The sequence below is a fragment of the Ranitomeya imitator genome, chromosome 1 (genome assembly GCF_032444005.1).
Source record: "Ranitomeya imitator isolate aRanImi1 chromosome 1, aRanImi1.pri, whole genome shotgun sequence".
Taxonomy (NCBI): domain Eukaryota; kingdom Metazoa; phylum Chordata; class Amphibia; order Anura; family Dendrobatidae; genus Ranitomeya; species Ranitomeya imitator.
The window spans coordinates 958765479-958820905 of record NC_091282.1 but is presented as its reverse complement, the minus strand read 5'-3'; the positions used below and the strand labels follow the sequence as shown (position 1 = coordinate 958820905).

The window sequence follows — 55427 nt, the reverse complement described above, 5'->3', positions numbered from 1 at the left end:
GAAGCATCAACCTCAACCTGAAAAGGAAGCGAAACATCTGGCTGACGCAACACAGGAGCAGAAGAAAACCGGCGCTTAAGTTCCTGAAAGGCCTCCACAGCCGCAGGAGACCAATCAGCAACATCAGCACCCTTCTTAGTCAGATCCGTCAAAGGCTTAACAACACTAGAAAAATTAGTTATGAAACGACGATAAAAATTAGCAAAGCCCAAGAACTTCTGTAGACTCTTAAGAGATGTAGGCTGCCTCCAGTCACAAATAGCTTGAACCTTGACGGGATCCATCTCAATAGTAGAAGGGGAACAAATATACCCCAAAAAAGAAATCTTCTGGACTCCAAAGAGACACTTTGAACCTTTTACAAACAAAGAATTGGCCCGCAGGACCTGAAACACCTTCCTGACCTGCTGAACATGGGACTCCCAGTCATCAGAAAAAACCAAAACATCATCCAAATACACAATCATAAATTTATCCAGATATTCACGGAAAATATCGTGCATAAAGGACTGGAAGACAGAAGGAGCATTAGAAAGTCCAAAAGGCATCACCAAATACTCAAAATGGCCCTCAGGCGTATTAAATGCGGTTTTCCACTCATCACCCTGCTTAATCCGCACAAGATTATACGCACCCCGAAGATCAATCTTAGTGAACCATTTAGCCCCCTTAATGCGAGCGAACAAATCAGTCAACAATGGCAAAGGATACTGATATTTGACCGTAATCTTATTCAAAAGACGGTAATCTATACAAGGCCTCAAGGAACCATCTTTTTTGGCCACGAAAAAAAAACCTGCTCCCAAAGGAGATGAAGATGGACGGATATGTCCCTTTTCCAAGGATTCCTTAACATAATCCCGCATAGCAGTATGCTCTGGCACTGACAGATTGAACAAACGACCTTTAGGAAATTTACTGCCAGGAATCAAATCTATAGCACAATCGCAATCCCTGTGAGGAGGAAGCGAATTGAGCTTAGGCTCCTCAAAAACATCCCGATAATCAGACAAAAATACAGGAAACTCAGAAGGAGTAGATGAAGCGATAGAAATCGGAGGTGCATCATCATGAACCCCCTGACATCCCCAGCTTAACACAGACATCGTTTTCCAGTCCAAGACTGGGTTATGAGTTTGTAACCATGGCAGACCAAGCACTAAGACATCATGTAAATTATACAGTACCAGGAAGCGAATCACCTCCTGATGAACGGGAGTCATACGCATGGTCACGTGTGTCCAGTACTGAGGTTTATTCATAGCCAAAGGTGTAGAGTCAATTCCTTTCAAAGGAATAGGGACTTCCAGAGGCTCCAGACTAAACCCACAGCGGTTGGCAAATGACCAATCCATAAGACTCAGGGCAGCGCCTGAATCCACATAGGCATCGACGGAAATGGCTGATAATGAACAAATCAGAGTCACAGACAGAATGAACTTAGACTGTAAAGTACTAATGGCAACAGACTTATCAACCTTTTTTGTGCGTTTAGAGCATGCTGATATAACATGAGCTGAATCACCACAATAAAAACACAACCCATTTTTCCGCCTATAGTTTTGCCGTTCACTTCTGGACTGAATTCTATCACATTGCATTGTCTCAGGTGCCAGTTCAGAAGACACCGCCAAATGGTGCACAGGTTTGCGCTCCCGTAAACGCCGATCAATCTGAATAGCCATAGTCATAGACTCATTCAGAAATGTAGGCGCCGGGAACCCCACCATAACATCTTTAATGGCCTCAGAAAGGCCATCTCTGAATTTTGCAGCCAGAGCGCACTCATTCCACTGAGTAAGCACCGACCATTTCCGAAATTTCTGACAATATATTTCTGCTTCATCTTGCCCCTGAGAGAGAGCCAATAAAGCTTTTTCAGCCTGAATCTCTAGGTTAGGTTCCTCATAGAGCAAACCCAATGCCAGAAAAAACGCATCCACATTGAGCAACGCAGGATCCCCTGGTGCCAATGCAAATGCCCAATTCTGAGGGTCACCCCGCAGGAAAGATATTACAATTTTGACTTGCTGAGCAGGGTCTCCAGAGGAGCGAAATTTCAAAGAAAGAAACAACTTGCAATTGTTCCTAAAATTCAGAAAACTAGATCTATCTCCAGAAAAAAACTCTGGGATAGGAATTCTAGGTTCAGACATAGGAGCATGTACAACAAAATCTTGTATATTTTGAACCTTAGCAGCAAGATTATTCAGACTGGAAGCCAAACTCTGGACGTCCATGATAAACAGCTGAGGTCAGAGCCATTCAAGGATTAAGAGGCGGTAAGACGCAGCCAGGCTGCAATTAAGGCTAGGAAGCAAATTCTGAGGGAAGGAAAAGAAAAAAAAAAAAAAAAAAACTTCCTCAGACTACTTTTCCTCCTACTTCAGCCAATACGATTACCACTTTTCGGGCCGGCGATACTGTCATGATCCCAATGGCAGGGGATCACAAAAGGACAAGCACACAAAAAACAGAACAAGCTCTAGGGTGATGGAAACTGAGCTGACCGCGATCCTGAACCTAATTCACAACACTAGCAGTAGCCGGGGAACGTGCCTACGATGATTCTAGATGTCTCGCGCCAGCCGAAGGACTAGCTTCCCCTATTAGAAGAAACAAAGACCTCTCTTGCCTCCAGAGAAACACCCCACAGAAATAGCAGCCCCCCACATGTAATGATGGTGAAATGAGAGGAAAGCACATACGTAGTAATGAAAACAGATTCAGCAAAATGAGGCCCGCTAAAACTAGATAGCAGAGGATACAAAAGTGAACTGCGCGGTCAGCGAAAAACCCTACAAAAAACCATCCTGAAATTACCTGAACTCATGTGCCAACTCATGGAACATGAGGAGTAATATCAGCCCACTAGAGCAACCAGCAACAAGGAATCACATAACTGCAAGCTGGACTAAAACAAAAATAAAGCAAAACGTGGAACAGGAAAATCAAAAACTTAGCTTGTCCTGATGATTACAGAAGCGGAAAGCAGAGGAAACAAGACACACTAATTACATTGATCGCCGGCGAGGAAATGACAAGAAAGCCAGGTTAAATAGGAAACTCCCATATCCTGATAGAACAGGTGGACACCAGAGACCGCAGAGAACACAAGTAACCCAGTACCATCTGTAACCACCAGAGGGAGCCCAAAAACAGAATCCACAACAGATTGCCCTTCAGAAAATTCCAGTCAGACCAGCAGGGATATAATCGTGACTGGGAAACATCGGATCAAAAGAAGAAAGGTGGATACTATAAGAACCCTTCATCTTTCTCAAGACGTAGACGTAACTACAGATAGAACAGATCTACCAGTAGGGGGAAGACTAAGGTTCTTCGCAGAGGAATGGAAAAAGATAACTTCTAGTGCCTGGATAATGGGGGTAGTCGAGTCAGGGTTAAAATTAGAATTTTTGAGAACTCCCCCAAATCATTTTGTAATAACATCGCTGGACACTCCGGCCCAACAACAGGCCTTAGAATTAGAGATTCAACAATTGCTTACAAAGCGAGTTATTGAAGAAGTTCCAAAACATCAGGAGAAGACGGGCTTTTATTCTCCGCTATTCTTAATCTCTAAACCTGATGGGTCCTTTAGGACTATCATAAATTTACGTAAATTGAATAAATATCTTCAGTACCACGCTTTTAAGATGGAATCCATTAAATCAACAACTAAGCTTTTGTTTCCTAGGTGCTACATGTCAGTCTTGGATCTAAAAGATGCATACTACCATCTTACAGTTTACAGAAATCACCAGCAATTCCTCAGGATGGCAGTATGGGTAAACCATCAGATTAAACATTTCCAATTTCTGGCAATGCCCTTTGGCCTGTCTATGGCACCTAGAGTTTTTACAAAGGTTGTTTCGGAAGTAATGGCCCATATCAGGGAAAGGGAAACCCTTGTAGTGCCCTATCTAGACGATTTTTTAATAGTTGGGAATTCAGTTGCTCAGTGAACGGCTAGGGTAAATGCCATAATATCATCCCTACAGGAACTCGGATGGATAATCAACTGAGAAAAGTCAAAACTGGAACCTACAAGACGTCAAATGTTCCTAGGAGTTCTTCTAGACTCAGAAGATCAGTCATCCTTCTTACCAGAAGAGAAGAAGCAGAAGATCATTCAAAGGATCACGGCCGTAAGGAAAGTTCCAAACTTAAGTTTAAGAGACGCAATGTCTCTACTGGGATCATTGACTGCGTGTATACCGGCGGTGAGATGGGCTCAGGCTCACACTTGAATGCTTCAGTACGAAGTTCTTCAAGCAGAGAAAGATCTTCACGGTTCTCTAAGCAGAAAGTTCAATTTATCACCCGCCACTCTTCACGATCTGAGATGGTGGCTCAATCTAGCACATTTAGCAAAGGGAGTTCTCTGGACCATCACTCCGGACAATGTAGTTACAACAGATGCCAGTCCGTTCGGTTGGGGAGCCCATATGGGAGACATTCTAACCCAAGGGCGATGGTCGATTCAAGAATCCCAGAATTCCTCAAATCTAAGAGAGCTTGCTGCGGTCAATCAGGCTCTTCTTTGCTTACTACCATCCCTGAGGAATTCGCATGTACAGATACAAACCGACAATATGACTGTGGTGGCCTACATCAATCATCAGGGGGGGACAAAGTCACGATCCCTAATGACCACTACAGCACAGATATTGTCTCTGGCCGAAAATCACTTACAATCCCTGTCGGCAGTTCATATAAAAGGGGAACTCAATATAGAGGCGGACTATCTCAGTCGCCATTCCCTTCGTCAGGGAGAATGGTCCCTAAACCAACAGATATTCGATCAGATAGTCAATCTTTGGGGGTTGCCGATAATAGATCTATTTGCTACGAGGAAGAACAGGAAGGTCAGGAGGTTTGCATCTTTACACATAGCAGACCAACCATTCATAGTGGATTCCCTTTGTGTCCGTTGGGACTTCCAGCTGGCATATGCCTTTCCCCCAATGTGTCTGATTCCGATAGTTCTCAGAAAAATCAGGGAGGAAAGAGCCAGAGTGATCTTAATCGCCCCCTTCTGGCCCAGGAGGCCTTGGTTCTCTCTCCTCAGGACAATGTCTATGACCGATCCCTGGGTGTTGCCAGTGGTTCCGGAACTCCTTTCTCAAGGTCCATTTCGTCATCCAAATTTGGAGACTCTTCACTTAACGGCTTGGAACTTGAGAGGGAGCTTCTGAGGGAGAGGGGGTTCTCTAATGCTTTAATAGCTACCTTATTGAAAAGCAGAAAGGAGGTCACTACAAAAATCTATACAAAAATTTGGAAAAAGTTCCTTATGTTTTATCAGCAACCATTAGGAGATAAGGCTCCGATTTCAGCTATTTTAGAATTCCTTCAGAAAGGCTGGGAATTGGGTTTAGCAGTCAACACTCTAAGAGTTCATGTTTTAGCCTTGGGGGCTCTGTATAACAGTGATATAGCTGGTAATAGATGGGTTGCTAGGTTTATTAAAGCATGTCAGCGTTCTAACCCAATCCATATTGTAAGAATACCCCCTTGGGATCTAAATTTGGTGCTTGAGGCGTTGACTGAACCTCTTTTCGAGCCATTAGATTCTATTTCGATAAAAAATTTAACCTTAAAAACAGCTCTACTTTTAGCATTAACATCTGCCAGGAGGGTCAGTGATATACATGCGTTGTCAGTAGATCCTCCCTATCTAATAATTCTCCAGGATAAGATTGTCTTAAAACCTGATCCTGCATACTTGCCAAAAGTAGCAACTAAATTTCATAGAAGTCAGGAGATTTATTTACCATCTTTCTATGAAAATCCAGGTTCAGAAGAGGAGAAAAAATATCATACCCTAGATGTAAAGAGGGCGATATTAGAATACTTGAATAGGACACAAAGCTGGAGACAGAGTAGGGCTCTGTTTGTTTCTTTCCAGAATCGGAAAAAGGGTTCTGGTGTCACGAAGAACTCTATCGCTAGATGGATTAGAGAAGCGATATGTCTTGCCTACTCTGCCAGGGGAGTAACACCACCAGACGGCATCAAAGCGCACTCTACTCGGGCTATGGCATCATCCTGGGCGGAGAAGGCAGATGTCCCCATTGAAATGATATGTAAGGCGGCAACTTGGTCATCACCTTCCACCTTTTATAAGCACTATCGCCTTGATCTATCTGCTAATTCCAGCTTACAGTTTGGCCGTTCAGTACTTAGTGCTGTGGTCCCTCCCAGTTAAATAGTCTTTGAAAGTCTCTCGTTGTGGGTGCTGTCGTGGCGATAGGAAAACCGGTTTTTACGTACCAGTAATAGGATTTTACAGAGTCCACGACAGCACCCATACATTCCCCCCCGTATTTAGTTACTTATTCTTGCACTCTGTTGGAAGGTGTGCCTTAGAGATCACTCTATAGAGGTGGTGGTATTTAGTAGTGTTTAAGATAATATTATCATGTACTGATTCATTGGCGGTATCCCTTGTACTCTGGAACACAAACTGGAGGGCGAGGGGGACCGCCCCTTTTTAACCTGTAGGTTCCTGTCCGGAAGGTGGGCGGATCCCCTCTCTCGTTGTGGGTGCTGTCGTGGACTCTGTAAAATCCTATTACCGGTACGTAAAAACCGTTTTTTTTTACGTTTACGCTGGTAACCAGGGTAAACATCGGGTTACTAAGCGCGGCCCTGCGCTTAGTAACCCGATGTTTACCCTGGTTACCGGGGACCTCGGGATCGTTGGTCGCTGGAGAGCTGTCTGTGTGACAGCTCTCCAGCGACCCAACTGTGACGCTGCAGCGATCAACATCGTTGTCGTATCGCTGCAGCGTAGTTTCAGTGTGACGGTACCCCTAAAACAGCAGCAGAAGATGAGGTGTGCACTCATAGAAAATCTATCACTGGGGTTTCGCCACCTAATCTGAGAGCAGAAACCTATATATAGAGACAGAGACCCTGATTTCAGTGATATGGCACTTACTGGGCTGCTTGCTTTTGTTTTGATAAAATCCGTTTTAGCAGCTGAAGATTATCACTAGAGGACTAGTAAACCTGTTGCAATGTAGTCTTCAAGCATTCATGAGTTCTTCATAGCCCCTCCCTCACCACTGAATGACAGCTTTCGGCCTATACACAGTGTACACAGAAAGCTGCCAATAAGTGATATGAGAACTGATAGATCTGCAGCGATAAAACAGTGATTTTATCAAGCCTACAGAAGCAAGAAAAGTAAGTGATGCATCACTGGAATCAGCGTACTTGCCCCTACATCATGCTGCTATTATATAGGGTAGCAAAAATCTGTCAACAGATTCCCTTTAACCTTTTTCCGACCATTGACGTACCCAGTACATCATAGTTGTGAAGAGTTTCCGTACCTTCGTACTGGACAAACTGCGCGCACGATCGCCACAGGGTGATCAGCTGATTGCAGTGACCTCTGTACCGTGGGAAAATGACAGTGCATTTTCCCACGGTCCTGAATTCAACGCAGTTCAGGCTGAGAGGGAGCGCAGCTTCAGTGACGTCACCGCTAGTCACTGAATCTGCTCTCGCAGCATCTCATTCACCAGTGGTTTTCAGCCGGGACGGTCGCATCTTGACACTGTCCAGGTTGAAAACTGTATATTATTATTATTATTATACATTTTTTATAGCGCCATTTATTCCATGGCGCTTTACATGTGAAAAGGGGGCAAATAAAGACAAATACAATAAATAGGAGCAAAAACAAGGCACTAACAGGTACAGAGAGGACTCTGCTAGCGAGGGCTCACAGTCTACAGGGGATGGGTGAGGATACACTAGGAGAGGGTAGAGCTGTTCGAGCGGTGATTCAGTAGGTTGGGGATCACTGCAGGCTGTAGGCTTGTCAGAAGAGGTGAGTCTTCAGGTTCTTTTTTGAAGGTTTCCGTTGTAGGCGAGAGGCTGATGTGTTGGGGTAGAGAGTTCCAGAGTATGGGGGAAGTCTTGGATGCGGTTGTGGGAAGAAGAGATAAGAGGGAAGTAGGAGAACCTATGAGGATCGAAAGTTGCGTGAAGGTAAGTACCGGGAGACCATGTCACAGATGTATGGAGCAGACTGGTTGTGGATGGCTTTGTATGTCGTAGTTAGGGTTTTGAACTGGAGTCTCTGGGCGATAGGAAGCCAGTGAAGGGCTTGGCATAGGGGAGAGGCTGGGGAATAGCAGGGAGACAGGTAGATTAGTCAGGCAGCAGAGTGTAGGATGGATTGGAGTGGTGCCAGAGTGCTAGAGGGGAGGCCAGAGAGTAGGAGGTTGCAGTAGTCAAGGCGGGAGATGATAAGGGCATGCACCAGTGTTTTTGTGGTCAAGGAATGCACGGATCCGAGAAATATTTTTGAGTTTGAGATGGCAGGAGGAGGCAAGGGCTTGGATACGTGGCTTGAAAGACAGGGCAGAGTCGAGGATCACCCTGAGGCACCGGGCGTGTGGGACTGGGGAAAGTGAGCAGCCATTAACATTGATGGATAGGTCTGGTGGAGGGGTAGAGTGAGATGGGGGAAAGAAGATGAATTCTGTTTTGTCCATGTTCAATTTTTTAAAGCGAGCAGAAAAGAAGGCCGAGATAGCAGACAGACAGTGTTGGACTTTGGTGAGTAAGGAGGTGAGGTCAGGTCCGGATAGGTAGATCTGTGTGTCATTGGCGTAGGAAACCGAGGGATTCTATGAGCTATCCCAGGCCAAAGGTGTAGAGAGAGAAGAGTAGGGGTCCTAGAACTGAGCCTTGAGGAACATCGACAGACAAGGGGCGAGTTGAGGAGGTGGTGTGGGAGAGGGAGACACTGAAAGTTCAGTCTGTTAGATATGACGAGATCCAGGATTGGGTCTGTCACTCTATCTGCTCTTTATGTGTAGTTGAGGGTATGTCACTCTCTACCTACCTCCCATGTGCAGTGCAGGGTCTGTCATTCTCTACCTGGCCACCGTGTGTACTGCGGGGTCTCTACTGTACCTGTCCATCTGTCCAGCAAATTGCAAACAAAGGTCTGTGGCTATACAGACGTTTATTATTATTTATTCCACTGTGGGTCCTGCCCCCTACCGTGGGTAATTGCTAAATCTCACAGGGTGAATGGGTGAATGAGGATGAAAACGAGATCACCTGGAGGTATGGAACTGACACGTATATACAGCTCTGGCAAAAATTAAGAGACCACTGCAAAATGTTCAGTTTGTCTGATTTTTCTCTTTATAGGTATATTTTTGAGTAAAATACTATTTTTTTTATTTATTCTATAAACTACTGACATTTCTCCGAATTTCCAAGCAATAAATTTTGTTTTTTTTTCTGAAAGGAGAAGTGGTCAAAATTAAAGAGAAAAACAGTGCTTTCAGACCTCAAATAATGCAAAGAAAACAAGTTCCTAATCATTTAGAAACAACAATACTAATGTTTTAACTCAGGAAGAGTTCAGAAATCAATATTTTGTGGAATAACCATGATTTTTAATCACAGCTTTCATGCGTCTTGGCATGCTTTCCACCAGTCTTTCACACTGTTTCTGGTGCAAAAATGTAAGCAGTTCTTCTTTGTTTGATGGCTTGTGACTGTCCATCATCCTCTTGATTACATTCCAGGGGTTTCCAATGGGGTTCAGGTCTGGAGATTGGGCTGCCCATGACAGGCTTGTGATGTGGTGGTCTCTTCATTTTTGCCAGAGCTGTGTGTAGCTGACACGTATGTAAGAGACACAAATATATGTGACTGACATGTATATACAGTGGGGCAAAAAAGTATTTAGTCAGTCAGCAATAGTGCAAGTTCCACCACTTAAAAAGATGAGAGGCGTCTGTAATTTACATCATAGGTAGACCTCAACTGTGGGAGACAAACTGAGAAAAAAAAATCCAGAAAATCACATTGTCTGTTTTTTTAACATTTTATTTGCATATTATGGTGGAAAATAAGTATTTGGTCAGATACAAAATTTCATCTCAATACTTTGTAATATATCCTTTGTTGGCAATGACAGAGGTCAAACGTTTTCTGTAAGTCTTCACAAGGTTGCCACACACTGTTGTTGGTATGTTGGCCCATTCCTCCATGCAGATTTCCTCTAGAGCAGTGATGTTTTTGGCTTTTCGCTTGGCAACACGGACTTTCAACTCCCTCCAAAGGTTTTCTATAGGGTTGAGATCTGGAGACTGGCTAGGCCACTCCAGGACCTTGAAATGCTTCTTACGAAGCCACTCCTTCGTTGCCCTGGCGGTGTGCTTTGGATCATTGTCATGTTGAAAGACCCAGCCACGTTTCATCTTCAATGCCCTTGCTGATGGAAGGAGGTTTGCACTCAAAATCTCACGATACATGACCCCATTCATTCTTTCATGTACCCGGATCAGTCGTCCTGACCCCTTTGCAGAGAAACAGCCCCAAAGCATGATGTTTCCACCACCATGCTTTACAGTAGGTATGGTGTTTGATGGATGCAACTCAGTATTCTTTTTCCTCCAAACACGACAAGTTGTGTTTCTACCAAACAGTTCCAGTTTGGTTTCATCAGACCATAGGACATTCTCCCAAAACTCCTCTGGATCATCCAAATGCTGTCTAGCAAACTTCAGACGGGCCCGGACATGTACTGGCTTAAGCAGTGGGACACGTCTGGCACTGCAGGATCTGAGTCCATGGTGGCGTAGTGTGTTACTTATGGTAGGCCTTGTTACATTGGTCCCAGCTCTCTGCAGTTCATTCACTAGGTCCCCCTGCGTGGTTCTGGGATTTTTGTTCACCGTTCTTGTGATCATTCTGACCCCACGGGGTGGGATTTTGCGTGGAGCCCCAGATCGAGGGAGATTATCAGTGGTCTTGTATGTCTTCCATTTTCTAATTATTGCTCCCACTGTTGATTTCTTCACTCCAAGCTGGTTGGCTATTGCAGATTCAGTCTTCCCAGCCTGGTGCAGGGCTACAATTTTGTTTCTGGTGTCCTTTGACAGCTCTTTGGTCTTCACCATAGTGGAGTTTGGAGTCAGACTGTTTGAGGGTGTGCACAGGTGTCTTTTTATACTGATAACAAGTTTAAACAGGTGCCATTACTACAGGTAATGAGTGGAGGAAAGAGGAGACTCTTAAAGAAGAAGTTACAGGTCTGTGAGAGCCAGAAATCTTGATTGTTTGTTTCTGACCAAATACTTATTTTCCACCATAATATGCAAATAAATTGTTAAAAAAAACAGACAATGTGATTTTCTGGATTTTTTTCTCAGTTTGTCTCCCATAGTTGAGGTCTACCTATGATGTAAATTGCAGACGCCTCTCATCTTTTTAAGTGGTGGAACTTGCACTATTGCTGACTGACTAAATACTTTTTTGCCCCACTGTATATATATGTAACAGCTGGGAGCAATATATTCAGGCCACACAGTGACTGTACTATGTGTAGAAACCACTAATTAGACTGACAGCTCTAAAAATGGAATAAACACCTATCACACAGCTGTGTGCACCCAAGAACCTCTGAGGGAGATTTGTAGTTACATCTAAATTCAGGACAACCCCTTTAAGTGTTGCCACACTGTGAAGAAGTGATTCCTTCCTCCCCTGTATCGTCCTTTCAGTGTCTCCAGCACTAGAGATATTCGTGAGCGGTTATTCTCCTGAGACTACGGGAAATAGAACCTTGCGGCTCACAGAGCAACAGGTCAAGTGCCAGAATCAAAGATGGCCGCTCGGAAGCTTGCCGTGCAGGGAAATGCGGCGGTGATGTCATCATACCGCGACACATAGAAACCTTATTGGAGCACTGAGAACCGGGAAACCGGGAGCTGAGAGGCAATGAACAGCCGCCTGCAGGAGATCCGAGCCCGGCAGAAGCTGCGCAGGACACTGCTGGCCAAGCAAGTAATGATCGTGCGGTCATAGGGACTGCTGTGTGCAGTGCATGCTGGGGGTTGTAGTGCCGCACGGTCACTGTCTCCGCTATGCCTCCTCCTCAGGAGTAGACGGTGCCCAGATTACTATTCCGGCCTCCTTCTATCCCCCAGGTCCGAGTCCTACACAGGACCGATGGAGATGAGGCAGACATGTTGGTAGACTTGTAATATTGTACCATGCTGCCAGTGTCAGCATGCCCAGCCCCCACTCATCATAGGACCCTTACCAATACCCAGGGGGCTTCAGGCTGTGTTCACACATCTGTCCAGGGTACAAAATAACCGTCACCTAACGATCCGTTATGTCTGAATGTCGAGACACGATAATTAGACCCCACTTTGCTATACAGCTGTATTATGTTAAAAGCAATGGCGAGCTCTGGGGTACAGAGACCACCGTGTGGCCTACATGGCCGCTTCGTGTCTGTGACCTCTTTATGGAGCCTGATCTTTCCGTCTCATAATGGATCTCCTCCTGGCCAAACTCCACGTGATTCCTCCTTTAAGAATAAACCCTGCGGCCATTGTGAGCAGAGACTCGGGCTCCAATACAGTACTGGAACAATCCCACGATTGAGCCACTATTAAAGGGGTCGACCACTTTTGGGGACAATTATTAATGATTTTTTTTTACTTACGTGCATGTATTTGGGGCTAAACAGCATCTTCTATATTGGGTTTTATTACAGATTTTGCACCGTTTTGTGTTTACAGGCTCTTTTGTTTTTCTGCATATTTAACTTTGATGTGGTCTGTGGATTTGCCGTGACGCGTCTCATTGATGTCAGTGAAGGAGTAGTCGTCAATTAAAAGCTGTCAGAATAGCTGTTTCACTGACTTGGTGACAGGAGCAAGTTTTGTGGTTGTGATAATCTCTTTTGATCCCAGATGTATAGAAAACAGCTAACAAATGGGGTCTTCCTGATATTACGAGTGATGGCGCATCACTAAGACTTTTTGATCAGGTGTATCTAAAGGCCGTGAGCCTCCCTGATATTCAGAATGAGGGGCTGCTGAGTTAGTTATATTGCCAAGCTGAGTAATAAGGCATCAATAAATATAAGTACGCGCTTGTATTTTCTTTAGCTGGGGGCAGAAAGCGCTGACAACATTGGAGCTGTGCTAAACAGCAAGGATGAGCAAAGGGAAATCGCAGAAGCCAGAGAAATGTGTCGGTAAGTCATTGTAAACTATGGGCAAATTACAGATAAGTGTGTGTGTATAGATATAACTATATACAGCAGGTGTAATAAGTATTAAACACGTAACCAGTGTTCAAAATATATTTCTAAAGGTACAATTGACATGAAATTCTCACCAGATGTGGGTAACAATCCATCCAGTCCTCACATGCAAAGAATTCAAACCATAGATTATGTTATAAATAATAATGAGAAATAACACACGTGAAAAGTATTGGACACGCTTACTGAACTTTACAAAGGCCTTTGTTGGTGATAATAGCTTCAAGTCACATGGAGAAACTAGTCGCATGCATTGCTCAGGTGATTTTGGCCCATTCTTCCACACAAACACTCATCCAATCCTGAAGATTGCTTAGGCTCCTTCTATGAACCCTGAGCTTTAGTTCCTTTTATAACTTTTCTATTGGATTCTGGTCAGGTAATTGGCTGGGCCACTCTAACAGCTTTATTTTCTTTCTCTGAATCCAATTGAGAGTTTCCTTTGCTGTATTTTTGGGATCATTGTCTTGCCGAAATGTCCACCCTCGTTTCATCTTCATCATCCTGGTAGATGGCAGGTTTTTATCAAGAATGTCAGGGTACATTTGTACATTCATCATTCCATCAATTATATGAAGCTTGCCAGTGCTGTTTGCTGAAAAACTTCCCCACAGCATGATGTTTCCTCCTCCAAACTTCACTGTTGGTATGGTGTTTTTGGTGTGATATCCAGTGCCTTTTGGCCTCCAAACATGGTGTGTATTATGGCATCCAAAGAGTTCAATTTTATATTGTCCCTGTATTTCATATCATTGTCTAAATGTTGAGCAAACTAAACGCGCTTGAATATGCTTTCTGTTCAGCAATGAAGTCTTGCATGGTGAGCGTGCATGCAGGCCATGGAGGTTGACTGCATTACTTGTAGAAACAAGTGAAGGCATTCGGCACTTCCACCCGGGGAAAACTCGATAGTGCTTTATTTGTAATCCATTTAAAAACGAGAGAAGGTGGGAAAGTTATAACACTTGTTAAATGCCCATAGTCATAGCGTGATTTTAGAAATCCTTACTTAGAAAATTGGTTAGGCGTTCGATAGTTATGTCACCCACTTTATGTGCATATGTTCAAATCGGGCACAAATGAAAAGTTGAATTTGGTTCCACAAAATAATATATACATAAAACACCAAAAACTCTCAGAAACAGGCGCAAGTGCAGTATTGAATGGACCCCTCAACTCTTCCTTTGTTTTCTACCCTTTCCAGCGCAGTGTGCTGGTCTCATACTTTATGGCTGGGAAGCAGCTATTTATTATGAAACAAGCAAAACATTTTTTTTTACCTAGAATTGTATTTTGTATTACAAAGTAAAATTTACCAATGTGTTTTTTATTATATAAAAGATCTTCCTATGACACGTCGGCACCTAGTCTGAAGAGGAAACCTCCAGAGGAAGGGGAGGCTAGTGAAGAAGTGGTGGAAGAATGCAAGGTAATGGCGCTGCACATAAAGGAAACCTCATCTGGGTCACATTAGAATTGAGAAAGATTTTCTGACAAAAAAAATCTTTTTTTTTTCTTACAAAATCATTTGTATTACTTAATTTCAAAACTTGTCACAATTTTAATGTTTTGCATTGACACGCAGCTCTATAATGAAGTAATGTGTAACCTCCATTTTGTTTTTCCCTCGTCTTCCTTTTGTTACATTCTTTGGTCACTGTCTCGATCTTGACACAATGCATCAGAATGCTGCTCTGTATTGCAGTGTTGTTATACTGACTGGCATCCAATTGTGTCCCGCAGGGCCTAAAATGCTCCTGTAAGTGGCAAACCTGAGGCCAGTGTTCCACCCATGTTTGCCACGGCAAACAGTCAACATTAACTGCGACATGTGAGCGGTTAAATGCCCAGCATGGCGTTTCTTTCTATCCCAAGTATTGCAGCAGATGAAAGTGACTTATAATACTGGCCACCCTTCACTCACACAGTATTGGCCTGTTGCTCGTGCGACCTCCGGATAAGCTGTAAGGGAATATTAAAGAGCAAAATGGCCGACAAAAAACGAATCACTGTGGATATGGAAGCTAAAATCCTGTGCTATCCGCTAAAAACGGTTACACATTTCTCCGCTGTTTTGAGTGGAATATAGATGTAGAATACGGTCACGTTCATGCATACAGTATTTGGTGACTTTTTTACCTCAGAATTTGTAAGCTAAAACCAGAACTGGAACAGTCCAAGGAAAAGTATAATAGAAACACGTCACTTCTTCTGTATTTCTCACCCACTCCTAATTTTGGCTTACAAATACTGAGGTAAAAGTCACCAAATACTGATGTAAAATACTGAACGTGTGAACGTGGCCTAAGAGTCCATCGGAGCTGTTCTATGAATCTGATCTCCACTTTAAGGGTATAATTCACATGAATGTGTTTTCAATCTGTGTGCATCGTGACTGATCTCCTCAATGTCTCATTAGTGATTTTTAACATGTGGATAAATAAATCACATTAATGCTAATCACGGACAGCATTCGGACTGTACGTGTGTTGTACGCGTGTTTTCACAGACCTATAGACTTGTATTGGCCCTTGTCATCTGTGCTGCTGGTAAAAAAACAAACATGTCTCTGATTTTTTGCAAGGGCACACGGTCCGCGAAAAAACAGACATGGGAAAAGTCCCATAGACTATAATAGGTACGTGTTGTAAAAGCCATGGATAGAATATGTACTTGCAACACGCATGAGGCCTATGGCTGCATTCACTTGTCCAAGTCCCATGGTCTATGTACGGTCTATGATTTCTGGACCGGCTTCAGGTCTTCTGACCCAGACACTAAAGCCTCATAATCCTATACCGGGCTGCTAAGTTTGGGTCAGGAGACCTGTAGCCGGTCCAGAAATCGTGGTTCATACACACTGTAAAAATCCAACAAGTGAATGCAGCCTTATAAAGAGAGACCCCTGGGTTATTGTCCCCCCCCCAAAACAATTCTGCATAGGAATATTTTTTCCCAATTCAGTTTAGCAAATAAAAACTGAACTCTGATTGGTCCAAAGTGGATTGAAAATGGAAGATTAACCTTTCATATTAATGGGGTTGTCTGGACTTGGGGTACAAATCTGCAGTCACTCCATGTGACTGCAGACTTGTGAATCCTCACACTACACGCGCCTTAAGGATTCTCTGGAACTGGAGCCGGGATAGGGCGGTCATGTGACTGCAGAGAATCTGATTTGCATACTCTAGGCCACATTCCAAATAGACGTGTCCGGCCTTGCTCGTCTAGTCAGCATGTGACTGCATGTATGCAAATCCCATACTTGTCACACTCCTGACACAGGAGAATCCTCGCAGTGGGCACGCTGTGAAGATTCACAAGTCTGCGGTCACAGAGTGACTGAAAGCGTTTAGCTAAGGCCAGACAACCCCTTTTAACCTTCTTATCAATGATGGCCGCAGTGCTGAACTGTACCCATGCCCTCTCTTTAGAGCGTATGTCTCATGATGAGACAGCTATCTTGTGATCAGAGACCGTGCTCAATCTGAGGATGGTATATTTGCAGGTGCTGTGATGGGTCTGTAAAGAATACAGGGTTTTCATGATTTCAGCGCTTAATATATACTGTTTCTAAACCAAGTAATGTTATTTTCCAGGATACAGTTGAACCACAAAAGGAAGAAGAGAACCTTCCCTATAAAGAAGAAATTTACAAAGATTCTAGCACTTTCCTAAAGGTATTTACTAAGTTCATCCTTACAGTACGATCTCTGCAAAATGTATTTATCCTTTTTTCAGTTATGAATTCTTGTTATTCTTCATTTAATGCATTGGATCATTAAAAGACCTCAATGATCACTGGATGTTCAGACCTTGATCTCATTTTCCAGGTGATTTCCAGCTAAAGAAATGTAGTTCAATGTCCTTAACTCAGTAAACTATGTTCATGGGCTAATATATTTTTGGTGTGAAAGATGCTGTTTTTTGGGCTGAAAACTCCAGCACCCCAAGTCCCTTCAGGTCTTCTTCCACTTTACATCTGGACAGCGTTTCCCGTGTCAGCACATGACCAGAGCAGTGTGTGAAGGGGACTGTCTGAGTGGGCAAGTTAAATAGCAAAGTCAGCCGATTCCTAGACAGGCAAGGGGGCTGGCTTACCTATGGAAGTGATCATATGAACATAGAGGTTCCAAAAATATAATGGATTTCTTCAAGAAGCAATATTTCAACCATTGCTGGTCTTTGTCGTTGGTTGAAACTTTGCATGTACCTGGGTGAATAAAGAGGTTTAAAATTTTTTCTATCAATTTCGGAATGCGGCTGATCCTAATATAGATTTTGGATAATACTTCTTTGCACCCCCACATTGTATAAACGCCAAGAAAAGTGGTGCTCCTCTAAAAATAATGGAAGGATCAGTCAGACAGCCTCCTTCTCACGCCGATCTGGTCATGTGTCACATGAAGTGCTATTCTGTGTCCGACACAAACCTGGAGAAGACCACCCAGGGCTGGAACTCGAAGCTGAAAATCAGGGCTCCTTTCAGATCCGGAAGTCACATAGTAGAGGGCATTTATCTATAAAGATGACCAAACCTATATATATAAATATGTACTAAATATGAAATCTGCAAATCCCCTTTCTTAATACTGATGTTGTCCTACCCCCGAATAATAATGCCAAAATGCAGGCCACTTGGTGTCTTCCGTCTGTCTAACTTGCTGTCCACTGCCTGTTATCTAGCAGCCGAGGTGCCAAGGCGAATTACATAAGAGTGGTCGGCTGTCAACTCAGGGCAGGCAAGCCATTTAACAGTGGCCAGAGCAATGTATCCTGGGAAGTGGGGGGGAAAGGAAGTTCTAGCACTTGTAGTGCTGGTAGAATGCTGATGCAGCAATAGGTAGTGATAATTAGCTTGTTCTTAGTTTGATGTTCTCTAGTACGTACATCAATAATAATCAGTCCTAATTAGTATTATTAAGATTTTATTTTATGGGAAGCCCTGTAGGGTCAGGTCTGCACTTCAAAGTTTGGCCTTGCATATCACTTGAGGGCTTCCATTTTATGGTGTGGCCTTTGCTTTACACTTTAACTCCCTGGTGGGTTCAGCAGCCATCACCCAAGTATGGATGAAATTCCTGACTGGTTCTCCTCCCAATTTTCTACCTCTGATCCTGTGAAATTTCTGATTACGTTGCCCCTCTGCATTGGGGAAAGGTGTCGGATTATAAGACTCTGTAGAGTATTGCAAGGAGGATTTAATGAGATTATTCCCTAGCTGGCTGCTGTTTGAGGTTTTCTGGAGAAAGGTCTTACATCGTTCCTTACATAAATTCAGTGCCTGCAGTACACAACATACAGCGTGAGGGCTCCCTGGGAAAATCTGCTTACCAGAGCTTTCTCCGAGCGCCCAGGGAAATGGCTGTCACATAACATGACAAAGGGGCAGTCGAACGAATGGCATAAAATCAAAGGTTCGAGCTAATGTGGAAGGTTACTAATATATTCCGCTGAATGGTTTCACGTTTCACAAATGGAAAAGTCAATTAGCCCCCTGACTTGTCTCAAGCCATTACTTTACTGTGGACATGTAATGAGCAACAGAACCAAGCCAGATATTTCTTCAGACTGAATTCTTCCTGTTAATCCATCTTGTGACGTTCGGCTTTCCAGCGCATTGTAAAGATGCTGTTACTACTGTTTTACTGAGCATGCCGGCCATAGACCGTGTATCATTACTTCCAAAGAAGGGCCACAGATTCTAAAGTCAGGAGAAAACGGAGGGTGGGCTGAAAATGGCTAAAGTCAGGTAGCGGACGGGGTGGTGTCGGATAGCGGACGGGGCGGTGTCGGGTAGCGGACGGGGCGGTGTCAGGTAGCGGACGGGGCGGTGTCAGGTAGCGGACTGGACGGTGTCAGGTAGCGGACAGGACGGTGTCAGGTAGCGGACAGGACGGTGTCAGGTAGTGGACTTCGTCAGATGAGGAATACCAAGGAACGTCAGCTGGAATACAGGACATCTGTGTATTCAACCCATTTCTTCACTCCTCATACAACCTGGGTGATGTAACTGACCTTTTCATTTTGTAAAAGCGGTTATTGCCTCATTTTTGGAAAACATCGGGAATGCAACGTGTGAGCACAGCCTATGGGTTGTATTTTTTTTTTCCCTAATTGTATTTTTTTAGACTGTAAACGTCTGTGCAAACTTTGCAGATTTATCACCAAACCCTAAGGATTTCCTAGTACCAGCCAAGTGATTGAGCCTCCTGAAGTGTCATGCACACGCTGCTTATTTTTTCCTGACAACAGATTTACATCTGCAGAATATCAATTCTTTCAGCGGTTTTGCTGCAGATTTAATTCACACTAACGAGTAAGAATATTAATAAAGTATAGCTTTAATAAAGAGGGGAAGGTGGGATGGAGCGCTGGCTAAACCCGATGTTATGGCAGAAGTGTGTACCTGGACCTGTGTGAGGGCAGATAAGGGTTCGGCCATGTCAGTACTGGACCAACATCTGCACTTTTGCAGGTTGTGGATGGCCAGGAACATTGCTGATAGAATTGTTCCACCACATACGCCTCCATCTATGGCCTTAATCTGAAAGAAAGCAGTTTGTGGTGCGGAAAATTGTTATAAGTATTAGTACCTTGCTTTTATTAAGGTTTCCCATGTATGTAGTAAAATTCTGCGTAAACGTTTAAGCCCTGTAATGGGAACATGAACTTAATTGGAGCCATGTATATTTTTCTTTGAAATGCTCCCGCTAATTTTCCAGTGCTGCTCGGGGTGATTGACAGGTTTCTCCCATAGCAAGAGGCCGATCAATCACTTGGGAAAAGCAGGTCAGGCGTCATTTCTATATTTTCCGGCCCATGGTCCTCACTGATTTTTTTTCCAGCTCTGTGCTTTATATAGCACTTCCATCATATGCAGCAGTTCTTTTTGTCAGTGGTGCAGTTGAGGATATCCATTGACTTTCATTAGGAGTCTTCATTCTGTTTGTTTTGATCTAGTAAAATCAGAAGCGCGACCGTGGTGTGAACTGAACCTATGTTGTGCTTCCTATTAAAGGAACCGAAAGTTTAATACCCTTCTCAACATTTTTTTTTTTACAGTCTATACCCATGTAAACATTTGAGCAACAGTAAATTTTCTTCATCGTTTCCTGTGTAATTTTGTTCTCATCATTTGCATTGAGAGCTAAAATCTGTGCAAGCCATAAAGATCAAAATTCTGTTTTGCATGTACAGGGTAACTGTGGGAATAGAGGGGAGTATCCAGCAACAGGTCCGGCAGAGCGGGATTATAAACACTGGCCAGACTGTAAATGAGAGCTACCTGAAATGCATCAGATCTACTGGATTAACAGGGCAGTGTTCCCGGGACTACCCTTATTTTTCTTCCTGTGCCTTATAATGAAACGGTAATACATTTTTCCTTTTAATCACGCTCTCTCAGACCTGTTGCTGGATACTCGCCTCTATTGTTTTGTCCTGCTGCCGACTTTTTTCTAGTTTAACTGTGGGGTTACTATTGAAATTTCCATCCACATGAATGGACACATACAAATTGCCATTTTTCTGTTTAGTGTAGACATTGATTCAAACGGTATTCTCAAGTTTCAAGGTTATTCCCCCTATCCATGGAATAGGCCGGGGATACCTTTGTGATCACGGTGGGTCTGACCGATCCCAAGAGCCAGCGCTCTGAAGACCCTCATGTGAGAGGCGTGGTGGTGGATCATGCACACTCCCGCCCCATTCATTCGTAGTCAGACCGCCGGAATATTCAGGACCTTCGCTCAGCTGCTCTTCAACACTCCTATAAGAATTAATGGTGCGGAGGTGTGTATAATTAAGCACTACTCCGTTCACATGAGGGTCTTCAGAGCTCCGGTTGGTTCTCGGTATCAATAAAGTCCCAGTAGTCGGACCCCCAGTGATCAAGAAGTTGTTATCCCCTCTCTTATAGATGAGGTATAACTTTTAAGCTTGAGCGTAGCCCTTTAAATGGGGATTTTGTAACTTAGATCATTTATTGGTGTCAATGATTAGGATCCTAGAAACCAATGATGCATCCGCATGTGGTAAAACCTGCACCTACCATTACATTCCTTGGATAGTAATCATTGATATTGAGTATTCTGTAACATGGAGCATTTACCACTCACACTATTCACCACCAATGATTTTACTGCGGAATCATTGCAGTTTTTACCCCTATACATTGAAACGGTGAAATTGTGCAAAGTGACAAGCATCTGATCTAAAATGAAATGTACAAAACGTCTGCATCACATGGATGACATTTTATGAATTCTCAGCACCTTACATTGCACTGAAATCCTCAGCAAATCCACTATGTGAACACTAAAGTATAGACCAGGGGGCACTACCTATGTCCCAGGGGCCGTATGTGGCCTATGATGCCAGTCTATGTGGCTGACAGCCATCTTGGACTCTGCATTCAGTAAATTATGGGAAAGCTGTGCTCATTGTATGGTCAGCTTGACTCCTTTTTTTTTTTTCTGGAGTTTTAAATAGGGGATCTGAGGACCCACTTTCTCTACGATAATGGAAATTCCAGAAGTAGACCCCATTTATTAGATTATGGCATATATAATACTGTCATTATATATCTCCAATCAAGATTCCCCTACAAGTTTTATGTGTTTTTTGGGACTGGTACAATCACAGAATCTTGCACTTGGCCCATAATAGAGTCTGCACCTATGGTTTGGACCATCTTCTGAAATATCCCAGTATGGCTGATGAAGGTGTCCTCACAGCGCGCGCTCTCTATCTCTGTCCACGCTACTGTGGATGACTCCTCCATGGGCATTAATATGTCTGTAATTGCTACTTGGAGTACAGAATTACTAGATTTTCTTCTCACCGATCTACCAGTCCGTTCTCCATGACTCTACGTTCATTGCCCTTTAACCCCTTCCCGACCTTTGACGCATACGCTGCGTCATGAAAGTCGGTGCCATTCCGACCCATGACGCAGCATATGCGTCATGGAAAGATCGCGTCCCTGCAGGCCGGGTGAAAGGGTTAACTCCCATTTCACCCGATCTGCAGGGACAGGGGGAGTGGTAGTTTAGCCCAGGGGGGGTGGCTTCACCCCCTCGTGGCTACGATCGCTCTGATTGGCTGTTGAAAGTGAAACTGCCAATCAGAGCGATTTGTAATATTTCACCTAAAAAACTGGTGAAATATTACAATCCAGCCATGGCCGATGCTGCAATATCATCGGCCATGGCTGGAAACACTTATGTGCACCCACCCCACCCCTCCGATCGCCCCCCCAGCCCCCCGATCTGTGGTCCGCTCCCTCCGTCCTGTGCTCCGCTCCCCCGTCCTCCTGTCCGCTTCCCCCGTGCACCAATCACACCCCCCGCGCTCCAATCAAACCCCCCCGCACTCCGATCCCCCCCCCCGCACACAGCGACCCCCCCGTGCTCCGATCCACCCCCCCCCGCACAGCGATCCCTCACCCCGTGCTCCAATCCTCCCCCGTGCTCCAATCCTCCCTCCCGTGTTCCGATCCACCCCCCCCCCATGCTCCGATCCACCCCCCCCGTGCTCCGACGCCCCCCCCGTGCCCTGATCTCCCCCCCTTATACTTACCTGACCGCCCGAGGTCCGTCCGTCTTCTTTCCTGGGCGCCGCCATCTTCCAAAATGGCGGGCGCATGCGCAGTGCGCCCGCCGAATCTGCCGACCGGCAGATTCGTTCCAGAGTGAATTTTGATCACTGAGATATAACCTCTCAGTGATCAAAATAAAAAAAATAGTAAATGACCCCCCCCTTTGTCACCCCCATAGATAGGGACAATAAAAAAAATAAAGAATTTTTTTTTTTCACTAAGGTTGGGGTAAGAACTAGGGTTAGGGTTAGGGGTAGGGTTAGGGGTAGGGTTAGGGTTAGGGCTAGGGTTAGGGCTAGGGTTAGGATTTCGGTATGTGCACACGTATTCTGGTCCTATGCGGATTTTTCCGCAGCGGATTTGAAAAATCCACAGTGCTAAACCGCTGCCGATTTATCGTGGATTTACCACGGTTTTTCTGCGCATTTCACTGCGGTTTTACAACTGCGATTTTCTATTGGAGCAGTTGTAAAACCGCTGCGGAATCCGCAGAAAGAAGTGACATGCTGCGGAATGTAAACCCCTGCGTTTCCTTGCAGTTTTTCTGCAGCATGTGTACAGCGATTTTTGGTTCCCATAGGTTCACATTGAACTGTAAACTCATGGGAAACTGCTGCGGATCCGCAGCGTTTTCCGCAGCGTGTGCACATACCTTTAGAATTAGGCTATGTGCACACGGTGCGGATTGGCCGCTGCGGATCCGCAGCAGTGTTCCATCAGGTTTACAGTACCATGTAAACATATGGAAAACCAAATCCGCTGTGCCCATGGTGCAGAAAATACCGCGCGGGAACGCTGCGTTGTATTTTCCGCAGCATGCCAATTCTTTGTGCGGATTCCGCAGCGTTTTACACCTGTTCCTCAATAGGAATCCACAGGTGAAATCCGCACAAAAAACACTGGAAATCCACGGTAAATCCACAGGTAAAACGCAGTGCCTTTTACCCGCGGATTTTTCAAAAATGATGCTGAAAAATCTCATACGAATCCGCAACGTTGGCACATAGCCTTAGGGTTGGGTTGGAATTAGGGTTGTGGTTAGGGTTAGGGGTGTGTTGGGGTTAGGGTTGTGGTTAGGGGTGTGTTGGGGTTAGGGTTGTGATTAGGGTTACGGCTACAGTTGGGATAAGGGTTTCCACTATTTAGGCACTTCAGGGGGTCTCCAAACGCAACATGGCGCCACCATTGATTCCAGCCAATCTTGTATTCAAAAAGTCAAATGGTGCTCCCTCACTTCCGAACCCCGACGTGTGCCCAAACAGTGGTTTACCCCCACATATGGGGTACCAGCATACTCAGGACAAACTGCGCAACAATTACTGGGGTCCAATTTCTCCTGTTACCCTTGAGAAAATAAAAAATTGCTTGCTAAAACATCATTTTTGAGGAAAGAAAAATGATTTTTTATTTTCACGGCTCTGCGTTGTAAACTTCTGTGAAGCACTTGGGGGTTCAAAGTGCTCACCACATATCTAGATAAGTTCCTTGGGGGGTCTAGTTTCCAAAATGGGGTCACTTGTGGGGGGTTTCTACTGTTTAGGCACACCAGGGGCTCTGCAAACGCAACGTGACGCCCGCAGACCATTCCATCAAAGTCTGCATTTCAAAAGTCACTACTTCCCTTCTGAGCCCCCACGTGTGCCCAAACAGTGGTTTACCCCCACATATGGGGTATCAGCGTACTCAGGAGAAACTGGACAACAACTTTTGGGGTCAAATTTCTCCTGTTACCCTTGGGAAAATAAAAAATTGCGGGCTAAAATTCATTTTTGAGAAAATAATTTTTTTTTTTTATTTTCATGGCTCTGCGTTATAAACTTCTGTGAAGCACTTGAGGGTTCAAAGTGCTCACTACACATCTAGATTAGTTCCTTTGGGGGTCTAGTTTCCAAGATGGGGTAATTTGTGGGGGGATCTCCAATGTTTAGGCACACAGGGGCTCTCCAAACGCGACATGGTGTCCGCTAATGATTGGAGATAATTTTCCATTTAAAAAGCCAAATGGCGTGCCTTCCCTTCTGAGCCCTGCCGTGCGCCCAAACAGTGGTTTACCCCCACATATGGGGTATCTGCATACTCAGGACAAACTGGACAACAACATTTGTGGTCCAATTTCTCCTATTACCATTGGCAAAATAGGAAATTCCAGGCTAAAAAATCATTTTTGAGAAAAGAAAAATTATTTTTAATTTTCATGGCTCTGCATTATAAACTTCTGTGAAGCACCTGGGGGTTTAAAGTGCTCAGTATGCATCTAGATAAGTTCCTTGGGGGGTCTAGTTTCCAAAATGGGGTCACTTGTGGGGGAGCTCCATTGCATAGGCACACAGGGGCTCTCCAAATACGACATGGTGTCCGCTAACAATTGGAGCTAATTTTCCATTCAAAAAGTTAAAAGGCGCGCCTTCCCTTCCGAGCCCTGCCGTGTGCCCAAACAGTGGTTTACCCCCACATATGAGGTATCGGCGTACTCGGGAGAAATTGCTCAACAAATTTTAGGATCCATTTTATCCTATTGCCCATGTGAAAATGAAAAAATTGAGGCGAAAATAAATTTTTTGTGAAAAAAAAGTACTTTTTCATTTTTACGGATCAATTTGTGAAGCACCTGAGGGTTTAAAGTGCTCACTAGGCATCTAGATAAGTTCCTTGGGGGGTCCAGTTTCCAAAATGGGGTCACTTGTGGGGGAGCTCCAATGTTTAAGCACACAGGGTCTCTCCAAACGCGACATGGTGTCCGCTAACGATGGAGATAATTTTTCATTCAAAAAGTCAAATGGCGCTCCTTCCCTTCCGAGCCTTACCATGTGCCCAAACAGTGGTTTACCCCCACATGTGAAGTATCGGTGTACTCAGGAGAAATTGCCAAACAAATTTTAGGATCCATTTTATCCTGTTGTCCATGTGAAAATGAAAAAATTGAGGCTAAAAGAATTTTTTTGTGAAAAAAAAGTACTTTTTCATTTTTACGGATCAATTTGTGAAGCACCTGGGGGTTTAAAGGGCTCACTATGCATCTAGATAAGTTCCTTGGGGCGTCTAGTTTCCAAAATGGGGTCACTTGTGGGGGAGCTCCAATTTTTAGGCACACGGGGGCTCTCCAAATGTGACATGGTGTCCGCTAAAGAGTGCAGCCAATTTTTCATTCAAAAAGTCAAATGGCGCTCCTTCCCTTCCAAGCCCTGCCGTGCGCCCAAACAGTGGTTTACCCCCACATATGAGGTATCAGCATACTCAGGACAAATTGGACAACAACTTACGTGGTTCAGTTTCTCCTTTTACCATTGGGAAAATAAAAAAATTGTTGCTGAAAAATCATTTTTGTGACTAAAAAGTTAAATGTTCATTTTTTCCTTCCATGTTGCTTCTGCTGCTGTGAAGCACCTGAAGGGTTAATAAACTTCTTGAATGTGGTTTTGTGCACCTTGAGGGGTGCAGTTTTTAGAATGGTGTCACTTTTGGGTATTTTCAGCCATATAGACCCCTCAAACTGACTTCAAATGTGAGGTGGTCCCTAAAAAAAATGGTTTTGTAAATTTCGTTGTAAAAATGAGAAATCGCTGGTCAAATTTTAACCCTTATAACTTCCTAGCAAAAAAAAATTTTGTTTCCAAAATTGTGCTGATGTAAAGTAGACGTGTGGGAAATGTTATTTATTAACTATTTTGTGTCACATACCTCTCTGGTTTAACAGAATAAAAATTCAAAATGTGAAAATTGCGAAATTTTCAAAATTTTCGCCAAATTTTCATTTTTATCACAAATAAACACAGAATTTATTGACCTAAATTTACCACTAACATGAAGCCCAATATGTCACGAAAAAACAATCTCAGAACCGCTAGGATCCATTGAAGCGTTCCTGAGTTATTACCTCATGAAGGGACACTGGTCAGAATTGCAAAAAACGGCAAGGTCTTTAAGGTCAAAATAGGCTGGGTCATGAAGGGGTTAACCATTTCTCTTTGCAGGGAACCCAGAGCTTGAATCCTCACAACGACTACTGCCAGCATTTTGTTGACACGGGCCACAGACCTCAGAACTTCATCAGAGACGTTGGTATGATGTTTGCTGTCGGATTAGTGTGCTGTTTGTTTCTGCTGCTTATGTATTACTTTCATGGGCTATTCCTAAAAGCTTTTAATATCCCTTAGCATTAAAACAGACCTAGTCATTGGTGTATTTCTCTAAGGGATTTTGTAGGGTTTGCAAACTTCATATTTCATCTGAGGTCGTCTCCTGCCCCTGGGATGTACATAATGTATATGTATCGGCAAGGAGTTCAGGGCTTGTCCCTCTAATAAGTTCCTGTCTAGAGGCGGCCAGACACATATGGGATTACTGTCTGATCTGGTACTGCCTGGATGTAACACATGATTGTCTGCACATGGATTCCGGGGCTTCTTTCCAGAACCTGCTAACACCTTTTCCATGTCCTGTTTAGGATTAGCTGACCGGTTTGAGGAATATCCCAAACTCCGAGAGCTGATCAGACTGAAGGATGACTTAATATCAGTGTCCAATACTCCTCCAATGTAAGTGTGGCTTTAAATCTATATAATTCAGTATTGCTTAAATTGCTCCCCACAATTTGTTTTCCCCTAATTTCTTCTAAATATGTATGAAATGTATTAGAATACTGACCCGCATTTCGTTTACCCTCTTCTGGCCAATGCGACCTGAAATCAGAATACTCGGCTTACATAGGGGTTTCTGTGTGGACCAGAAGTCACTTTCTCAATGGAAGTCTATTGAGCCTAGCTCTGAGAATCCCGAGTATTCAGTATTTGGTCAGTATTTTACCTCAGTATGTGTAACTCAGGAGCTGTGCTCCCTCCATTCACAGTAGATGGCAGCCTGCATCGGAGTCTTAACAAGAGCGGCCGGAGCTGAGCGCCCATCGCTGCGATCAGTCTCTGAGAACAGCAGGTACATAACATTATTGCTGGTGCACGTGCACGCTGGCTCGCATCGTTCTCCTGCAAAGTGATTGCTGCTCACCGATGGACCACCATGTCACCATGTGGGGGCCTGCTGCAGCGCACTGTTGCTGCACACAGGCTGCGCTTCACAGGAAACCTTAGTTTTCACTATATACTGCAGTACACTATATAGCATAAACCATCAGGCAGTCGCAGGTTCATGTCTCCTATGAAGACTAAAAAAATAAAGTAAAAAGAAAAACATTACTGTATTTTTCCGACTAGAAGACTTGCTGTTTAGCAAGAAAATATCTTACTAGGAAGTGAGTGCTTCTTATTGTCCAGAGGCAGCTTTCTGTGATCCATGAAAGCAGCGAGACCGTGCCCTTCCCGATCACTGAGAGGACTGCTGTCTCCTGCTTTATGGGATCGCTGCAGGGCTGGAGAGGAGGTTACTTGGGCCTGCATGTCCTGAGCAGCTCAAGGACCTTTCTCTCAGCTAACTTATGGACCTTTCTAGTCACATAATCACATAACCTGGAAGGAACCTCAAAATGGGGAAATGTATAGTGTTTGTGTATACACGTGTGTTTTTAGCAGAGCAGTGTGTATGTACAGGTCCTTCTCAAAAAATTAGCATATAGTGTTAAATTTCATTATTTACCATAATGTAATGATTACAATTAAACTTTCATATATTATAGATTCATTATCCACCAACTGAAATTTGTCAGGTCTTTTATTGTTTTAATACTGATGATTTTGGCATACAACTCCTGATAACCCAAAAAACCTGTCTCAATAAATTAGCATATTTCACCCATCCAATCAAATAAAAGTGTTTTTTAATAACAAACAAAAAAACCAACAAATAATAATGTTCAGTTATGCACTCAATACTTGGTCGGGAATCCTTTGGCAGAAATGATTGCTTCAATGCGGCGTGGCATGGAGGCAATCAGCCTGTGACACTGCTGAGATGTTATGGAGGCCCAGGATGCTTCAATAGCGGCCTTAAAGGGAAGGTGCCACCAGTTTTCTCGTATTTTGTTTTTTAGTGAAATTAAGCTTAAAATAGTAATTAAAATGTATTAATGCAATGTTTGCACTGTTTGCAAACATTTCTATATGAAAAATATTATATATTTTTCTACAAATATACATATTTACCACTAGGGGGAGCATTTTCCGTTTTAGACCTCAAGCAGCTATAGTAAGATTTAGCAGCTCTGCCCCAGGGATATTAGACCACCCAAAAGGGGAGGGAAATGGTGATGTCAGCAGTTACTGCCCCAACAGTAAGAATGAAGAGCAGCATCACAGGGCAGCACCATTTTGTGTGTGACTGCCCTGTGACCTGCTATCACCAGCAGTTTCTGCATCAGAGGAGCAGAACACAGTGGGCTCAGCAGAATCTGGACCCAAGAAGAGTGAAGACATGTGGTGTGCATGGAGCAGCATTAGGAGCTGTCTGGGAGCTCCAGCTCTTCAGTGAATAGCCAGGCATTATGGAGGGAGGGGAGAGATGCATTGTATGGCTAAGGCCGGGGTCACACTAGACCGCAATACGGACGAGTGCAATGCGATAAAAAAAATCGCATAGCACTCGTCCCAATGTTAATCTATGGGGCAGCTCCCATCATCCGATATTTTCTCGGCCGTATTCAGGATCCGAGTGAAATCGCAGCATGCTGCAATTCTCAGCGTATCTCGGCCGAGAATCGCCAATGAAAGTCTATGGGGGTGAGAAAAAAAAAATTGCACAGCACACACGGACCATTAGTGTGACGTGCGAGAAATTCTCAGGCATTGGGCAGGTGACAGGAAAGGCTCAGCCATTATTTGCTCGTTTTGCAAGTGTGTGAGAAAATCTCACCATACGGATGTCATACGGATGTCACACGGATGCCAAACGGATCATTGGATGCGAGAAAATCGCATCCTCGCACTGCACACGGATCACTGTTTTGGTAACATTTGTGCGATTCTCGTCCATCAAAAACGGACCTTTTTTTATACGTTGTGTGTGTCCCCGGCCTAAGAGTGACTGATGGGAGAGAAAGAGACGTGAAGTATGATGAGTGAGAGTGGTCACATGGAAGGAATTTCACCATTTTACTTCCCGTTTTGCAGGTACTTACAAGCCGACCTGGAGACATTTGATCTGAGAGAGTTAAAGAGCGAGTTTGATGTCATCCTCCTGGAACCGCCACTAGAGGAATATTACCGAGAAACCGGCATTGCCGCCAATGAAAACTGGTGGACCTGGGAAGATGTAAGTGATGTATTCAGATAAAACTATTAGAGCCTAAATCCTTATTTGCGTTTTTTAAGGCCTGTTTATTAAGTTATTGTAAAGTGAATCCGGACTTATGACTCTAGGTCACAATTTCTCATATTGATCGAGATATAGGCAAAAACTCCATAAGAAACAAGTTAATCTGTTTATTAATGACTTGCGCTGATGCTCGCTGTACGTGATCCTGGAGTTTTGGGCTACTATTGGTTAACGGTGAATGTGCCGATGCCGGGGGCTCATCCGGATCTTCTTGCCACCCAGAGCTTTTTTTTGCAGTCTCCTTTCCTTGTCTGCACTTTGAGCGAGGAGCGGCAGACAGTCGCAGTGTAAGAGCAGATTGTCTGTCTTTCCCATGAGATTTCAGCTTTGACCAAAGGTTAATTCTGTCCCCAACCTGTTAGCACAGGGCGAGATCAATCTCCTTCCTCTATTTGTAGCGATTCCATATCAGGAAAAGAATTGAATTCTGCCTGAAAGTGCCATGTTCTAATTACCGTAGGTGTCTTGATGCATTTTCTTCAGCTGGTGGAGGTCACAGCTTTCCGAATTATAATATACAATGTATATGGACGAGTTTACCTTGTTTGTCATGTATTTAGCTGCTTAATATTTGAATAAAAAACATAGAAAATTATCTTGTTTTCTCATTTTCCCTTGGCATGGCTGCACAGTGCCCAACTTATACCATTGCCCTAGCTGCCTCTAACAATACATCTATTCTCATGTTAGTAAATAATCACCAACATTAGTTGCTCCCTAGATTTCTAGAAATCTGTATTTGGACATTTTCAGCTGTAATTGTGGAAGATTTTATTAAAGGGAGTCTGCTCAAAATGACTACTCAAACCAAGCCGATGTACTTGGTGCCCCCTTAGCATGGCTCAACCGTTCAGTGCACCTTTCCACTTACTGGTTTTCCATCTGCGCCTGCCCTCCTGGTCCTTGACTGACAGCTCTGGCAAATAAGAGGCAGAGAAAGGAGGTGAAAGAGGGAAAACACAGTCGTGGTAAGGTGCAATGAACTGCTCAGCAACACCAATGGTGTACCGAGAACCAATGCTTGGTTTGAACAGTCATTTTGTACTGACAGGCTCAATTTAACCCCTTTCTGACCTCAGACGGGATAGTATGTCTGAGGTCAGATCCCCTGCTTTGATGTGGGCTCCGGCGGTGAGCCCGCATCAAAGCCGGTACATGTCAGCTGTTTTCAACAGCTGACATGTGCCCGCAATAGCGGCGGGTGGAATCGCGATTCCCCCGCCGCTGTTAACTAGTTAAATGCTGCTGTCAAACGTTGACACTGGCATTTAACTAGCGCTTCCCACAATCGGCTTCGCTGTTATGTAGCAGGGCCTATCGAGTTGTGCCAGCTTCTAATCTCCCATGGAGGCTATTGAAGCATGGCAAAAGTAAAAAAAAAAAAAAAAAAAAAAAAAAAAAAGTTTAAAAAAATATGAAAGAAATATAAAAGTTTAAATCACCTCCCTTTCGCCCCATTCAAAATAAAACAATAAAAAAAATCAAACACAGATATTTAGTATCGCCATGATTAGAATCACCCGATCTATCAATAAAAAAAAAGGATTAACCTGATTGCTAAACAGCGTAGCCCGAAAAAAATTTGAAACACCAGAATTACGTTTTTTGGGTCACCGCGACATTGCATTAAAATGCAATAACGGGCGATCAAACGAACGTATCTGCACCAAAATGGTATCTCTAAAAACGTCAGCTTGGCACGCAAAAAATAAGCCCTCACGCGACCCGAGATCACGAAAAATAGAGACGCTTCGGGTATCGGAAAATTGCACAATTTTTTTTTTTTATTTTTTTTTTTTAGCAAAGTTTGGAATTTTTTTTTAACCACTTATATAAATAATAACCTAGACATGTTTGGTGTCCATGAACTTGTAATGACCTGGAGAATCATAATGGCAGGTCAGTTTTAGCATTTAGTGAACCTAGCAAAAAAGCAAAACAAGTGTGTTATTGCTCTTTTTTGCAACTTAACCGCGCTTGGAATTTTTTTCCCGTTTTCTAGTACACGACATGGTAAAACCAATGATGTCGTTCAAAATTACAACTCGTCCCGCAAAAAATAAGCCCTCACATGGCTATATTGATGAAAAAATAAAAAAGTTATGGCTTGGAAGGAGGTGAGCGAAAAACGAACGCACAAAACCAAAAAAAGCTGGGGTCATGAAAAGGTTAAAGAGGTTTTCTGTGTTCTTTTTTTTTTTTTTAAAGCTTGAAGTTTGGTTAAGGAAACCAAATTGTTCATTACTCACCCTCCCCAGGTCCAGCACCGAGTCTCTGCTGCACCTTCTGGTGTCTCATATTCGCTGCAGCGCTCATGTTACTTTGACAGTGCGGTAGCCAATTGGTGAGTGAAGCAGATCGTGACATCAACTCAAGCATAGCCGCTGACCTCAATGATTGGCTGCAATGCTGTCGACTGTTGTAAGTGCTGCAGACAATAACGAACACCGAGAGCAGTGGTGGAGTTTTTTTTTTTTTCTGGAAAGCCCCTTGAGATATTACAATGTTGCTGGCTTCTCCCCAGAGATGGTCTCCTCTGTGGTTTACAGATAAGGTTTCAGAAGATGGATTTTCCATTAAACTAGACGATCCCAGTAATAACCTGATCTCGGGACAATCGAGTCTAGGGATTTGCTGATGGGGAATCCATTTCAGCAGCTCCATCTTGCCGTGGAAACTGTTTCTTCTCCGATTTGGCTTCGGCTCTTTAATCAGCAGCGATCACACTTTTCAGGACTACGTTGGAATCTCAGCCTTTCTAGTTTCCATTTCTAGTCACATCTGCTGCACATTACAGCTTAGGTTTCTTTCACACTAGCGTCGGAATCTCCCCGTCGCAATGCGTCGGGGAGAGATTCCGACGCTAGCGTTTAACGCATTGCACAATGGAGGCAGCGGATGCATTTCTCCGGCGCATCCGCTGCCCCATTGTAAGGTGCGGGGAGGTGGGGGCGGTCCGTCAGGAGCAAAAAATTGTTACATGTAGCGTTTTTTGCTCCCGACAGTCCGCCAAAGCACGACGCATCCGTCGCTCGACGGATGCGACGTGTGGCAATCCGTCGCAAATGCGTCGTCAATACAAGACTATGGGGAAAAAACGCATCCTGCAAGCACTTTTGCAGGATGCGTTTTTTCTGCAAAACGACGCATTGTGACGGATTGCAGAAAACGCTAGTGTGAAAGTAGCCTAAGTCGTGATGTCAGCCTTGCTGCTGTTATAATGGGAGCGCTGGGGCTTGATGACCTGTCACACATGTCTACACCGTATAAATGAAGTCATTAATCCTGTAGTCTCTGTTCTCTTTTAGATAATGAAACTTGATATTGAAGGCATTGCCGGTTCCAGGGCCTTTGTGTTCCTTTGGTGCGGCTCCGGAGAAGGTCTGGATTTTGGTAGGATGGTAAGTGGGACAATCCTTGTTATAGAGCTGCAGCTGGCGGCTGCCTCCTGCCTGTCGCATACACTGGACATATTGTATAATGCAGGTTTGTACCGTGATATGTGAGAAGATGCCAGGCATTCCTGATATCAGACGTGGCCATGTGTGCCGAGGTAGGTGTTTCATTCTACAGTCTGCACTGGCCGCATCATGTGGACTAGTTTCTAATAGGATTTTCATCCTGACCACATTTACAATTTCACTTTTAAGGTGATAAAGTTAATCTGTCATTGTAGTCTGAATGATCAAAGTGTACAACGCTCATGTTCAGCCTTGGATTAAAGGTACTCTGTCACTTTGGCCTTGCTGTGTAATTTAATGGCGCCAAAGATGTCATGCCAACCCAGGATGTTAAAGACCCTCTTACTGGCTACATAAAAAGGCATATGAACACTGCGCACAGTTCGATTTATTAACCCCTTTCCGACATCGGACATAATAGTATGCTGATGTCGGACTCCCTCCCTTTGATGTGGGCTCCGCCGCTGAGCCCACATCTTTTCCGGCACATATCAGCTGTTTTGAACAGCTGACATGTGCCTCTAACATCCGCGGGTGGAATTGCGATCCACCCGCGGCTGTTAACTAGTAAAATGCCGCTGTCAAACTCTGACAGCAGCATTTAACACGTTCTTCCGTCAAGCGCGCCGTAAATCCCACCCATCGGTGCCCGTGTCACATGACTGCGGGTCGCCAATGGGTTAGCATGACAATCAAAGGTCTCCAGCAGACCTCTATGGTTTTCACTGCCAGATTGCTATGAACGCCGCCCGGAACATACATTGGCCCTTATGTCACCGAGTCGATCGGATTATGGCAGTTTCTAGTCTCCCATGGAGACTATTGAAGCATGCCAAAAGTAAAAAAGAAAAAAAAAAGTTTTAAAAAAGATAAATAAAAAAATTTTAACTTTCAAATCACCACCCTTTCGCCTCATTCAAAATAAAACAATAAGAAAAATCAAGCGTACACATATTTGGTATCGCCACGTTCAGAATCGCCCGATCTATCAAGCTATAAAAAGAATAAACCCGATCACTGGGGAGTCACAGACAGGGAGGAAAAGACCCCGTGTACATTCCATCCCTTGTATGCTGAATTTTAATTAGCAGAAACCTTCAAGAGGTTACTAAAGAAGAAGAACAAAGCTGACTTCTTCTCCAAGGGTATCAATGTAATCATTATTACAGCGCCATTACAGCCATATCTTTACTACAAAATCTTACTGACTGGTTCTGGGTTCCCTTTAAAAAAAAATAAAAAATGTTCCTGTGCTGAGAGAAACTTTTAAATGTGCCTGTTCTTCTAAGATCGAGCATGTCTGCCATGTTAACTGTCTTGTGAGCTGCTCAAATCCTCATTCGTTGAGCTCGTATGTTACTCGCTTGATTTATAACAAGCTCATATGACTGATGACAGAAAAAACATTCTCTCCTGTGATAAAACAAATAGGCAGGGAAATGTTACCTCACAGAAACAGTAAGCAGCTGCGAGCCCTGCTGTTTCGTCTTTAGGCCATGTTCACACAGTGCGTTTTTTACCGCGGAACCGCGGCGGTTTTGCCGCTGCGGTTCCGCAGCTGTTTTCCATGCAGGGTACAGTACACTGTACCCTATGGAAAACAGGATACACTGTGCACATGGTCCGGAAATTGTAAAAAAAAAGACGCGCTGAATAGCTCCCGGAAAAAAGAAGGAGCATGTCAATTCTTTTTCCGGAGCCGCAGCGGTTCTGCACCCATAGACCTCCATTGTGAGGTCCAAACCGCAGTAAAACCCGCAGATCAAAAATATATCTGCGGGTTTTACTGCGGTTTGATGTGCAGAACCGCTGCAGCAGGAAGTGCGGGGAGCGGGCGGAAGTGCGTGGGCGGAGTGTGGCTGCCCCCCCCGTGTTCCGATCCCGCCCCCCCGTGCTCCGATGCCCCCCCCCCAGTGCTCCGATGCCCCCCCCCAGTGCTCTGATGCCCCCCCCGTGCCCTAATCTCCCCCCCTTATACTCACCCGGCGTCCCGGTGTCCGTCCGGCCGTCTTCTCCCTGGGAGCCGCCATCTTGCAAAATGGCGGGCGCATGCGCAGTGCGCCCGCCGAATCTGCCGGCCGGCAGATTCGTTCCAAAGTGCATTTTGATCACTGAGATAGGTTATATCTCAGTGATCAAAATAAAAAAAATAGTAAATGACACCCCCCCCCCTTTGTCACCCCCATAGGTAGGGACAATAAAAAAAATTAAGAATTTTTTTTTTTTTTTTCACTAAGGTTAGAATAGGGGTAGGGGTAGGGTTAGGGGTAGGGGTAGGGTTAGGGTTAGGGGTAGGGTTAGGGGTAGGGTTAGGGGTAGGGGTAGGGTTAGGGGTAGGGTTAGGGGTAGGGGTAGGGGTAGGGTTAGGGTATTTTCAGCCATTTTAACCCTAAAAAAATTCCTAGAAAACACACAGACTCTGGCTAGAAAACTGCATCAAAAAAACGCATCAAAAAACGCATCAAAAAACGCATCAAAAACGGACCAAAAAAGGACCAAAAAAAGGACCTGCGTTTTCTGCCAAGAGCTGCAGTTTTTTAAAAAACAGTCAGGAAAAAAAAAGGATGGAAATCCTGAACGTGTGAACATACCCTTATAGTCACGTATGCCTCCTCCCCTGGCCAGCAGCTGTGGTATGGCCGACCATGAACTGGATGATCGAATACATCAATTAAGACTGTACATAACAGTTGCACATTTACAAGATTTTGACTGCACAGGAACATTTGTATTAAACACACCCAATTTTGGAACTTATTTTTATTTCAAGTTCTTTTGATTACAATGTACTTTCATCATTGGACAACCCCTTTAAATTTCACAGCATTGACAAGTAGACGGGTCCCTTTAAACTATTTTTAGCCGGTGGATGAGTACACAGAGTAAAGCCATCAGCTCTACATTACTGCTTGCTTTGTAGTCCTATTCTTTGTTGCAGTATTGTTTTCAATGGTTGTGCTCAGGACATAGTTATTATTCAATCCCCCCCTTTCAGGTTTATTTTTAAAATGTACTAACTTTTGGCCACTGCCCATGAGGAAAGGGCCGAGACTGCTCAGTAATGCCACAATCTGGTGATTGGTTATACATCACGTCTGCAGCAGATGATGGCAGCCAAAGGTGCTAAAGACGCTTGTCGTGACGGGGTTGAATCATTCTGAGACTGCAGTCATTAAAATTTGGAGAAACCACTCATCATATTACTGTAGCTGTGTTGAGCTAGTTTTTTGTTCTTGATTGATTTGTGTATTGCTAATGGCAGAAAGGTATAAATTTGGTTAAAATCCTAATTTGCAGTGGGGGATGAATAATTGTGTTTGGTAATGTAGATGACCTATAGACAAGATTATAGGTGCACTTTTAGCACACACAAGTTAGTGGAGTTCAGAAACAAGACGTCCCTTATTCACAGAGGTATATCGGCTGCATACGCCATTTACTTGTTTATGACCTTTCCTAATTTATAATAGGGCAAAATGGGGCAACCAGAGTAATGTCTCGTTTCTTGCATCGCACGTTACTGAACGGGGGGGTCAGACAATTTCAGAACGCAGGTTACCTCTACCTTGTAGTGAACACTGGTTGCAGTATAATCCCAGAAGTGCCATGTTACATAGTTACATAGTTATTAAGGTTGAAGGAAGACTATAAGTCCATCTAGTTCAACCCATAGCCTAACCTAACATGCCCTAACATGTTGATCCAGACGAAGACAAAAAAACCCCATGTGGCAAAGAGTAAGCTCCACCTTGGGGAAAAAAATTCCTTCCCAATTCCACATACGGCAATCAGACTAGTTCCCTGGATCAACGCCCTATCGAGGAATCTAGTATATATACCCTGTAACATTATACTTTTCCAGAAATGTATCCAGTCCCCTCTTAAATTTAACCCCTTCATGACCCAGCCTATTTTGACCTTAAAGACCTTGCCGTTTTTTGCAATTCTGACCAGTGTCCCTTTATGAGGTAATAACTCAGGAACGCTTCAACGGATCCTAGCGGTTCTGAGATTGTTTTTTCGTGACATATTGGGCTTCATGTTAGTGGTAAATTTAGGCCAATAAATTCTGCGTTTATTTGTGATAAAAACGGAAATTTGGCGAAAATTTTGAAAATTTCGCAATTTTCACATTTTGAATTTTTATTCTGTTAAACCAGAGAGATATGTGACACAAAATAGTTAATAAATAACATTTCCCACATGTTTACTTTACATCAGCACAATTTTGGAAACAAAATTTTTTTTTGTTAGGAAGTTATAAGGGTTAAAATTTGACCAGCGATTTGTCATTTTTACAACGAAATTTACAAAACCATTTTTTTTAGGGACCACCTCACATTTGAAGTCAGTTTGAGGGGTCTATATGGCTGAAAATACCCAAAAGTGACACCATTCTAAAAACTGCACCCCTCAAGGTACTCAAAACCACATTCAAGAAGTTTATTAACCCTTCAGGTGCTTCACAGCAGCAGAAGCAACATGGAAGGAAAAAATGAACATTTAACTTTTTAGTCACAAAAATTATCTTTTAGCAACAATTTTTTTATTTTCCCAATGGTAAAAGGAGAAACTGAACCACGAAAGTTGTTGTCCAATTTGTCCTGAGTACGCTGATACCTCATATGTGGGGGTAAACCACTGTTTGGGCGCACGGCAGGGCTTGGAAGGGAAGGAGCGCCATTTGACTTTTTGAATCAAAAATTGGCTCCACTCTTTAGCGGACACCATGTCACATTTGGAGAGCTCCTGTGTGCCTAAACATTGGCGCTCCCCCACAAGTGACCCCATTTTGGAAACTAGACCCCCCAAGGAACTTATTTAAATGCCTAGTGAGCACTTTCAACCCTCAGGTGCTTCACAAATTAATCCGTAAAAATGAAAAAGTACTTTTTTTTCACAAAAAAATTCTTTTAGCCTCAATTTTTTCATTTTCACATGGGCAGTAGGGTAAAATGGATCATAAAATTTGTTGGGCAATTTCTCCCGAGTACGTCGATACCTCATATGTGGGGGTAAACCACTGTTTGGGCACTCGGCAGGGCTCGGAAGGGAAGGCGCGCCATTTGACTTTTTGAATGGAAAATTAGCTCCAATTGTTAGCGGACACCATGTCGCGTTTGGAGAGCCCCTGTGTGCCTAAACATTGGAGCTCCCCCACAAGTGACCCCATTTTGGAAACTAGACCCCCCAAGGAACTTATCTAGATGCATATTGAGCACTTCAAACCCCCAGGTGCTTCACAGAAGTTTATAACGCAGAGCCATGAAAATAAAAAATAATTTTTCTTTCCTCAAAAATGATTTTTTAGCCTGGAATTTCCTATTTTGCCAAGGATAATAGGAGAAATTGGACCCCAAATATTGTTGTCCTGTTTGTCCTGAGTACGCAGATACCCCATATGTGGGGGTAAACCACTGTTTGGGCGCACAGCAGGGCTCGGAAGGGATGGCACGCCATTTGGCTTTTTAAATGGAAAATTAGCTCCAATCATTAGCGGACACCATGTCACGTTTGGAGAGCCCCTGTGTGCCTAAATATTGGAGATCCCCCAGAAATGACACCATTTTGGAAACTAGACCCCCAAAGGAACTAATCTAGATGTGTGGTGAGGACTTTGAACCCCCAAGTGCTTCACAGAAGTTTATAACGCAGAGCCATGAAAAAAAAAAAAAAATATTTTCTCAAAAATGATCTTTTAGCCTGCAATTTTTTATTTTCCCAAGGGTAACAGGAGAAATTTGACCCCAAAAGTTGTTGTCCAGTTTCTCCTGAGTATGATGATACCCCATATGTGGGGGTAAATCACTGTTTGGGCACATGCCGGGGCTCGGAAGTGAAGTAGTGACGTTTTGAAATGCAGACTTTGATGGAATGCTCTGTGGGCGTCACGTTGCGTTTGCAGAGCCCCTGATGTGGCTTAACAGTAGAAACCCCCCCCATTTTGGAAACTAGACCCCCAAAGGAACTTATCTAGATGTGTGGTGAGCACTTTGAACCCCCAAGTGCTTCACAGACGTTTACAACGCAGAGCCGTGAAAATAAAAAATCATTTTTCTTTCCTCAAAAATGATGTTTTAGCAAGCATTTTTTTTGATTCACAAGGGTAACAGGAGAAATTGGACCCCAGTAATTGTTGCGCAGTTTGTCCTGAGTATGCTGGTACTCCATATGTGGGGGTAAACCACTGTTTGGGCACACGTCAGGGCTCGGAAGTGAGGGAGCACCATTTGACTTTTTGAATACGAGATTGGCTGGAATCAATGGTGGCGCCATGTTGCGTTTGGAGACCCCTGATGTGCCTAAACAGTGGTAACCCCTCAATTCTACCTCCAACACTAACCCCAACACACCCCTAACCCTAATCCCAACTGTAGCCATAACCCTAAACACAACCCTAACCGCAACACACCCCTAACCACAACCCTAACCCCAACACACCCCTAACCATAACCACAACCCTAATTCCAACCCTAACCCTAAGGCTATGTGCCCACGTTGCGGATTCGTGTGAGATATTTTCGCACCATTTTTGAAAAATCCGCGGGTAAAAGGCACTGCGTTTTACCTGCGGATTTTCCGCGGATTTCCAGTGTTTTTTGTGCGGATTTCACCTGCGGATTCCTATTGAGGAACAGGTGTAAAACGCTGCGGAATCCGCACAAAGAATTGACATGCTGCGGAAAATACAATGCAGCGTTTCCGCGCGGTATTTTCCGCACCATGGGCACAGCGGATTTGGTTTTTCATATGTTTACATGGTACTGTAAACCTGATGGAACACTGCTGCGAATCCGCAGCGGCCAATCCGCAGCCAAATCCGCACTGTGTGCACATAGCCTAATTCTAAAGGTATGTGCACACGCTGCGGAAAACGCTGCGGATCCGCAGCAGTTTCCCATGAGTTTACAGTTCAATGTAAACCTACAGGAAACAAAAATCGCTGTGCCCATGCTGCGGAAAAACTGCACGGAAACGCAGCGGTTTACATTCCGCAGCATGTCACTTCTTTGTGCGGATTCCGCAGCGGTTTTACAACTGCTCAAATAGAAAATCGCAGTTGTAAAACCGCAGTGAAATGCGCAGAAAAACCGCGGTAAATCCGCCATAAATCCGCAGCGGTTTAGCACTGCGGATTTATCAAATCCGCAGCGGAAAAATCCGCAGAGGACCAGAATACGTGTGCACATACCGAAACCCTAACCCTAGCCCTAGCCCTAACCCTAACCCTATCCCTACCCCTAACCCTAACCCTAACCCTAACCCTACCCCTAACCCTACCCCTAACCCTACCCCTACCCCTAACCCTAACCCTACCCCTAACCCTACCCCTAACCCTAACCCTAACCCTATTCTAACAGTAGTGGGAAAAAAAAATTTCTTTATTTTTTTTATTGTCCCTACCTATGGGGGTGACAAAGGGGGGGGGGGGGGGTCATTTATTATTTTTTTTATTTTGATCACTGAGATAGATTATATCTCAGTGATCAAAATGCACTTTGGAACGAATCTGCCGGATGGCGGCGCCCAGGGAGAAGACGGACGGGACCCCGGCTGGATCGGTAAGTATGATGGGGTGGGGGGGAACCACGGGGGGGGGGATCGGAGCACGGGGGGGGGGTCGGAGTGCGGGAGGGGTGGAACGGAGCACGGGGGGCGTGGAACGGAGCACGGGGGGGCTGGAACGGAGCACGGGGGGGGTGGAACGGAGCACCGGGGGGGGGGGATCGGAGTGCAGGGGGGGTGATTGGAGCACGGGGGGGTGATTGGAGCACGGGGGGAGCGGACAAGAGCACGGGGGGGAGCGGAGCACTGGACGGAGGGGAGCCGGAGCAGTGTACCGGCCAGATCGGAGGGCTGGGGGGGCGATCGGTGGGGTGGGGGCACACTAGTATTTCCAGCCATGGCCGATGATATTTCAGCATCGGCCATGGCTGGATTGTAATATTTCACCCGTTATAATAGGTGAAATATTACAAATCGCTCTGATTGGCAGTTTCACTTTCAACAGCCAATCAGAGCGATCGTAGCCACGAGGGGGTGAAGCCACCCCCCCTGGGCTAAACTACCACTCCCCCTGTCCCTGCAGATCGGGTGAAATGGGAGTTAACCCTCTCACCCGATCTGCAGGGACGTGATCTTTCCATGACGCCGCATAGGCGTCATGGGTCGGAATGGCACCGACTTTCATGACGCCTACGTGGCGTCATGGGTCGGGAAGGGGTTAAGTAATGAATCACTCATTACAACATCATACAGCAGACAGTTCCATAGTCTTAAGGCCCCTTCACATTAAGCGACGCTGCAGCGATACCGACAACGATCTGGATCGCTGCAGCGTCGCTGTTTGGTCGCTGGAGAGCTGTCACACAGACCGCTCTCCAGCGACCAACGATGCCGGTCACCGCTCTGCTTTCCGGCTGACCGACGCTCACAGCCAGTACAGGAGGAGAGCAGAGCACAGCGCTGGAGGACAGACGGCTGTAGGTAAATATGTAGTGTTTGTTTTTTTTTACTTTTAGGATGGTAACCAGGGTAAACATCGGGTTACTAAGCGCGGCCCTGCGCTTAGTTACCCGATGTTTACCCTGGTTACCAGTGAAGACATCGCTGGATCGGTGTCACACACGCCGATCCAGCGATGTCTCCAGTGAGTCCAGCGACGAAATTAAGTTCTGGACTTTATTCAGCGACCAACGACAGCACAGCAGGGGCCTGATCGTTGGTCGCTGTCACACTGGACGATATCATTAACGATATCGTTGCTACGTCACAAAAAGCAACGATATCGTTAACAATATTGTTATGTGTGAAGGTACCTTTACTGCTCTTACAGTAAAGAATCCGCATCTGTTATTATGCTTAAACCTTTTTTCCTCCAAACGCAGAGGATGCCCCTTTGTCCCCGTTTCAGGTCTATGATTAAAAAGATCATCAGAAAGGTCTTTGTACTGTCCCCTCATATATTTATACATTAAAATAAGATCACCCCTTAGTCTTCGTTTTTCCAAACTAAATAGCCCCAAGTGTAATAACCTATCTTGGTATTGCAGACTCCCCCCAGTCCTCTAATAACCTTGGTCGCTCTTCTCTGCACCCACTCTAGTTCAGCTACGTCTTTCTTATACACCGGAGACCAGAACTGTGCACAGTATTCTAAAGGTACCGTCACACTAAGCGACGCTGCAGCGATACCGACAACGATGTTGATCGCTGCAGCGTTGCTGTTTGGTCGCTGGAGAGCTGTCATACAGACAGCTCTCCAGCGACCAACGATCCTGAAGTCCCCGGGTAACCAGGGTAAACTTCGGGTTACTAAGCGCAGGGCCGCGCTTAGTAACCCGATGTTTACCCTGGTTACCGTTGTAAATGTAAAAAAAAACAAACACTACATACTTACATTCCCGGTGTCTGGTCATGTCCCTCGCCTTCAGCTTCCCGCACTGACTGAGCGCCGGCCGTAAAGTACAGCGGTGACGTCACCGCTGTGCTTTGCTTTACTGCCGCCCGGCGCTCACAGTCAGTGCGGGAAGCTGAAGGCGAGGGACATGACCAGACACCGGGAATGTAAGTATGTAGTGTTTGTTTTTTTTACATTTACAACGGTAACCAGGGTAAACATCGGGTTACTAAGCGCGGCCCTGCGCTTAGTAACCCGATGTTTACCCTGGTTACCAGTGACGACATCGCTGAATCGGCATCACACACGCCGATTCAGCGATGTCTGTGGGAGATCCAGCGACAAAATAAAGTGCTGGACTTTCCCCAGCGACCAACGATCTCCCAGCAGGGGCCTGATCGTTGGTCGCTGTCACACATAACGATTTCATTAACGATATCGTTGCTACGTCACAAAAAGCAACGATATCGTTAACGATATCGTTCAGTGTGACGGTACCTTAAGTGTGGTCGAACTAGTGACTTGTATAGAGGTAAAATTATGTTCTCCTCATGAGCATCTATGCCTCTTTTAATGCATCCCATTATTTTATTTGCCTTTGTAGCAGCTGCCTGACACTGGCCACTGAATATGAGTTTGTCATCCACCCATACACCCAGGTCTTTTTCATTGACGGTTTTGCCCAGAGTTTTAGAATTAAGCACATAATTATACATCTTATTACTTCTACCCAAGTGCATGACCTTACATTTATCCCCATTAAAGCTCATTTGCCATTTATCAGCCCAAGTTTCTAGTTTACATAAATCATCCTGTAATATAAAATTGTCCTCCCCTATATTGATTACCCTGCAGAGTTTAGTGTCATCTGCAAATATTGAAATTCTACTCTGAATGCCCCCTACAAGGTCATTAATAAATATGTTAAAAAGAAGAGGGCCCAATACTGACCCCTGTGATACCCCACTGCTAACCGCTACCCAGTCCGAGTGTGCTCCATTAATAACCACCCTTTGTTTCCTATTCCTGAGCCAGCTCTCAACCCACTTACACATATTTTCCCCTATCCCCATTATTCTCATTTTATGTATCAACCTTTTGTGGGGCACCGTATCAAAAGCTTTTGAAAAGTCCATATACACTACGTCCACTGGGTTCACAAGCTCTCTCTTGGGTGAATGGGCCCTTGGGTGAAGACTTTCATGTCCTCTTTTGGGGACACTGCTCAGATCTCTGCTGCCACCTACTGCTTATCAAATGGACAACACACAAGAGACAGAACAAGCAGTAAATCACCATGGAAAACAAACAAATTCACCCCAAACACTGGGTACAGCATTTGGGTACATTACGATTTAAAATGGGCAGGGTCAATTACAATTTGTAAGGGTTGGTGTCACCCCACTGACGAAGAAATAATTGTTTAGCCTGTGTGGTGACCGGGCAAAACCGGGATATTTTATATAACTTTTATTTACAAAATGAGTTGTTTGATGCGGTTTCAGGATATAGCCCTCATATTTTTACCCTTCCTGCCCAAACTACGGTAACAATGTCCCCTATGTCCTGCAGTACCAGACTGAACTGCACATGCATAGATGGTGCTATGTTGGGTTCTGCAGTGAAGGGCCATGGCACTCCGGCACAGGACAGCTGCCCCTTCTTTCTGCTGATTGTGCTGCTATACAGATCTAAATGATCACACGTTGATGGCAGATCCTAAAAGATTAGTGTTGTATCCTGGATAACCCCTTCACTTTGTTGTTGAATAAACTGCTTTGTATTTTATTTATGTTCTAATGATTGGATCCAAGGAGTAACGTTTCTCCTCGTGGAGAGTGACATGTCAAGCCTGGCATGACAGTGTGAGGAGACTTTTAAGCCTTGCAATGCTCTTCTGGGAAGTTAAATATGCAAATTACCTCTAGAGAGAGGAAGAGGACTAGAACTTTAGTGCTACCTATTGGAAGTAGCAATCCGAAAAGTCACTATCGACCCTTTAATGAGCCTTGCTGTTGGACAGGTCTGGTCACATGTTCATGTACCGGGAGCCATTTTAAGAACAGGAGAGCTGTGCAGTTAGTAAGGAAGGCTACAGTAACAAGTACAGGAGGACCACCTGGAATACTACTATATTAGTTAGCGTCCTATAATCATGTCCCCAGCAAATTGCTATCCAACCCCTTTTAATTCCTCATATAATTGGAATTTTCTTTCTTAGCCAAGTAGTGAAGTGAGGCGTCTTCCATCTGTTCGGCAGTCAGGTCTCTGGGGAGGGTGCAGTAATCTCGTAGCTTGTCTCTGTCAAATATTTTGTGTTTTATTTCACAATACTTTTTGTGGTTGATACCGGCAGTGCTTACGGAAGTGGGGCTTTAGACGATCTGAAGACATTTGTTGGATAAAAACTAATAAAGACAATCCTGGCAAGACCAAGACCTTAGACCCCAAGGCAATCTTCCAGAGGACAAAGGTACAGTGTTCCCATCTGTCACTAGAATGAGACATTTGTAGGATAAACAAGATTGTGTAACTTTGAGCAGCACAAATCGGCGCCGTATCCTTTAAATCATCACGCCGGCGATGGGATGTGTGCTGTGAATCCAGCAATATCTAGGTTGGTAAAGCTCGGCAGTATTAAAATGTAGTTCCAGCGAGGACGATCTCCAAGCCTGCTCCTGGAGGTGATGGATGTCTTCATTTTTTAATGTGATGATGAAAAAATTATAGAAGCGGTGCATCATCCTGACACATATCTGTCTGCACATTATAGCAGGTGACCATTTCATAAATCTTGAAAGAAAGCTGTAAGAAAAGCAATTCTTATACAAGCAATAATGTTCCTAACTTCTCTTCAGGAGAGAGCACATCTGAGGCAACCTTCATGAATAGCGCTTGTCGTATGTCCACCTTCACCGCATTCTTTCTACATCATGGCTAATGAGCACTTCTTCCCACAGGAGCACTGCCTTATGGGCATTCGAGGAACTGTGCACCGGAGCACAGATGGCGACTTCATCCATGCCAACGTGGACATTGATCTCATCATTACAGAGGAGCCAGAAATTGGAAACATTGAAAAGCCTGTGGAGATCTTTCACATTATCGAACACTTCTGTTTAGGACGGAGGCGGCTGCACCTCTTTGGCAGAGATAGCACCATTAGACCCGGTAAGAGTAAAACTGTGGTCTTTTGTGGGTATTTGTCTGAAAAGTTAAAGGTTAAATTACAGAATTCTGCACCTGTATTTTTTTTTTTGGTTTTTTGATGCACACATATAATATACAGCAGTGTACAAATAATGCAATCGCGTCATTACCGGTCCATGGAGGTGCCTAGAGTGATGGTCTCAAGAAGATAGTGATAGAGGTGAAGAATACCAACATAGGATGTTTAGGTTCATACAGTTGGACCTTTATCAGACAGACTGCCAATGTAGAAGGAGTGAGAAGTAATGTGTGAAGAAGACTACAGTCAGGGCGTGCACTTCTTCCAGTACTGTGCTGACAGTAGTGCATTCCCTCAGCGACCGCAGTCTCAACAACGCTTCTTCACATGCTACTTCACACTCCGCCTGCATTGACAATGCATCTGATGGCGGTCAAGCTGTATGGACCGAAAAGTCCTATGTTGATTTGAATTGCATGAAATTTTCACATCTATCACAGCAGTGCTGAGTTTTTCTTCTTGAGATCTTTACAGTGTGGATCCCTACTCGAACACCCATCCTACAGTCCAAGAGCGCGAAATAGCTACACAGTAATGTGATTGTGATGAAACTAACGGCCTCCACCACAACTGATTGCTATGGGTATGGCTTTTGTCACCCTTGCAAACGGCTGAAGTGTTATGATCTTACTTTGTGTAGCGGCTATTTGTATATTTTCCCTGCTTAGTCTTTACACCAATTTGTGCTCTCATTAAGGTAAAAATGTACGTTTGAGACCCTCTAGTGAAGACCTTCCATTTTGCCTGCTAATTTCCTACTTTGCATTTTTAAGCGATAACTCAAAGGAAATCTGTCACCAGGATCGGCCGATATAAGATACGGCCACCGCGCTTCAGGGCTTATCTACAGCATTCTATAATACTGTATATCTGCCCCCAATCTGACCTGAAAGATAAGAAAAATAAGTTTTATAATACTCACCCGGGGGGGTGAGGGGGGGGGGGGGGGTGATCCGATCCAATGGGTGTCGCGGGTCTGGCGCCTCCCATCTTCTTATGATTGCCGCCCTCCTGCTTGCTTCATGGCTCCCTGACATCGCGCTTCTGCGCAGGCGTACTTATCTGCCCTGTTGAGGGCAGAGGAAAGTACAGCAGTGTGCAGGTGCCAGGAAATGTCAGAGGCCCAGCGCCTGCGCACTGCAGTACTTTGCTCTGCCCTCAACAGGGCAGATAAGTACGCCTGCGCAGGAGTGCGATGCCAGGGAGCGATTAAGCAAGCAGGATGGCCGCATCGCAAGAAGATGGGAGGTGCCAGAGCAGGATCTGTGACACCCATCAGACCGGACCGACCCCCCGGTTAGTATAATAAAACTTATTTTTCTCATCTTTCAGGTTGGATCGGGGCTTATCTACAGCATTATAGAATGCAGTAGATAAGCCCTGAAAGGCAGTGGCTGTATTTTATATTGGCCAAACTTAGTGACAGGTTCACTTTAACTATGATACAGCAATGTTAGGTTCAGTATAAAGGGATGGATATATCCATATGTACCCGAGGTTATGAATATATGTGGCATGTCCTGTACATATACTGATTATGATGCAGATCAAGTACATGTGCTTTGTCTGAATTGGCTTGCTGTGCCTTCAGTCCTGCCCACCATGTGATGACACAAGGCACAATTCATGCTTTATCCTGGATTAGTTTAACATACAGTCATGGCCAAAAGTATTAACACCCCTGCAATTCTGTCAGATAATACTCAGTTTCTTCCTGAAAATGATTGCAAACACAAATTCTTTGCTATTATTATCTTCATTTAATTTGTCTTAAATGTAAAAACACAAAAAGAATTGTCCTAAAGCCAAATTGGATATAATTCCACACCAAACATAAAAAAGGGGGTGGACAAAAGAATTGGCACCGTTCGAAAAATCATGTGATGCTTCCCTAATTTGTGTAATTAACAGCACCTGTAACTTACCTGTGGCACCTAACAGGTGTTGGCAATAACTAAATCACACTTGCAGCCAGTTGACCTGGATTAAAGTTGACTCAACCTCTGTCCTGTGTCCTTGTGTGTACCACATTGAGCATGGAGAAAAGAAAGAAGACCAAAGAACTGTCTGAGGACTTGAGAAACCAAATTGTGAGGAAGCATGAGCAATCTCAAGGCTACAAGTCCATCTCCAAAGACCTGAATGTTCGTGTGTCTACCGTGCACAGTGTCATCAAGAAGTTTAAAGCCCATGGCACTGTGGCTAACCTCCCTAGATGTGGACGGAAAAGAAAAATTGACAAGAGATTTCAACGCAAGATTGTGCAGATGTTGGATAAAGAACCTAGACTAACATCCAAACAAGTTTAAGCTTATCTGCAGTCCGAGGGTACAACAGTGTCAACCCGTACTATCCGTCGGCGTCTGAATGAAAAGGGACTGTATGGTAGGAGACCCAGGAAGACCCCACTTCTTACCCCGAGACATAAAAAAGCCTGGCTGGAGTTTGCCAAAACTTACCTGAAAAAGCCTAAAACGTTTTGGAAGAATGTTCTCTGGTCAGATGAGACAAAAGTAGAGCTTTTTGTGCAAAGGCATCAACATAGAGTTTACAGGAGAAAAAAAGAGGCATTCAAAGAAAAGAACACGGTCCCTACAGTCCAACATGGCGGAGGTTCCCTGATGTTTTGGGGTTGCTTTGCTGCCTCTGGCACTGGACTGCTTGACCGCGTGCATGGCATTATGAAGTCTGAAGACTACCAACAAATTTTGCTGCATAATCTAGGGCCCAGTGTGAGAAAGCTGGGTCTCCCTCAGAGGTCATGGGTCTTCCAGCAGGACAATGACCCAAAACACACTTCAAAAAGCACTGGAAAATGGTTTGAGAGAAAGCACTGGAGACTTCTAAGGTGGCCAGCAATGAGTTCAGACCTGAATCCCATAAAACACCTGTGGAGAGATCTAAAAATATCAGGGACCTGGAGCAGTTTGCCAAAGAAGAATGGTCTAAAATTCCAGCAGAGCATTGTAAGAAACTCATTGATGGTTACCGGAAGCGGTTGGTCGCAGTTATTTTGGCTAAAGGTTTGTGCAACCAAGTATAAGGGTATGTTCACACGTTCAGGATTTCCATCCTTTTTTTTTCAGGACAGTTTTTTTAAAAACTGCAGCTCTTGGCAGAAAACGCAGGTCCTTTTTTTGGTCCTTTTTTGATGCGTTTTTGATGCGTTTTTGATGCGTTTTTTGAGGCGTTTTTTGAGGCGTTTTTTGATCCTTTTTTTATGCAGTTTTCTATGCAGAGACTGTGTGTTTCCTGGGAAGCTTTTTAGGGCTAAAATGGCTGAAAATACCCTAACCCTACCCCTAACCCTACCCCTACCCCTACCCCTAACCCTACCCCTAACCCTACCCCTAACCCTACCCCTAACCCTAACCCTACCCCTACCCCTATTCTAACCTTAGTGAAAAAAAAAAAAAAAATTCTTAATTTTTTTATTGTCCCTACCAATGGGGGTGACAAAGTGGGGGGGGGGTGTCATTTACTATTTTTTTTATTTTGATCACTGAGATAGGTTATATCTCAGTGATCAAAATGCACTTTGGAGCGAATCTGCCGGCCGGCAGATTCGGCGGGCGCACTGCGCATGCGCCCGCCATTTTGCAAGATGGCGGCGCCCAGGGAGAAGACGGCCGGACGGACACCGGAACGCCGGGTAAGTATAAGGGGGGGAGATTAGGGCACGGGGGGGGGGGGCATCGGAGCACGGGGGGGGGGGCATCGGAGCACGGGGGGGCGGGATCGGAGCACGGGGGGGGCAGCCACACTCCGCCCACGCACTTCCGCCCGCTCCCCCGCACTTCCTGCTGCAGCGGTTCTGCACATCAAATCGCAGTAAAACCCGCAGATATATTTTTGATCTGCGGGTTTTACTGCGATTTTGACCTCACAATGGAGGTCTATGGGTGCAGAACCGCTGCGGTTCAGGAAAAAGAATTGACATGCTCCTTCTTTTTTCCCGCAGCTATTCTGCGCGGCTTTTTACACGAAATTCCGGATCATGTGCACAGCAGTGACTGTTTTCCATAGGGTTACATTGTTATGTACCCTGCATGGAAAACAGCTGCGGAACCGCAGCGGCAATACCGCTGCGGTTCCGCAGTAAAAAACGCACTGTGTGAACATGGCCTTAGGCTGAGGGTGCCAATACTTTTGTCTGGCCCATTTTTGGAGTTTTGTGTGAAATGATCAATGTTTTGCTTTTTGCTTCATTCTCTTGTGTGTTTTTTCATTTACGACAAATTAAATGAAGATAATAATACCAAAGAATTTGTGATTGCAATCATTTTCAGGAAGAAACTGAGTATTATCTGACAGAATTGCAGGGGTGTCAATACTTTTGGCCATGACTGTATAAAGTCAGTTGCTCATATTGCGCATCATTAGAGTTCTGGCTCTGTTTTTTGTGATCACACTGATTGTGCCCCCATCCTCCTCTGCATGTGGAGAATGGGGGCAGTTCACCTACAGTACAGGCCAAAAGTTTGGACACACCTTCTCATTTAAAGATTTTTCTGTATTTTCATGACTATGAAAATTGTACATTCACACTGAAGGCATCAAAACTATGAATTAACACACGTGGAATTACATACTTAACAAAAAAGTGTAAAACAACTGAAATTATGTCTTATATTCTAGGTTCTTCAAAGTAGCCACCTTTTGCTTTGATGACTGCTTTGCACACTCTTGGCATTCTCTTGATGAGCTTCAAGAGGTAGTCACCGGGAATAGTTTTCACTTCACAGGTGTGCCCTGTCAGGTTTAATAAGAGGGATTTCTTGTCTTATAAATGGTGTTGGGACCATCAGTTGTGTTGTGCAGAAGTCTGGTGGATACACAGCTGATAGTTCTACTGAAAAGACTGTTAGAATTTGTATTATGGCAAGAAAAAAAGCAGCAAAGTAAAGAAAAAGGAGTAACCATCATTACTTTAAGAAATTAAGGTCAGTCAGTCTGAAAAATTGGGAAAACTTTGAAAGTGTCCCCAAGTGCAGTGGCAAAAACCATCAAGCGCTACAAAGAAACTGACTCACATGAGGACCGCCCCAGGAAAGGAAGACCAAGAGTCACCTCTGCTTCTGAGGATAAGTTTATCCGAGTCACCAGCCTCAGAAATCACAGGTTAACAGCAGCTCAGATTAGAGACCAGGTCAATGCCACACAGAGTTCTAGCAGCAGACACATCTCTACAACAACAGTTAAGAGGAGACTTTGTGCAGCAGGCCTTCATGGTAAAATAGCTGCTAGAAAACCACTGCTAAGGACAGGCAACAAGCAGAAGAGACTTGTTTGGGCTAAAAAACACAAAGAATGGACATTAGACCAGTGGAAATCTGTGCTTTGGTCTGATGAGTCCAAATTTGAGATCTTTGGTTCCAACCACCGTGTCTTTGTGCGACGCAGAAAAGGTGAACGCATGGACTCTACATGCCTGGTTCCCACCGTGAAGCATGGAGGAGGAGTGATGGTGTGGGGGTGCTTTGCTGGTGACACTGTTGGGGATTTATTCAAAATTGAAGGCACACTGAACCAGCATGGCTACCACAGCATCTTGCAGCGGCATGCTATTCCATCCGGTTTGCGTTTAGTTGGACCAACAGGAAAATGACCCCAAACACACGTCCAGGCAGTGTAAGGGCTATTTGACCAAGAAGGAGAGTGATGGGGTGCTACGCCAGATGACCTGGCCTCCACAGTCACCAGACCTGAACCCAATCGAGATGGTTTGGATTGAGCTGGACCGCAGAGTGAAGGCAAAAGGGCTAACAAGTGCTAAGCATCTCTGGGAACTCCTTCAAGATTGTTGGAAGACCATTCCTGGTGTCTACCTCTTGAAGCTCATCAAGAGAATGCCAAGAGTGTGCAAAGCAGTCATCAAAGCAAAAGGTGGCTACTTTGAAGAACCTAGAATATAAGACATAATTCAGTTGTTTCACACTTTTTTGTTAAGTATATAATTCCTCATGTGTTAATTCATAGTTTTGATGCCTTCAGTGTGATTGTACAATTTTCATAGTCATGAAAATACCGAAAAATATTAAAATGAAAAGGTGTGTCCAAACTTTTGGTCTGTACTGTATCTAAGATTCCTGTGAAAGAAGGAGGGATATCCTGACATGGTAATCACAATTGTATTGGTACACATCTGTACAGCAGAGCATATAAGGGACTGGAGGTGGGATTAATCCATCATCCACCCCAGCAACCCCTGCCCTACTCCCAACCATCTGGTGAGGTCTCCCCTGTAATTGTATTTTACTACTACTGTAATGTCTTTTTTATGCTAATTTCCATTGTTACCATAAGAAAAAAAAAGGTCCCACAATGAAGGGTCTAATTGGCTTTTTCTGTGATATGGTAAACCTGATGTGTCTAAGCAAGTCCCACTTCTAACCACAGAAGTTACTAGCAGTGAAATCCAAGTGCTAGGAGAGCAGAGCTGTGTATTTATTACATACATCGCTCTGCATCTATGCCAGGCATCGAGGAATAAATGCCCCAATAATTGGAATTCAGAACAGAATGACATGCTACAGCTCTCCTCCCCCTGCAATAGTAATCACAGATAATGCAGGGCTGTATATGTAATGACACCCCGCTCTGCTCTCCTACTTAGATCACACAGATCTCATTGCAAGCATCTATTGTGATTACAGGTGGACAGGGAGAGCTGAGATGACAGTGCTGTGAGTTGAGAGCTGTAGCATATCTCATACACTGCTTTGCATCTCTACCAGAGCAACATTTCTGCAGAGCGGTGTATGTAATGACACACATCTTTGCTTTCCCCCCTTGCACATTTAATCATAGTAGGTGTCAACAGTAAGATTTCTGATCTTCTTAGCTCTTTTGAGGATTTTTTTTTTCTTTTAATCCCTTGCATGATGCCTCATGCTTATTATTGTGCAACGTCGTACAGGGGAAGAGGTTACCGACCGCAGAAAAGAATCTCTTCTAATGCACTCTTGCAGCGATTATTGGCATTATAAACTTTACGATCTAAGACCACTGCAACAGAGGCAAATAATAAAAAAAATGTTTTATTCACATCTTCATCCACGTTCTCTCTAATGTAGATTTTCTAATGATTCTTCTTACACTGAGAGATCGTAACTTATATTGTTAGTATTCAGTATCCTTGAATATTGGTAGATCTATGTGCTTCCTCTTAATTATTGTGCCGGAGTCTCTTAAAGGTACATTACTAGGACAAGCCATTTTTGTTCTAAATGTTTGTCCCTAATAAAATAAAAAAAAGCTTATACTCTCCTCTCATACTGGCACCGTTCCAGCGTTGCTGGCACTTGCGGTCCTGGGGCTCTCGTGCGGTTGCATCACGCGTGGTGCCCTGTGCCCAATCAGCGCTGACGTCATCGTCCCCGCCTTCGGACAAATTGAACATGAAGAGGAAGCCAGGGCTGCAGCTGCTCTCTGCTTTTTTTTATTTGGCCCCACTTTATTTTATCTGAGCCAAACCTTTAGATCAAGAAGGGGTTGTCCTAGTAGTCGACAAACCCCTTTAGGTTCATTGCTTTGTGAAATCAATCAAAACCTTTTTTTTTTTTTTTTATCTGATTTCCTAGGGTGGCTTACTGTGGGGCCTACACTGACAAACAGCAACTTCAACTCTGAGACATATGGGTCCTATTTTAATGCTCCAAATTCTACTCTAACTGGCTGCACTGAAGAAATTGAGAGGCTTCGACCCAAGACACCACCCCCAAAATCAGACCGTGGCTTTGGAACAGCTAGAGGCGGTGGACGTGGGGGACCCTCTGCCGGTAGAGGAGAACGAGGTCGAGAGAGGAACAGAGGAAGCTTCAGAGGAGACAGAGGAAACTTCCGAGGTCGGGGAGGTCCACACAGAGGTGGATTTGCACCTCGTTAATTCATTCCTAAGAGAAGCTTTAAACTTTTCTTTTTATTCTCATGTAACAAATGAAATAATGGTAAAGCAAGAAAAATGATGTTTTTTTCATGTGATGTAAGTTTTTAAAATCTCATTTAATAGGATGCTGCCAACCTTTTTAATAATTTTTTTTTTTAAATAAAAATATGAAATGGCTGTTCACATTTTTGGATTGAAAGTTTATAATATTGGAAGAAGGAATTCTTGAGGGTCAGGATGAAAAGTGTCCTATATTGATGCTACATGACCCAGAAAAGGATACTTCACCCAGAACCTTCTTCAATGGTAATTCTAGACCTAAACCCAATTGAGCATCTCTGGAGAGACCTGAAAATGGCTGTCCACTAATGATGAGCGAGTGTAATGTAAATCATTCAGCTGCGGCGCAGAAAACTAAATCTCTGAGTACTTAGTACTTACAAATACTCGGAGGACACCCGAGCGTGCTCAGGAAATCTCGAGTACCGAGTATACTCGCTCATCACTACTGTCCACCAACATTCACCATCCAACCTGACGGAACTGGAGAGAATCTGCAAGGAAGAATGGCAGAGGATCCCCAAATCCAGGTGTGAAAAACTTGTTGCATCATTCCCAAGAAGACTCGTGGCTGTACTAGCACAAAAGGGGGCTTCTACTCAATACTGAGCAACGGGTCTGAATACTTATGACCATGTGATATTTCAGTTTTTCTTTTTTAATAAATTTGCAAAAATTACTACATCAGTTTTTTCAGTCAATTGCAGAGTGTACATTAATGAGTAAAAAAAGGAACATTTTTCAATTTACCAAATGGCTGCAATGAAACAAGTGAAATTTAAAGTCTGAATACTTTACGTACCTACTGTATGCTGGGTCTGTCATTGTATATTTTACCTATGCGTATTAGGGAAGCATCCACATGCCTTGATAGCCACTAAGACCATGTTCACACGTTGCGGTTTTTACCGCGGATCCGCGGCGTTTTTGACGCTGTGGTTCTGCTGCAGTTTTCCATGCGGTCTACAGTACTATGGAAAACCAAATCCGCTGTGCACATGCTGCGGAAAAAAAGGCGCGGAAATGCAGCTTTTTTTCCGCATGATGTCAATTCTTTGTGCGGAACTGCGGCGTTTCTGCACCCATTGACTTGCATTGAGCCGGGCACTTCCGCAGCAAAACCGCTGATGTGAAAAAGATCTGCGGTTTAGCTGAGGAGGAAATGCTGCAGTTCGGGAGGGGGGGGGAGAGTGTGGGCGATGACTGTGTGCGCAGGCGGGGTCAGCGAGCTCTCGGTGCAGGGTCTGCTGGCTGTCTGGGGGTCTGCCGTCTCTCCATGCCGGGTCTGCGGGCTGTCCGGGGGTCTGAGGGCTCTCCATGCTGGGTCTGTGGGCTCTCTGTGCCGGGTCTGTGGGCTCTCTGTGCCGGGTCTGCAGGCTGTCCGGGTGGTCTGCGGCCTGTCTGGGGGGGGGGGTCT

At 44.4% G+C, this 55427-nt stretch overlaps 1 protein-coding gene across 2 annotated transcripts; it reads left to right on the top strand.

Annotated features, from left to right (window-relative positions):
• Positions 1–11680: 11680 nt before the first annotated feature.
• On the top strand, positions 11681–54133 carry METTL14 (methyltransferase 14, N6-adenosine-methyltransferase non-catalytic subunit). 2 transcript variants are annotated; one of them, XM_069743757.1, is made up of 11 exons: positions 11681–11835; positions 12954–13042; positions 14453–14540; positions 16711–16791; positions 26684–26771; positions 27157–27247; positions 29768–29909; positions 33281–33373; positions 45190–45306; positions 45794–46004; positions 53646–54133. In XM_069743757.1, exons 1-11 carry the CDS (start codon positions 11770–11772, stop codon positions 53948–53950), a joined length of 1371 nt encoding a protein of 456 aa, XP_069599858.1. In that variant the 5' UTR covers positions 11681–11769; the 3' UTR covers positions 53951–54133. The 2 variants fall into 2 exon arrangements, with proteins under 2 accessions (XP_069599858.1, XP_069599859.1); XM_069743758.1 differs by having other exon boundaries at positions 11716–11831.
• Positions 54134–55427: the final 1294 nt, after the last annotated feature.

Coding starts and splice junctions, on each gene's coding strand:
- METTL14 (XM_069743757.1), top strand. CDS start 11,770: ATGAACAGCCGCCTGCAGGAGATCCGAGCCCGGCAGAAGCTGCGCAGG. Junction 27,248..29,767: donor GTGTCCAATACTCCTCCAAT/GTAAGTGTGGCT, acceptor CCCGTTTTGCAG/GTACTTACAAGCCGACCTGG. Junction 33,374..45,189: donor GTCTGGATTTTGGTAGGATG/GTAAGTGGGACA, acceptor TGATACCGGCAG/TGCTTACGGAAGTGGGGCTT.